The following is a 72,089-nucleotide window of genomic DNA, read 5'->3' on the forward strand; positions in this document are numbered from 1 at the left end:
TTCATCATTTTGTTATTCAAATTTGACCCATTGTCAGTGATTATCTTGCTAGGAATGCCATAGCGACAGATGATGTGATTCTTGATAAACCTGACGACAACTTGTCTTGTAACGTTTGCATATGAAGCTGCTTCAACCCATTTGGTGAAATAGTCTATGGCTACCAAGATGAAGCGATGTCCGTTGGACGCTTTTGGCTCGATCATTCCAATCATGTCGATTCCCCACATGGAGAAAGGCCAAGGGGAAGAGAGTATGTTGAGAAGAGATGGTGGCACATGAATTCTATCGGCGTAGATCTGACATTTGTGACACCTCTTTGCGTACTGGTAGCAATCTGACTCCATCGTCAGCCAATAATATCCTGCTCTCAGTATTTTCCTTGTCATGGTATGTCCATTGGTGTGAGTACCAAAGGAACCTTCATGTATTTCTCTCATGAGTATTTCTGCTTCTTTTCTGTCAACGCATCTGAGCAGAACCATGTCGAAGTTTCTCTTGTACAGAACATCTTCATTCAAGAAGAATCTACAAGCTAACTTTCTCAAAGTCTTTCTATCTTTCTTTGACGCCCCAAGAGGGTACTCTTGCTTTTGAAGAAAGTTCTTGATGTCGTGATACCACGGTTTGTCGTCGATGATTGCTTCTACTGTGAACACATGAGCGGGCCTATCCAGGCGCATAACATCGATCCGAGGAATGTCATTCCAATGATTTATCCTAATCATGGAAGAGAGTGTGGCTAATGCATCAGCCAAATTGTTTTCTTCACGAGGAATGTGATGAAAATCTACCCTGTCGAAGAATGGTAATAATCTTCTCGCGTAGTCTTTGTAAGGAATTAGCCCTGGTTGGCGTGTTTCCCATTCTCCTTTGATTTGATTGATGACCAAAGCAGAATCTCCGTATACATCCAAGTGTTTGATTCTTAGATCCATGGCTTCTTCGAGACCCATGATGCAAGCTTCATATTCGGCCTCATTGTTTGTGCATTTGAAAGTTAATCTGGCAGTAAATGGAATATGGGTACCCTGAGGTGTAACAATGATTGCCCCAATTCCTCGTCCATAAGCATTGACAGCTCCGTCAAAGATTAAGCCCCACTGGGATCCTATCTCAGGTCCTTCGTCTGGTAGTGGCTCGTCGTAATCTTTCATCTTGAGGTACATGACGTCCTCGTCCGGAAAGTCGAAACTGGTTGATTCATGACCATTGAGTGGGTGGTGAGCCAGGTGCTCAGCTAGAATGCTTCCTTTCACGGCTTTCTGTGCGTGATACTCAATGTCATATTCTGATAACAACATCTGCCAACGGGCAATTCTCCCGGTTAAAGCAGGCTTCTCAAAGATGTACTTGATTGGATCCATATGAGAGATCAAACAAGTAGTATGTCGAATCATGTACTGGCGGAGACGCTTGGCAGCCCAGGCCAAAGCACAACACGTCTTCTCGAGCATGGAGTAGCGGGATTCACAGTCAGTGAATTTCTTGCTCAGGTAGTAGATGGCATGCTCTTTTCTCTTTGTCTCGTCTTGCTGTCCAAGGACACAACCCATGGAGTCTTCTAAGACGGTTAAGTACATTATCAAAGGTCTTCCTTCCACTGGAGGAGACAAGATGGGTGGTTCGAGCAGATATTCCTTAATGCTGTCGAACGCTTTCTGACAATCGTCTGTCCAGACGCAACTTTGATTTTTCCGTAGAAGTTTGAAAATAGGAGCGCAAGTTGCAGTCATGAGATATATGAATCTCGAGATGTAATTCAGACGTCCAAGAAATCCTCTAACTTGTTTCTCGGTTCTGGGCGAAGGCATTTCTTGAATTGCCTTGACTTTGTCTGGATCTACTTCAATTCCTCGTTTGCTGACAATGAAACCAAGGAGTTTTCCTGAGTAGACACCAAAGGTGCACTTGTTGGGGTTCAGGCGAAGCTGAAACTTCCGTAAGCGTTGAAATAACTTTGTCAGATTCTGTATGTGATCTTCTTCATTTTCTGATTTGGCAATCATGTCGTCCACATAGACTTCCACTTCCTTATGCATCATGTCGTGGAAAAGCGTAGTCATGGCTCTTTGATAAGTTGCCCCTGCGTTCTTTAGTCCAAAAGGCATAACACGGTAGCAGAACGTGCCCCAGGGGGTGATGAAAGCTGTTTTTTCCATGTCTTCAGGTGCCATTTTGATTTGGTTGTATCCTGAAAATCCGTCCATGAACGAGAAAACTTTGGATTTTGCTGTACTGTCTACCAACATATCAATATGTGGTAAAGGAAAATCATCCTTAGGGCTAGCTTTGTTCAAATCTCTGTAGTCGACGCACATGCGGACTTTTCCGTCTTTCTTAGGAACGGGAACAATGTTAGCTAACCACTGAGGGTATTCTGAAGTGACGAGGAAACCTGCGTTGATCTGCTTTTGAACTTCCTCTTTGATTTTCATGGCCATCTCCGGATGAGTTCTTCTTAATTTTTGCTTGACCGGAGGGCATTCTGCTTTTAATGGCAAGTGATGCTCCACTATACTGGTATCCAACCCTGGCATATCTTGATAAGACCAAGCGAAGACATCTGAGAATTCTTTGAGCAGCTGTATCAAACTCTCTCTGATCTCTGAACTGAGCGAAGCTCCAATCTTAACCTCTTTTCTGTTTCCATCGGAACCAAGGTTAATGATCTCTAGAGGCTCATTGTATGGCTGAATGGCCTCTTCCTTTTGTTGAAGTAATCGTGAAATTTCCTTTGATATTTCTTCGTCTTCTTCTTCCTCTGCCTCGAATACAGGAAACTCAAAGCTTGGAGAAGTCATACGGTCGCACGTTTCAACGGGGTATTTTATGATTAATCTGCATATGTGTGATAAGTTTTATTTAGACAACGAGGGAAGACTCGGTGTATGCAGTTAATGAATTTTTGATGTTTTTTAAGGGTGTTTTTTAGGATTACCAATTTCCGAAAAAAGAAAAGGGAAAACTAAACGAAGGAACAGAATGACATTTTTATTTATGGACAGTCATTTCTTGAAACAAAGACCCTATAAAACAAAACTCTATTGCTTTGGGCGAAGCAAAGAGGGACATTTTCCTAAGAAATAGTAAAATGCAAAGCCCTATGAAACATCTCTTCACCCTGGGCTATGGTGAGAGGACAAAATAACGGTGAAAGTTCCTACTTAGGAGTGCGAACAACAGTTGAAACTTCAACAGCTGTCCAGTAGTGGCGAACCCCATTGTGCACTAAGTAATCTGGAACCTTAGGCTTAAGCTGGCCTGTGGTAGGTCTTGATTTACCAACCACTGTCTTTGCAACACTCAGACGATCTTCTTCTACTTCAGCAGACTGAGCGGTGTGAGCATACCCATTTCCGAGTGGAGTATGTCGGTTTTTCTTTTGAGGAAACTTCCAATCTTCTGAATGGAGAGACTCGTTGTCGGAGACACTTTCGAGATCGTCCTCTTCTGTATTTTGGTCTTGCTCTTCTCCCAAGATGGCATTGACTAGATATGTGAACTCTAGATCCGTAGCCTCGGAAGGTGACTTGGGGATATAATCCTCAATGATGATTTCACCAGTAGATGATGATGAATAGCAAGGGTTATACATCTCTTTTGGCTGAGAGAGGTACTCATAATCAATGTTCCATCCAGTTGGAACAATATCTTCAAGAGAGATTCTTGAACTTTCAGGAGCGGAGTATTTCACCATGTAGTCGAATTTTCCGCTTGGTTCTCCTAATGTATCCCAAGTCTCTTCGGGGATAGGAGGAACTTCTTCTGATGAACCATGACTTCTGGTGGTGAAGCTGTCAGTAACTTCATCACTGCTTGGTTGAGTCTTACTTTCAGATCCTTTAGTCGGATAACAGCAAGGTGAATCAGACTCTGGTAGGGAGATGTATCCTGCTTTGTTAAGATAGGATAACCATTCCTCTTCATCGGTGTTTTCCGTACCGATGGTATTGACTGTTTGTTGAACAGGTTGAAGAAAACCTCCACTGCAGAAAGTTTCTTGAATAGGGAGAACTACCTCAATCCCTGGGATAGCTTTTGATGATGTCGGAAAGAATCCAATTCCTGTTCTGTTCTTGTTGTTGGTAGGAATATTAATGTGCCCCCAACCACTGGTAGTGCCATCCTTTACAACTTGGATTGCATCTTTGTATGAAGAGATAGACGCTGCTTTCTCCTTTCCTTTGTCCAAGGAAAGTGCTTGGAATTTAGTTCCAACAACTTCTTTTGGTTCTATGTCGGAGAATGATGACAGGTTGCTGACGATCAGAGCTCGTTCTCCACATACGGTTACCAATTTGTCATTTCTTATGAACTTCAGTTTCTGATGAAGTGTTGAAGTAATTGCCCCAGCCTCATGAATCCATGGGCGACCTAGCAAACAACTGTATTGTGCTGGAATGTCCATAACCTGGAAAGTGATTTTGAACGTCTGAGGTCCAATAGTTATGGGAAGATCTACTTCTCCGAAAACTGACTTTCTTGATCCATCAAATGCTTTGACGATGACATGACTTTTTCTTAGAGGGTAATCTTCGAAAGATAATCTTGATAATGTTGATTTAGGCATGACGTTGAGAGAGGATCCATTGTCTATTAGGACTCCTGTGAGTGTATCACCCATGCAGCCAACTGAGATGTGAAGTGGAAGATTGTGGTCCACTCCTTCTTCAGGAAGATCTTCGTCACAGAAACTTAGGTTAGTTCCGGCGGAGATGTTGGCAACGATGTTGTTGAATTGGCTTATAGTAACACTTGGTTCTACGAAAGCTTGTTCCAAAACTTTCTGTAGAGCTTCCCTATGAGCTTCAGAACTCAATAGCAGGGAAAGAACAGAAATCCTAGACGGAGTATGTAGTAATTGATCTACAATGTTGTATTCACTCCTCTGGATTAACTTCAAGATCTCATCATTTTCTTTCGCTTGAACAGCATTGGTCGGATGATTGTCTTGCCTATGTGGTACTTCCTCCGAAGGTTTCTCCACATTTTCTGTTGTTCTGTTGAAGACTCGTCCACTTCTGGTGACTCGACTAACATCAGCAATGTTGACAACAGACGGTAATGGTATTTCCTTACCATTTTCAATGAATGTAGCGTTGTACTTGTATGGTATAGCCTTGCTGGACTCATACGGTACAGGACCTGGTAAGTAGATGACTAGTGGTGCAACTGCTGTCTTCCTGCTATCATACTTAACTTGCATAGGTTCAACTTGATTAATTTGAGGAGATACGGTAAAGACTTCGTCATCTTCTCTGTTGGCAAGAACAGTAATGGTATTGTCATCCATCAGCTTTTGAATGTCGTTGCGAACACGCAAACATCCTCGTGAATTTCTTCGACAGAATTCTGCATCTACTGTAAGCGTGGAAATCTGTTCCAAAGTAGGCAAGTCCATTTAAAGTTTTGTGGAACCTGACTACCGATCCTTCAAGGTCTTCAACTTTGTAGATTTTGTATTCTCCTGGACATCCTTGAACCATGTTGATGTCATGTTCAGTTCTGACTCGGATATGTTGAATCCATCCTAAGTCCATTTGTTCTTGTAATGCAGCTTGAACTACGGCACATCCTTGATTATTCTTTGGACAAATTTCACATGTGAAGTAGTTGTGAGGTGGTACATGACCGTACCCAGCTTGTCTAGCGTGCATCTTGACAAGATTTTCCCCTATCTGACGAATGTCGTAGATTTGAATGACATTGGGGTGTTGATCTATCAGATTTACTGAAGCTTCTTTATGCTGCGGCAAAGGATTTGCTTGGACGTTTGGATTAGTATCTTTGAAGGATAGCATTCCGCTCTTCACTAATCGTTGGACGTCAATCTTGAAAGGGAAACAGTTCTCAATATTGTGACCTGGTGCCCCCTGATGATAGGGACAAGATTGGTCAGCCTTATACCATGGTGAGGAACTGTTTGTAGGATTTGGAGGACTCCTTGTCTGAATGAGTCCTTTTGCCAGTAATGTTGGAAACAATTCTGCATACGGCATTGGTACGGGGTCAAAGGCAGGATACCTTGGAGCCCGATTGTTGTAATTTGGAGGTCGAACCTGCTGCTGAGGTTGCTGCGACCTTTGTTGAATTTGTTGTTGCGAGACCTGAGGTTGATAAGCTGGCGCTGAGTTAACAACCGGAGTTATTGTTGCAACTTGAGGTTGGAATTTCTTCTTGATTTTGTGCAAGACATTGCTGACATCTTGATCCTTTTTCTTCTGGAAAGAACTTCCATACTTCCTTGGACCAACAGAAGATTCTGGTTCTTTGTTCAAGCGTCCTTCTCGAACTGCTTCTTCTAAACGCACACCCATGTTTACCATCTCGGTAAAGTCACTTGGTGCACTTGCAACCATTCGTCCGTAGTAAAATGGACTCAAAGTTTTGAGATAGATTTTTGTCATTTCTTTCTCTTCAAGTGGTGGACAAATTTGAGCAGCAACTTCACGCCATCTCTGAGCGTATTCCTTGAAGCTTTCTCTATCCTTTTGAGTCATGGCCCGGAGTTGATCTCTGTCGGGAGCCATATCCAGATTGTACTTATACTGTTTGACGAAGGCCTCTCCGAGGTCTCGAAAAGTACGAATCTCTGAACTGTCCAAGTTCATGTACCATTTGAGTGCAGCACCAGTCAGGCTGTCTTGAAAATAATGAATGAGCAATTGTTGATTATCAGTCTGAGTTGACATTCTTCGAGCGTACATCACGAGATGACTTTGTGGGCATGAATTCCCTTTATACTTCTCGAATTCTGGTACTTTGAATTTGTGAGGAATCTTAACATTTGGAACCAGACAGAGGTCTGCAGCATTCTTTCCAAATAGATCTTGTCCTCGGAGAGTCTTGAGTTCCTTCTGCATTTGCAGAAACTGTTCCTGGAACTCGTCCAATCTTTCATACACGCCAGCATCCTCACTTGGAGCGTGATGATATACTTGTCCGCCCTGCGGGGGAAAAGTATGCATAATGGGCTGTGGAGAAGCCATGACAGCAGATCTCGGTATCTCAGCATTCTGTTGTGCGAAACCCATTGCCGTTGCTCTTGGAACTTCAATTTCCAGAGGTTTGTAACCCTCCGGTGGACGCATATCCATGGTGACTTTTGGAGCTTCAGAAGCTGGAGGTATGTACCCTTCTGGAGTAAAGTTATACGGCATGCCCCAAGGTCGATCAGGCGGCATGGTATACTGAGGAATAGGAGTAGAAACAATCTCGGAAACCACAGTCCTTTGTGGTTCTTCTGGCGTTGGTCGATTCTGCGCAACTACCAGGGCTTCTACCATACTATTGAGTCTTTCAACAGTACCTTTGAGAGTATTAATCTCTTCTCTGAGTTCTTCATTCTCTTGCTCAAAGTCTTCCATTCTTTTCTTGCGACTTGAACGAGTGTTGTATGGATGAGACAGCTTGAAAGTCTTGGTTCACCTCCTTCTCCTCCTCTCTTTCTGGAGAAAGGAAAGTGACTATTAGATCCGCGACAATTCTCGTGTCAGTGCGTACGACTAAAGCGATGTATGATATGCAATTAAGTTATTATTTTTCAAGGAAACACCATAATTACGTTATGAAACATCAAACTTTTATTAATTAAGCGAAAACGCCGTTTTTTACACACTTTGAAAAGGGAAATACAGAGAAACTGAGAGAAAGGACTCTAAAACTTTGATGAAGAGCCGACTTCACGTTCTAACATCTTCTTCTGTTTCTTGAGCTGAGCGTTCTCTGACGTGAGCTGATCGATGATCCAGGAAGCAGGAGGGATATGATGAGAAAGTGACGTTTGTGTCACTTGTCGATCGAGTACTTCAAGTAACTCATCCTTCCTTCTTAGGATGTTTTGAATCTCAACATTTTCCGTGTTGACAATTCGATACTTGTTCCTCCAAGCATTCCTTTCTTGGCATACCTTGTTTAATGCCGCTTGCAGTTTTTCAACATCGGTGGAGAAAAGGTAAATTGGTTCCCTTAGGGGAATAGGTTCTTGATGTTGATATGGCATCCTGAGCTTGAATGCCCTGACGCGTACCCATTGAAGGTAAGGATCCAGGGAGATGCAAAGATGTTTTCCTAACAATCTTCTCCCTTTGCTGTGAACAAGACGCCAGGCTTGGACAATTTCTTTCTTCAGCATGTTGCCATGATCGTCGATGTTCTTGAAGAACAGACCCTCCAATTGAATGTTACTTGGTATATTTTTCATGGGATAGCCGTATTGACGACGGGCTAAAGCTGGATTGTAACTGATTCCTCCCTTAGTTCCAATAAGGGGTATGTTGGGAAAACTTCCGCAACTGAAGATGATCTTGGTTTCGTCGTTGTCAGGACTACACCAATCAATGTCTGTATGAGTGAGAGACATGATTTTCTGTGACCAGTAAAGGCCATCCCTCATGTTCCAGAAAGTGCTAGACTTTGGCAGGTGTGAAACGAACCATTCGTATAACAACGGTACGCAGCATGTGATTAATCCTCCTCGCTGCAGGTTTCTTGAATGCACAGAGTGATAAGCATCCGCAAGCAAGGTTGGAACTGGATTTCCAATTAAGAAGATCTTAATTGCGTTGATGTCGACGAAATCGTTAATGTTAGGAAACAAAAACAATCCGTAGATAAGCAAAGCCAAGACTTCCTCAAATGCGCTCATATCTTGGATGCTGACGAAGTACCGAGCTTGATCAAACAGGAATTTGGAGGGCAATCCTTGAATTCCTCCTCTACTCACCATATGAGTTCTGATGTCGACTACGTTCAAAGGAGTAGTTGCAGCAATGATAATGTCATCAGGATTCTTTTCCAAACCGGAGTACGGATCTTGCGCGTACACGGGTATTCCAATCAGACGAGAGTACTCCTCTAACGTAGGCATGAGCTGATAATCTGGAAAGGTGAAACAGTGATACGTTGGATCGTAAAACTGTACCAAGGTGGGAAGGATCCCATCCACAATGTTGGTATTGAGCAAAGGCAGAAGTTTTCCATACTTCTCCTTGAAAGCCTGGGGGTTGACCACCAGTTTTCCGAGCTTTCCCAGTTCCTCGACCTGGGGAATCTTGAAGGTGTATTTCCTAGCTCTCTTTCTTCCGTAATCCATAATATAGATCCTTAAGTCCTTTCTCCGTTTCTCTCTTTCTATGAAGTTCAAAACGTTCGTTATTTAGTTTCCTTGAAAAACGACTCGAAAAAGACTCTTTTTGTTTTTAGTTGTTTATTAATGAATGATGCATGAATGCATGAATGCACACACAAGAGTTTTAAACAAACATGGCGTTGAAGGGTATAGTGGTCATGAAGTCAAAACGCAATCCCCGCCCCAATGGTAAACTAAGGTTAAGGATTTTTGTACCTGTAGAACGGGTTCTAGGGGTCTCAGAGTTTTTGCTCAACCTTAAAGATACGTTGATTGGTATCTATAAGAGAGTTTTCTCTGAGTGTAGTATCTGCGTGACAATTACTTCCGTAATCACCGCTCTACGTCCTAAAAAAGGCTTTAAGTGGGGTTAATGTGTTTCTAGGTCCTCCTGGTACAAATCAGTCTCGGAATGCAGTGGCGCAGTTAATCACAACCAGCCAGGCAAATCCCAAGAGTAGACTTGGAAACCAAGATTAGAGGGCCTTCACCGGGAAGACATCCTCCATCCTATCTTATGTTGCACTCAAATCCGGGTATAGGATTTCTCACCACAAGGGGGAATCAAGCCCTTTCCCGATACAGAATAAACAAAATAAACAAATATATATGCAACAAACACATGATATGACACAGAGGTTAGGCAGGACCTCTCTTGTTTGAGGGGGAATTTGGCATCCCTAATTCCTCATTGGGGCTGGACCAGCAACAGGTCAACCATTGGTTTGGATGAAAAACCAAGGTTTTTAACACTTATATCCCCAGCAGAGTCGCCATTTTTACTGTGGTGGTCGTTTTCTTTACCTCCCCGTTTCACTTGGGAGGACGGCACGCTAAACCCTTCACGCGAAATTTGGAAGGAGAATGCGCCCGTGGTGGGATGAATTTTGTTTCAGTTCTTCCTACGATATCACACGAACTTTCTTATTTGTCCTACGAGTAGGAAAGGGGAAAAAAGATCTCAACTAAACCCTAGGAGTTTGCTAAGTGTGGGGATTTCACCTAGACTAGAAATTCTGGAGTCCGGGAGGTCAGTTATACATAGGGAAGTGTTTAAACACCCTACATATCTGTAGTACTCTACAGGAACCTTCTCTGTGTCATTTGTGATTGTGTTTATTGCTAATGATTGGGAAAGTTTCTCCTTTGTATTAGGAGAAGGAATTGATTTGATTAAAGAAAGACAGACAGATAGACAGACTGACTATTTTTGGTATTTTATTAGCTCGCTGAGATTCCTTGTGAACCTCATGCCTACATATCCCTAGTGGAAGTCAGAGCTTAATGTAGTTCGGGGAACTAACTAGGGAAATTAATGTTTTGGTGCCTTGCTTGAAGCTCAAGGTTGAAGCTTGGAATTAAATCTCTGTTTACAGTAAAGAGACATGAAATCATCTTTACAGAGAAGTATTAGTACTATTCTACCACAAACATATAAAGGAGTGACAGAATAACTGAATTCATTTCATTCAAGAGGGGGACCTTACTTATGTATGTGCAAGTATACCAGTCAAATGCCTCTTAAATGAAAGAAGGATGCTCATCCAAATTAGGGAAAGTTACTACATGTCTGGGTTTTACTGCCAGCTCATGCCTTTCAAAATCCTAAATGGGAGACTTGATTAAAATTGAAATTGAAATGTTTGTTTGTTTGAATGTGGTAGAGTAGTAAAAATATCTCTCTATAGAGATAAGCTATGTCTATCTACTGTATAAAAGATTTGACTTTAGCTGGCTTGTATGAGGCCCAAGCTTGAGGCTTTTTGATTGATTAATTAATTATTTATTGACTCTGGGAGATGACTCCATTGGGGATTAATTACAGGGTATTTTTGTGTTCTGTACAAAGCCCAGAATTGAGGCTGACTCTACTTAGGGAGACTCTATTTATGTGCCTTGTACAAAGCCCAAGGTTGTGGCTGATTGCTGAGGATAATTGAATGAATGACTCTATTTTATGTGCCTTGTACAAAGCCCAAGGTTGTGGCTGACTCTAGCTAGGAAAAAAAACATTATTTTCTGCCTTGTACAAAGCCCAAGGTTGTGGCAGACTCTTAAATAAACTGAGTATGGATGACTCTATGGGGAAAAGATCCTAAGTGTTAGGAATCTTTGACACATGAAAATATGGTTTATCTGCCTTGTACAAAGCCCAAGGTTGTGGCTACTGAGTGATGAAGGACTCACTGGGGAGACTCTATTATCTGCCTTGTACAATGCCCAAGGTTGAGGCTGACTCTTAACAGGGGAGTTTTATTGTTTGGGTGCCTTGTATGAAGCCCAAGGTTGAGGCTAACTGTTTTTGTTGGTTTTGACTCTACTGAGGAGATTTTATTTATTAAAAGACTGTTTTTCTTTGGAAGCTAACCCTTTCCAGGGATTTTGACTCAGCTGGAGAAATTGTCTGTTAAAAGACTGACTTTATCATGTTTTTGGAGGCTGACCCTTTCCAGGGGTTTTGACTCTTTTGGGGAAATTATCTCCTAAGAGAAATGAATCTTTATTTTTTGACATTTAATAATTGACTTTGGAGGCTAACCCTTTCCAGGGGTTTTGACTCTTTTGGGGAAATTATCTCCTAAGAGAAATGAAACTTTATTTTTTGACATTTTTTATTAATTGACTTTGGAGGCTAACCCTTTCCAGGGGTTTTTATTGAAATGATGGATTGATTTTAATTGACTTTGGAGGCTAACCCTTTCCAGGGGTTCTGTGATTGAAAATATGGCAGAAAGATTATCTAATGGAGACTTCTTGTTTAAAGCCCAAGATGAAGGCTGACTCAATGCTGAGGATGATCAAACATGGATCCTAGACTCTGCTAAGGAAGATTGATGAAGATAAGGGTGACAGAGACTGTCCATGTCTCTCATTCCAAAAGGTGTACTCAATGCAAAATTGAGACAAACTTAGCTTGTTTAAAGTCTGGTTTAAATTGGATGAAACTCACCAGGGTAGGCTAAAAGGTGACTAAAGACCTGTTCCTATGTTTATAAGAAACCTGATGGGTCCTTGTATACAAGCTCAAGAGGAAGCTGGAAATGCTTTTAAGAAGCCTGTGGGTCCTTGTACAAAGCCCAAGAGGAGGCTAATCGAGGGTCCTTGTTATAGCACAAGAGAAAGCTATGTAGTTTTGAACTTATTTTGGCTCTAAGCAAATGGGTAAGAGGTTTCACCGGGAATAATTCCTCTTTGGGTGGATGTGTCCTATTATTTGGATTCTAAGGTTTTTGCCAAGATGTTTCACCGGGAATAATTCATCTTGGGGGTTTGAACTACAGATCTCTAATTAGGAAAGAGCCTTCACCGGGAAGACATTCTCAATCCTAGGTCATATTCCTATAATATATATATAGTTTAACTATCCTAAGGTTTATACTCAAACGTAGTTCTAAACTAATATATATGCACAGTTTATATTTGACAGTAATTTAAATAAAGACTGTAAATTGAAAGCTTGTAAAGCCTAACCTGGATGGAGTGGAGGCCATTGAAGAAGTATGTACAGAGCCTCAACAGTAATTGGTGGATAACAGTTGAATATATATATGATAAACAGTTAATGGTTTTTGAAAACAGAAGAAGTGAAGATGGACAAAGGTCACATAGGTATCTGAAGAGTTTCACCGGGAATAATGCCCTTCAAATACCAGAAGAATGTTTTGAAAACAGAAAGAAGATTTTGAAAATACAGTTTTGAAAACAAGCTAAGAAGAGAAGGTTTTTGGGACTTACACTCTATTAGAGGCCCAGTACTTTACAGTACTGGTGTAAAAGCAATTTGAAAAATGATTTGGAATGATGCGAGGTTTTGTTGTTTGAAAACCCTAATCATCCGTTTAATCAGAGATTGAAAACAATTTTGAATATTGACAAAAGTCAACTTAATTAAGGCAAAGATGAAATCTATACCCAATTAAGACCTAAATAATTAGGGTTTTATCATAAATTTATTTACAAAGTGATTAGGTTAAAATAAAGTGCTAATATATATTTAAAGTATTTAAGAAAACACTTAAAAACATACTATTTTAAACCTAATTAAAATTCAAGAAATAAATAATATTTTTATGATTTTTTTGACTATCCACAAAATAGATATATTAAATAATAGGTGTATGAAAAATGAAGTGAAAATGATTTAATTTGATAGGTGAATTGATTGTGTGAAGTTGTGAAGAAATTTAGTGTGAAAAGTGATAAAAAAAATGGTTTTGTCACCTAGAGGGGTTGAACTCACGCCCTCCAAGTCATTGGCCAAAACACCCACCATCTGGGCTACGCGCGCAGTTTGTTTAAGAGGCACATCCAACTTATTATATTTTCAAACAAGTGGCAAAACATTAAAAAATAAATGAAGCAAAAAGTCTGGGGCGAGGGGGATTCGAACCCCAGACTTGAGGCATGATGAGACTAAGGGCGTATGTGTGGCCACTGGGGCAAGTTTGTTCAGTCGTTTATAAAACAACTATCACTCAAAATAAAATAAACTCTTCCCTGAGAATTCAAAAATGGCGCGCTTCACCATCTTCGTCTTCAACCTCAAGTTCTCCATTTTTGAATTTCTGAACTTACTCGTTTCTCAACTATTTGCAACGATGTAAACATGAAACTTGTTCTAAATTCACTCACGATTTTGAATATGTAACTAACATGGATTAATATTAACTATATCTAACTAATTTACCAGAAATCGTGAAGAACCCTAAAATTTCAAAATCAAATTAAATGACTATACTGAAAGATAAATGAATGATGATAGAGGGTTTTCAATCCTCTGATGATGCTGAACAAGATAGAATCGAGCTATTTCACAAAGAGTGCTTAAATTAGAGAGGTGAAGTTCAGAAACTTACCTCTGAAAATGGAGGTCGTGAGGATGATAGAGAGCACCTGGGCTTGAATGAATGATCTCAATAGCTTCCCTGAGACTCAATGATGCTAACTGAATGCTTATTGGAGCTTGAATCCTTCTGAGTCGTTCTATGGACCTCCCTCGATTTCAGCTTCAAGTGAGCATGGAGGGTGTTGATTCTTGAGTTACAGATGAGCTACAGACATCTGGTTAGCTTCACTATGACCTGAGGAGTGTGCCTGGATGATTGGCTTGGCTCAGAACCTCCTGAATTACCTCATGGACCTCCAACTGCAAATGCTCCAAAGTGAGAGCAACAATGGTGTTCCTCCACTTACAGAAGTGATCCAGGTGCTTGGATTGTAACAGCCCGAATTTTATTAACTGACTAATTAAATTAAATAAGGATTTATTTACTTAATTTGGACGAAGTTTGATAATTAATTGGATCGTCGGTATTATTGAGAAACATGTTCGGATTATTAAGTGAAGTTGGAATTTATTCGGTTAATCGAAGAATTAATAAAGTGGAGTATGTAGAGAAATAATATTAGAAATAATATTATTATTGGATTTTATTTATTTGAGATAAAGTCGGATTTAATTGGATTAATCGGAAAATAACATTAAGGGTAATAATATTATTTGTTGGAGCATAATTATTTATTTGACTACTCTATTTTATTAATTGGGCCTATTTATTGGAGTGATAAGCAATTGGGGATGTTATTAATTTTTAAAGCCCAATATAATAAATAAAGATAGTAAGAGAGGAAACAAGGGGTAGAGACATCATTTATCATTTTGCTGGTTTTTGAAGAATAGAAGTGGAGGAGAGGAACAAGAAGAGGAACTAGGGTTTTGGAGGAGAAATCAAGAGGTAAGGGGGAGAATCCCTAATCATTATGGGCTAGTATAATGGGATAAATGGTAGATTAATATGTTTATAAATGTTCATAAAATAGATTTTTTTTTTATTATTCTTGTTGGTATGTTGAAAATCTGTAGAAGAATTAAAATTTGAGACTAAGTCATTACCGGAGTGATTACTTTCAATTCATATAAGTATGAAACGTAATGAGAGTGAAGTGAGGGTTGCTGGCAGGGCGAGACCGTATTATCATGCTAAGCTGGAAACGTGTCTGTTTATTTTCACTTGTTCCATTCAATTGTTTTACTTGGCTGTTGGTGTTTAATTTAGTCAATTCCAACATGAATCTCTAATATACTAATTGCTGGAAAAATGTGTAGTTGATAGCCAATTAACGAGGACCACATTACATAGGTTGATAGAAATGTCACTGCTGTAGCTATTGGCCAATTAGAAAGCTACAAGTTCTTGGTGATTGCACAGGAAACGTGTCCTGTTCATGCCCTCTTATTCACACACCAATGTTGTTTTCCTTAGCCAATAGAAAACGAGTCTTACTTCACTTTTCCTAAACTACTGTTATTAATTATTGAAACATACTACTTGTTGTTAGAATAATGAACACATGGAGTACCCACACTTCTATTAATTGGATATACTAATGTGAATTCACTGCTAGTATACAAACCAAAAACGTGAAGACTACCTAGGAATAAAAATGGCCATAGTTCACAGCTTTTGGCCAAGTAAAGAAACCATAAACACACCACTTGTTTTTTTTAATGAACATGACATTATTAGGTACCTATAGCCAATATGACACGTGAATGCATATGTACTTGTAGTAGTTAATAAATGTGAGATGAATTTTATCTTGGTTACTAAAATATATAATTAATATACCTGGATTATTTCTATGCTATGTTATACCCTTCCATTATTTCTACTTCTTGGATACTGTATGTGTCATTTTCGGATTCATATAAATGCATCTACGGTTGTGTAACCATGACATACTGGTTTCATTCCCATGCTTCCTTTTTAATTACCGCTACTGTTACTGTAGATTCACGTGAACACCACTGCCAATGAATGGACATGCTACTGTGATGTACCTATGGCAAAAGAAAGTGGGAGTTCCAATACATCTTAGTGATAGGAATGCTACTATACATAGCTTGTCAATTAGAAAGAAAATGTGGATACCATCACACACCATAGGAGAAAACGTGATGTATATATATATATATTAATTAAATAATGGATATGTTCCTTAATTTCCAAAGTTGAAACTTTTATGTGTAGTTAGATGGTATACTCATAATGACTTCCTAATTTATTATGAAAAGATTAAATTCTATATAATTGATAAATTATGAGTTAGCATGTGATAGTATTAATTTCTAGTGTTAATTGGAATGGTGAATTGAAACTTGTGTGTTGGCTATTATATGGGAATAATGCTTATGTGATGAGAATGTTGTGTACAATATTGTGGATAATTCATTGAGTGAATTATTTTGATATGCTAAATATTAAGATGGTAGAGATGATCTTAATTGCATATGTTGATTTACATTGTACATACATTCATATCATGGATGCCTTGAAACAAAGGTGGTTTGCTTTGAAACAAAAGCGAGGCTTAGATTCTAGAGTGAATCGGAGGCGGTAAACTATATGTTTACACTTTGGTGGGCTTTGGTCTTGTCCGGATCGGAAGCGTGGCTTGGATTCTAGATATTGAATCGGAAAGCGGTGAAACTTTGGGTTCACAATTCGGTACCACATGCATAGCGTCACATATCTTGCATTGAGTCACATTAAAATTATGCGATAATTGAGTATGTGAAGTTGATGTAGTTGTGATATGTGTATGAGTTTGATAATTGAAACGAGTGAAGTTTGAATACATATTTGATTAGATGTGTGAATATGTGAGAATTATGATTGCGTACTTAATTGAGAATATAATTGTAGAATTGAAATATTATACTATTTAAGCTTGTTGTATACTCGATAACATGTGAAATATGTGTTGATTACTATTATCTATTATGTTTTACATAGTATGACTAAATACTTGAAGTGTTGATTTAACCATTATATTCTGTTATACTTTCTTCATAATGGTTCGTATTCTCACCCTTCTGTTTTAATGTTGCCCTCGTTTGGCGACATGCAGGTTCTGGAGTTTAGTAGCCGCGTGTGACCTAGTCGGAGGTCCTTCCTTGGTTATTGGAGACTAGGTAGTGAGTCGATGCTCTGGTCATGTAACACTGGGTAGACTAGGTGTATTGAACTCATGTTATATTTGCGTATGTATTATGCTATGACTTGTATACTTATTTATTGGTTACATGTCTTTTGAGAGGCTTATAAGCCAAACCTTTTGATTATGTTTTATGTTGAATTGAGATTATTAGTCGACGTATGATCATGGTATGGGACATGAATCATTTTATGAAATACATGAGTATTTTAGTATTTCCGCTGTGAATGCATATTCTGTGTGAATTGTAATTAAATGTTTAGGTGTTATTTGAAATGACCAGGAGTATGGTGTTGTGTAGATACATGCTGTCAGTTTTTTTTGGTTTTTAGTTCTTCTAAAAGCATCGATGTGACGCCCTTTTGAATTATATGCATGTTATTCTCTGATTATATGTTGAATATTTTGGGGTATAAAAAGGGGTGTTACATAAGTGGTATCAGAGCATGGTCGACCAGTTGGTCAAGGTTATTAATGTCTTTTATCCTGTTGTATTTGATTCGTGTATCTGACACGATCAATACTGTTTTGTCTGGTTGTTTGGTTGTTTAGGACGATGGCTGCAGGAAGGGATGTTGACATTAATGTTGAGACAATGATGAGGTGGACTGGTGCGATTGGACAAGCGCCGCAAGAAAATGTCGGTTATGGAGGAAAGGATGAGTTTCGTGCTTTTGGAGACTTTCGAAGGTGCAACCCGCCAATCTTTGAAGGAGGGTATGGACCGGACAAAACGCACGCATGGATGAGAGAAATTGAGAAGACCTTTCAAGTCGTGAGTTGTACTGATGTACAGAAGGTACAGTTTGGTACTCACATGCTGACAAAAGAAGCTGACGTTTGGTGGAGTAATACTGTGCGGAGATTTGAAATAGAAGGTATTGAAGTTACTTGGACTCTTTTCCGTGATGCATTTTGGGAAACTATTTTCCAGAAGATGTGCGTGGAAAGAAAGAAGTGAGGTTTCTACAGTTGAAACGAGGAGGAGAACAGTTCCGTGAGAAATCGTATGATGACATGAGGAAACAATCTGGTCTTGGCAAGAAGCCAAGTGGGGGAGGAGCTTCTATTCCGATTAAGTGCTACAGGTGTGGCGAGACGGGTCACAAAACTATTGATTGTGGAGTTGGTTCGAGTAGGATTTGCTACAGTTGTGGTGAGCAAGGACACAATTGTGCCATGTGCGATAAGCCAAAGAAGGATCAAGCAAAAGGAAAAGTGTTTGCGTTGTCTGGTGCTGAGACTACTTCTAAGGATAAGTTAATCTGAGGTATGTGCTTTATTATTGATAATGGTGCAACGCATTATTTTATTCTTTGGATTGTGCTATAAGATTGGATCATGTTTTATCTGTTATGCATGGAAGTGTAGTTGTTGATACAACTGATGTGGCCTTGTTTCTACTTCTTTTGCGTGTTTGAATTATCCATTGAGTATCTTTGGTAAAGATTTTGAGAATTGATTTAGTTTGTTTTCCGTTGGACTAAGTTGATGGGGATTTTGGTGTGAGCTTTTGGGGTCGAACTAAGTAATGGAAACTGTAAGAGAGATTGTGGATCTCGGTCTTGTAAGTGATTCCGAGTGCGAGTTCCGAAGGAACACTATTATAGTTTAGTAACGGTGGTTTATGTTTCATTATGATTGTCGATTGTCTATTGACAAATTGAGGACTTGATCACCCTTAATCTATTGTTGATAGGAGACGACATTGTATTGAACGAGATAGACTTGTCTTACTAACTTGGTAGCGTGTAAGACGACTAAGGAGAAGTTGAAGAGTAGATTTGAGGAATTGTTTGAGAAGAGGTTCATTGTCTGAGGGTATAGTCGTAGAGTTACCCTGTTTGTCGAGTAAGAAGAATGAAGGTTCTATGAGGTAATGTTTCTTGAGGATATTTAATTCTAAGAGCGACGATGATCATGTTAAACATTTAAGAATTGTGTTATTGGTGCTGAAAGATAAGAAGGTTATGTAAAGTTTTCTGAATGTGAGTTTTGGTTGGAAGAAGTGAATTTTCTTGGAATACTTTGACAAGATTTGAGAAGGTTAGAAATTGGATTTTTTTTCAATTGGTTGACAAGATGATATTGATTAATCAAGGAAAAAGTTGTAACTTTTGGATTGTCGAGAATGGTGTCATGAGATGTTGTGATCGAGTTTGTATTCCTGATGGTTAGAATTCGGACAAAGAGAATTTTGGATGAGGGCATCGTAATGATTTGAATATTAATCATGGTGTTAATGATGTATCGAGATTTGAGGAAATGTGTAGTGGTAAAGTATGAAGAGGGGTATACCGGAATTGTGTATTTGAGTTGGATTTGTCAGGAACCGTTTCATTTGGTGCAACAGTTATCTATTTTCGAGTGGAAGTGAGATAGTATCTCTATGGATTTGTTTCAAGATTGCCGAGGCATCGAATAATTGTGAAGTGAGTTGGGTCAATGTGAATAGTTGACGAAATGTGCTCCTTTTATTCCGATGAAGATGGATTATTCGAGGAAGAGACTTACTAAGTTGCGCATCGAAAGGATTGTGTGTTTGCATGGTATTTTCTTCGGATATTGGAATGACATCTTTTGAAGCTTTGTATGGACGTAAGTGTAGAACGTTTTTGTATCGGTACGAGAGAGAGAGAGAGAGAGAGAGAGAGAGAGAGAGAGAGAGAGAGTGGATGTGGTTTTGGTGTTGAGATGGTTGTGTCGACTGAATTTTCGAGGACGAAAATATTTTAAGTGGGGGAGAGTTGTAACAGCCCGAATTTTATTAACTGACTAATTAAATTAAATAAGGATTTATTTACTTAATTTGGACGAAGTTTGATAATTAATTGGATCGTCGGTATTATTGAGAAACATGTTCGGATTATTAAGTGAAGTTGGAATTTATTCGGTTAATCGAAGAATTAATAAAGTGGAGTATGTAGAGAAATAATATTAGAAATAATATTATTATTGGATTTTATTTATTTGAGATAAAGTCGGATTTAATTGGATTAATCGGAAAATAACATTAAGGGTAATAATATTATTTGTTGGAGCATAATTATTTATTTGACTACTCTATTTTATTAATTGGGCCTATTTATTGGAGTGATAAGCAATTGGGGATGTTATTAATTTTTAAAGCCCAATATAATAAATAAAGATAGTAAGAGAGGAAACAAGGGGTAGAGACATCATTTATCATTTTGCTGGTTTTTGAAGAATAGAAGTGGAGGAGAGGAACAAGAAGAGGAACTAGGGTTTTGGAGGAGAAATCAAGAGGTAAGGGGGAGAATCCCTAATCATTATGGGCTAGTATAATGGGATAAATGGTAGATTAATATGTTTATAAATGTTCATAAAATAGATTTTTTTTTTATTATTCTTGTTGGTATGTTGAAAATCTGTAGAAGAATTAAAATTTGAGACTAAGTCATTACCGGAGTGATTACTTTCAATTCATATAAGTATGAAACGTAATGAGAGTGAAGTGAGGGTTGCTGGCAGGGCGAGACCGTATTATCATGCTAAGCTGGAAACGTGTCTGTTTATTTTCACTTGTTCCATTCAATTGTTTTACTTGGCTGTTGGTGTTTAATTTAGTCAATTCCAACATGAATCTCTAATATACTAATTGCTGGAAAAATGTGTAGTTGATAGCCAATTAACGAGGACCACATTACATAGGTTGATAGAAATGTCACTGCTGTAGCTATTGGCCAATTAGAAAGCTACAAGTTCTTGGTGATTGCACAGGAAACGTGTCCTGTTCATGCCCTCTTATTCACACACCAATGTTGTTTTCCTTAGCCAATAGAAAACGAGTCTTACTTCACTTTTCCTAAACTACTGTTATTAATTATTGAAACATACTACTTGTTGTTAGAATAATGAACACATGGAGTACCCACACTTCTATTAATTGGATATACTAATGTGAATTCACTGCTAGTATACAAACCAAAAACGTGAAGACTACCTAGGAATAAAAATGGCCATAGTTCACAGCTTTTGGCCAAGTAAAGAAACCATAAACACACCACTTGTTTTTTTTAATGAACATGACATTATTAGGTACCTATAGCCAATATGACACGTGAATGCATATGTACTTGTAGTAGTTAATAAATGTGAGATGAATTTTATCTTGGTTACTAAAATATATAATTAATATACCTGGATTATTTCTATGCTATGTTATACCCTTCCATTATTTCTACTTCTTGGATACTGTATGTGTCATTTTCGGATTCATATAAATGCATCTACGGTTGTGTAACCATGACATACTGGTTTCATTCCCATGCTTCCTTTTTAATTACCGCTACTGTTACTGTAGATTCACGTGAACACCACTGCCAATGAATGGACATGCTACTGTGATGTACCTATGGCAAAAGAAAGTGGGAGTTCCAATACATCTTAGTGATAGGAATGCTACTATACATAGCTTGTCAATTAGAAAGAAAATGTGGATACCATCACACACCATAGGAGAAAACGTGATGTATATATATATATATTAATTAAATAATGGATATGTTCCTTAATTTCCAAAGTTGAAACTTTTATGTGTAGTTAGATGGTATACTCATAATGACTTCCTAATTTATTATGAAAAGATTAAATTCTATATAATTGATAAATTATGAGTTAGCATGTGATAGTATTAATTTCTAGTGTTAATTGGAATGGTGAATTGAAACTTGTGTGTTGGCTATTATATGGGAATAATGCTTATGTGATGAGAATGTTGTGTACAATATTGTGGATAATTCATTGAGTGAATTATTTTGATATGCTAAATATTAAGATGGTAGAGATGATCTTAATTGCATATGTTGATTTACATTGTACATACATTCATATCATGGATGCCTTGAAACAAAGGTGGTTTGCTTTGAAACAAAAGCGAGGCTTAGATTCTAGAGTGAATCGGAGGCGGTAAACTATATGTTTACACTTTGGTGGGCTTTGGTCTTGTCCGGATCGGAAGCGTGGCTTGGATTCTAGATATTGAATCGGAAAGCGGTGAAACTTTGGGTTCACAATTCGGTACCACATGCATAGCGTCACATATCTTGCATTGAGTCACATTAAAATTATGCGATAATTGAGTATGTGAAGTTGATGTAGTTGTGATATGTGTATGAGTTTGATAATTGAAACGAGTGAAGTTTGAATACATATTTGATTAGATGTGTGAATATGTGAGAATTATGATTGCGTACTTAATTGAGAATATAATTGTAGAATTGAAATATTATACTATTTAAGCTTGTTGTATACTCGATAACATGTGAAATATGTGTTGATTACTATTATCTATTATGTTTTACATAGTATGACTAAATACTTGAAGTGTTGATTTAACCATTATATTCTGTTATACTTTCTTCATAATGGTTCGTATTCTCACCCTTCTGTTTTAATGTTGCCCTCGTTTGGCGACATGCAGGTTCTGGAGTTTAGTAGCCGCGTGTGACCTAGTCGGAGGTCCTTCCTTGGTTATTGGAGACTAGGTAGTGAGTCGATGCTCTGGTCATGTAACACTGGGTAGACTAGGTGTATTGAACTCATGTTATATTTGCGTATGTATTATGCTATGACTTGTATACTTATTTATTGGTTACATGTCTTTTGAGAGGCTTATAAGCCAAACCTTTTGATTATGTTTTATGTTGAATTGAGATTATTAGTCGACGTATGATCATGGTATGGGACATGAATCATTTTATGAAATACATGAGTATTTTAGTATTTCCGCTGTGAATGCATATTCTGTGTGAATTGTAATTAAATGTTTAGGTGTTATTTGAAATGACCAGGAGTATGGTGTTGTGTAGATACATGCTGTCAGTTTTTTTTGGTTTTTAGTTCTTCTAAAAGCATCGATGTGACGCCCTTTTGAATTATATGCATGTTATTCTCTGATTATATGTTGAATATTTTGGGGTATAAAAAGGGGTGTTACATGGATCACCTCAAATGACCTCCCTTGAGATGTTAGAATGTTCACTTCCCAAAGATGAGCTCTGGTTTGAAGAAATCGATTCTTCTTGCCAAAGAACTTTGAAAAACAATGAACATGAGAAGAGAAAGAGAAAGCAAGGAATATGGTTGCTTTGGTGTGTTTTTTGAATGAGAATGAGGCCTCTATTTATAGGCAATTGGTTCAGTACTGAGTGAGAGTGTGAGCTTTCTTAGTGAAGTTGATTTGCTTTCTTAGCCATGAAGGAAGTTTGCAAGTATCTCTTATGCAATGATGAGAATTTTGATTCCATTTGATCAATCCCCTAGCCCTCGATTTTGTTTAATCTTAGGGGACAATTCTGAGCCAGAAATGAGTTCTAATTGGTTGGTGAGAAGATTCCTTGGGTGATTCATCAATTTGCCATAAATTCACAAATGTAATCATTACATAATCACATGTTCTTGTTTTTAGAATCTTCTTCAATTCTTATGGCATGGTGAAAATGAATGCATGGCATGGTTTCAGATGTGTTATGGGTCGTGTAGCATCCATAAGAGAGGTTATTTGCACAAAATTTGCAAAGTCCAAAAGTGTCCATGACCTATAATTTTACTTCATGAGGCCAACTTTGAACAAGCATAACTCTTAGCTCAAATTGAATTTGGAGAAGGTTGAACACAATTTGGAAAGCCCCAAACATCTACTTTAAATCATTAGTTTATGTCTTCTTCAGAATCATTTGGGAAATTTGTGAAAAATGAGCCCAAAGTTGGATGAAAACTAGGTTAAAACACTTAGAAAAATTTCTAAGTGTTTATGACCTAAACTTCAAAATTTCCAAAACTTCATAAATGGTTGATCTTTTGAAAAAAGTTCCTTTGTAAGATGTTGTTTTATTTTGCAAGATCTACAACTTTCATGTTGGAAGTTTTTTGAGTTGTGTAGGTGAAATTTTGAGTTCTCACTATGCCCTCAAAAACCCTAATTCCCGACTTTTTGCTCCTTGATGAATTTCTTTGAATTTCTTTGGTCAAATGACTTTAGTATCCATATATTGATGATATTGATCTTTGAAAGTCATTTTTTGACCAAAAACCTTAAAAGTCAATGATGATCCTTCACAGTTGACTTTTCCCTGACAAAGTGAATTTTTGGGCTTTTGTGTAGAAACAAGATCTTTTCCTCAAAGGATTGATGTAAATGGATTATATTGAGGTAGTAGAGATTCTTGAATCATGTCTTGAGTTTTGGATCCATGCCCTGATTGAAAGTCAACTATCTCGGTGAATTAGGTCAAAACCCTAATTTGTCGACCATGTGAAAATAATGACTGTAGACTTTGAATTTAGGTGTAATGTCCATTGGATCTTGTCATATGAGTTATTTGAAGATGGTTGATGTCTTTGAATGGTCCCCTGAGGTTTTTTAGGGTTTCCCAAGAGTGATCCCTGATTTTAGTCCTTGATAGGCTCCAAACCCTAGTCTGTTGATCTGAGTAATCCTGTACTTAGATGACTGGGTGTCTAAATCAATCATAGGTGTAATAATGAAGCTTTTGAGTCTTATGATTGTATTGGAGACTAATCCCTCTATTGATTGATCCTTTGCCTGAATTTTCTTGTCTTTGAACACCCTCGATTGAATGTCAGGCTGCTCTGGGTACTTGCTTTGACTTGATGAAAAATCCTGAAGATATGTCATCTCAGGGGGGTCAAAAATTAGGGTATGACAAACTTGTCCGGATTGTCAGCAAGGTTGATCATTAGCTTATTGTGGTTGATTCTTTAGGAGACTGGTGTTAGTCAAGAGTCATGAGAAGACATTGGCTGCAGTCATTGTGGTAGTCTGTGTTAGAACAAGATTTGTTCTGATCAATATTCTTAGTTTTGATGATAACAAGGATATGAATTTTGGATGAGATAATGTGGTACTCTAATACACTACAATTTCCCTTTCAGGAAATATATAAAGAGTATGCACAAATCAGCGCTCAGAAGCTTTGACTCAGAAGGTTCAGCATGCAACATCAGAACATGGTCTGGCAAGACATCAGAAGATGGTCAAAGCAGAATCAGAACATGGGTCTATGGAAGCATCAGAAGAACTTGAGTTTAGAAGCAGAAGCACTGAAGTTCTCATGGTATCACGCTCAGAAGCACTTCAAGGTCAGAAGACAAGAAGATGCTCTGCACCAAGCTGTTTGACTCTGATGATTTTCAAACGTTGTATACACAAACATCAGATCAGAAGCAAGTACAAGATGGCAGGCTACGCTGACTGACAAAAGGAACGTTAGAAGCTAATAAAGGCAACGTCAGTAGACACAGCGTAAACAAGGCTCGAGGTAGTTGACAAAAGAGTGAAACATTAAATGCAATGCTGTACGGAATACGCAACGCATTAAATGCTCCCAACGGTCATCTTCTCAAGTGCCTATAAATATGAAGTTCTGATGAGAAGCAAGGTTACCGATTCTGACGAATTCTGTGAATACTAACTTGCTGAAACGCTGTTCAAATCAAAGCTCACAAACTTCATCTTCATCAAAGCTCACTACATTGCTGTTGTAATATATTAGTGAGATTAAGCTTAAACTTTAAGAGAAATATCACTGTTGTGATTATAGCTTTTCAGAAGCATTGTAATACTCTTAGAATTTGATTACATTAATTTGTAAGTAACTAGAGTGATCAAGTGTGATCAGGATACTCTAGGAAGTCTTAGCTTGTGTCTAAGCAGTTGTAACTAGAGTGATCACGTGGTGGTCAGGATACTCTAGAAAGTCTTAGCTTGTGTCTAAGCAATTGTTCCTGGAGTGATCAGGTTGTGATTAGGATACTCTAGAAGACTTAGTCGTGAGCTAAGTGGAAAACCATTGTAATCTGTTGAGATTAATGGATTAAATCCTCAGGTGAGGTAAATCACTCCAAGGGGGTGGACTGGAGTAGTTTAGTTAACAACGAACCAGGATAAAAATAACTGTGCAAATTGTTTTTATCGTTCAAGTTTTTTAGACTACACTTAATCAAACCCCCCCTTTCTAAGTGTTTTTCTATCCTTCAATTGGCATCAGAGCGCCGGTTCCAAGGTGCAAGCACTTAACCGTGTTTAGAAAAGATTCAGGAAGAGAAAAACGCTTCCGTAAAAGATGGCTGGTGAAATTCCAACAAATCCACTTGCATCTACATCTGGCTTTGCTGAGCAACATAATGGTAACAATGGTTATACTAGACCACCAGTATTTGATGGTGAAAACTTTGAATACTGGAAAGATAAACTGGAAAGTTACTTTCTTGGTCTAGATGGTGAACTATGGGATCTTCTGATGGATGGTTACAAACATCCAGTGAAAGCCAGTGGCGTAAGGCTTACAAGGCAAGAAATGGATGATGATCAGAAGAAGCTTGTCAAGAATCATCATAAATGTAGGACTGTTTTGCTGAATGCTATCTCTCATGCTGAGTATGAGAAGATATCTAACAGGGAAACGACCTATGATATATATGAGTCATTTAAAATGACCCATGAGGGAAATGCTCAAGTCAAGGAGACTAAAGCTCTTGCTCTAATCCAAAGATATGAAGCCTTCAAGATGGAGGATGATGAAAACATTGAGAAGATGTTCTCAAGATTTCAAACACTAACTGCTGGATTAAGAGTTTTGGATAAAGGCTACACCAAGGCTGATCATGTAAAAAAGATTATCAGAAGCTTACCCAGAAGATGGGGTCCAATGGTAACAGCATTCAAGATTGCAAAGAATCTGAATGAAGTTTCCTTGGAAGAGCTTATCAGTGCCTTGAGAAGCCATGAAATAGAGCAGGACGCAAACGAGCCTCAAAAGAAAGGTAAGTCTATTGCATTAAAATCTAATTTTAAAAAATGCACTAACGCTTTTCAGGCCAAAGAAGAAGATCCTGAAGAATCAGAATCTGAAGAAGAAGATGAACTGTCCATGATCTCCAGAAGGGTAAACCAACTCTGGAAAAGCAAACAAAGGAAGTTCAAAGGCTTCAGAAGTTCAAAGAGATTTGAACGAGGAGAATCTTCTGGTGACAGAAGATCTGACAAGAAGAAGGCTGTCTGCTATGAGTGCAATGAGCCTGGACACTTCAAGAATGAATGTCCAAAACTTCAGAAGGAGAATCCCAAGAAGAAGTTTCATAAGAAGAAAGGTCTTATGGCAACATGGGATGATTCTGAATCAGAATCAGAATCAGACTCTGAAGGAGAGCAAGCCAACTTCGCGCTGATGGCTACAGAAGATGATGGATCAGAATCTACATCAGAATCATATTCTGAAGAGGTATTTTCTGAACTATCTAGAGAAGAGTTAGTTTCCAGTTTAACAGAACTTCTGGAACTCAAGGCTCATCTTAGTATCAAATACAAAAAGCTGAAGAAGCAGTTTGAATTTGAAACTAAGAAGCTGGAAGTGGAAAATTCTGAACTGAAGGAAAAAGTTTTAAATCTATCCAAAGATAGTGGATCTCCTTCTGAAACAGAAAAATCCATTCCAAGTCTCAATCATATTCTGAAAGAATATGACTCGAGCTTCAGAAAGTTCTTATCTAGAAGTATTGGCAGAAGTCATCTTGCTTCTATGATATATGGTGTTTCTGGAAATAGAAGGTTTGGCTTTGGCTATGAGGGTGATACCTCACATAAATTTGAACCTATTGATAATATGAAGATCACATACAAGCCATTGTATGGTCAGTTCAAATATGGCCATGCACATGATATTAGGCTCACTTCACATGCACAGAGTTTTAACACTGTTCACACCAAGAAGCATGTGACACATCCTAAGAAATATCATGCTGACAAACCTAAAGAATATCATGCTGTTCCTCCTGTTAAATATTATGCTAAACCCAAGTTCAATCAGAACTTGAGGAGAACTAACAAGAAAGGACCCAAGAAATTGTGGGTGCCTAAGGAGAAGATAATTTCTGTTGCAGATATCCTTGGCTGCAAAGAGGACTAAAAGCAAAATGTCATGGTACCTGGACTCTGGGTGCTCGCGACACATGACGGGAAGAAGGTCTACATTCCAAGACCTGGTGCTTAAACCAGGTGGAGAAGTCAAGTTTGGAGGAGATCAGAAGGGCAAAATCATTGGCTCTGGAACCATAAGTCTTGGTAACTCTCCTTCCATAACTAATGTACTTCTTGTAGAAGGATTAACGCATAAATTATTGTCCATAAGTCAATTAAGTGACAATGGTTATGATATAATCTTCAATCAAAAGTCTTGCAAGGCTGTAAGTCAGAAGGATGGCTCAATCCTATTTACAGGCAAGAGAAAGAACAACATTTACAAGATTGATCTTTCTGATCTTGAGAAGCAGAAGGTGACTTGCCTTATGTCTGTTTATGAAGAGCAATGGGTTTGGCACAGAAGATTAGGACATGCTAGTTTGAGAAAGATTTCTCAGATTAACAAACTAAATCTGGTCAGAGGACTCCCAAATCTGAAATACAAATCAGATGCTCTTTGTGAAGCATGTCAGAAGGGCAAGTTCTCCAAACCTGCATTCAAGTCTAAGAATGTTGTTTCTTCCTCAAGGCCGTTAGAACTCTTGCACATTGATCTGTTTGGCCCAGTCAAAACAACATCTGTCAGAGGGAAGAAATATGGATTAGTCATCATAGATGATTATAGCCGCTGGACATGGGTAAAGTTCTTAAAACACAAGGACGAGTCTCATTCAGTGTTCTTTGAATTCTGCACTCAGATCCAATCTGAGAAGGAGTGCAAGATCATTAAGGTCAGAAGTGATCATGGTGGCGAATTTGAGAACAGATTCTTTGAGGAGTTCTTCAAAGAAAATGGTATTGCCCATGATTTCTCTTGCCCTAGAACTCCACAACAAAATGGAGTTGTAGAGCGAAAGAATAGGACTCTACAAGAAATGGCCAGAACCATGATCAATGAAACCAATATGGCTAAGCACTTCTGGGCAGAAGCAATAAACACTGCGTGTTATATTCAGAATAGAATCTCTATAAGACCTATTCTAAATAAGACTCCTTATGAATTGTGGAAGAACAGAAAGCCCAACATTTCATATTTTCATCCTTTTGGATGTGTGTGTTTTATTCTGAATACTAAAGATCATCTTGGTAAGTTTGATTCTAAAGCACAAAAGTGTTTCCTTCTTGGATATTCTGAACGCTCTAAAGGCTACAGAGTATACAATACTGAAACATTGATTGTAGAAGAATCAATCAATATCAGGTTTGATGATAAGCTTGGTCTTGAAAAACCAAAGCAGCTTGAGAATTTTGCAGATATAGATATTGACATATCAGACGCTGTAGAACCAAGAAGCAAAGCTCCAGAAGCTGAAAGTCTCAGAAGCAATGGATCAGAAGATCAAGTTGCTGCATCTTTAGAGAATCTCAGGATTTCTGAAGAGCCAACAGTCAGAAGATCACCCAGACTTGCATCAGCTCATTCAGAAGATGTGATCCTTGGGAAGAAAGATGATCCTATCAGAACAAGATCCTTTCTAAAGAATGATTATCAGAAGTAGTGATCAGAATCAGAAGATGTACAGTCTTTTCAAAACAACACAGTTGTCATCTATGAGTTTCTGAAAATGAACGCGTGTCTGTACGGTTAGTACTAGCGTGCAGTTGAAAAGACGCCGACCTAGGTAACTGTGTTAAATCATTTCATTTACCATGTTCTCTCTCCTAATGTCATTTCTCATTAAATGCTTAATGATGTCTTTTTCTTGTAATCAATTTCTTTCAAAACAGTTTTTCTTTTCTCCTTATTTTAAATTCTCTTTTCAAATCGTTTAAATAACCCGCTTCATCTTCATTTCTTCATTTTCTCTCCTTCTCTCCTTTGTGTATCTCTTTCGTTGCATTTGTTTTCAAACCCTAGTTTCTGATTTGATCTCAAAGCATAATCATCATGAACTCATCTTCAAGTTCATCAAACCCAGCAGAAAGTCTCACTTCTACACAGATTCTTCTACGCAAATATGGGTATGCTCCTTTGAAAACATGCATGATTCCCACGGACGAACTAGAAGTTCTTTGTGAATCTGCTGTGGACTTCGACAATCTTAGAGCAAATGGTTTTCAGTGTGACGTCAGAAATTTGGAGCAAGGATGGTCGAAATATCTTGATAGATTGGTTGGACCAATTTATCCTGAACTTGTGAAGGACTTCTGGGTACATGCAACGGTTACCCCAACTGCTATAATTTCCTTTGTGCTAGGGCATGAAGTGGTTATTACTGAAAAGCTCATCAGGAAGCTGTACAATCTGAATGATGACGAAGGTTGGTCTAGTCTTCAACCTGGAATTGTTAACTGGTATCAAGTTGAAAATCAAATCTCTCTTGCTTTCGGAGCTGATTCTCATAGAATGGGCACTTTGAGGCCGTTTTATCAAGTATGGGATGAGATTATTCTGGGTTCTCTTCACCACAGAAAGAAGATGTTCTCACCTTCCGCCTACATCAGTCCGGATCACAAGTACACTCTCTTCTACATTGGCAGAAAGATAGAACTCAACATCTCTCACATTCTATTTGAGAATCTGAAGACTTCTATATTTGAATCAAGAGAAGATGAAAGGGCGAAGTACCCTCATATTCCTAGAAAGACTATTCCTTTCGGAAGAATGATTTCAGACATTCTAATTGAAAGCAAACTGCTGGACTCCATCAGAACACTTGATGCGTCCCATTTTCTTGAAGTAGTTCAGGGTCCCATCTTCAATGGTGTGGATTTGTTCAGACTAGAGCTCATCCAGAATGTATCTTCTGTGTGCACAAGCTTTCCTGACATTTTGTCAAGAAGAGTTGCTGTTGAAGGCTTTGTCTCTTTGTTTCATAAAGAACTTCATCAGGCAGTCAAGCTTTACCTGGAATATTGTGTTAGGAAGCAATCAGATATTGATCCTGCTTGGATCCGTGGCAGAGTACTTCTGTCCAAAGCTGATCTTCTGAAGAAGGATCAGAGGGAACAACAGGCAAGGCTAAAAAGAAAGGCTCGAGAAGATGAGGCTAAGAAAGCCAAGAAGTTGAGGGTCACCTATGATCCTGACAAGGTGTACTCTCCTGAATACAGGGAGCAAAGGATCAGAGACTCTTTTCACACCACCAGATCTACACATGCTTCTTCTGAATCCGTCACCAGGCATGTTTTTACTCCACCTCCTTCTGTTCCTAAACCTTCTCTCCAATCACCTCCTTCTGAACCAAAAGTAAACTTCACTATACCAAATCCTTCTCCATCATCTCTTTCCACTCCCTTTCTAAACCCCACACCTCTAAGTATTCTTCCCCCAACTCCTTCTGATAAATCTTTCTCACCAATCCCCTTCATAAATACTCCATCCTCTTCACAACCTATATTTTCTGATACTCCATCCACATCAATCATTCCCTCAGATGTTCCTTCTTCTTCATCCACCGCACCTCCACCTTCTTTATCCCATCCCTTACCTATCAGAAAATCCAAACCCTACTACCTTCTCTACCCTGACTACAAATTCACCTTCAATCCACCTGAACCTGAACCCTATGCCTACTTGGAACTGTTCAGACATGAGGTGATTAGCAGTCTAGACCTTCTGAAGGATGCCTTCCTAAATGGTCTGGATGATGTTTCTACAAGAAATCTCTAGAGAAGCTTTCGCCAGGATTTTCAAGTAGGAGCAATGGGAGTACAGAAGAGACTAGTGGCTGCTGCCCCTGGTTACCTTCTGGAGGGTGATAATGGTATATACTACCATCCTCTCAGAAATTGTGTTGCTGCTGAGGAGAAGCCCTTTGTGGATGAATTGGAAGAAGCAAGACTTGCTGCTGCATTGGAAGCTAACCCTTGGAGGGAAATTGTGGTCTGGAGACCTCAATATCCTGTTCTGCTTGGAGATTTCAAGACTCTCTTTGACTTTCTGAGGGAAAAACCTTCTAAGAAAGACCCAAGCTTGGTCATTCCAGAAGTTGTTGACCCACCAGAAGTTGAAGGTCCTTCTGCCCCTAGGAATCTAGTTGCCATTCTTCAGGCACTTGAGAATGGAGATTCGTAGATTCCGGCTGCAGAATATGAAGATGCTTCTATGCAAGAAGCAGATGTAGAAGATCATGTTGCTGAAACAATTCCTATTGAGGAAAACCCTACAAATGATCTATCAATGGAAGCTACAGATCACAATGCCATCCCTGTGGATAGAAGCCGCGAAGCTTCTTCTGATGAACCTTCCCGTCTTGCAAGGACTCTGGAAGTTATTCAGAAGAACCAGGATGAGCAAAGCTCAGTCAATGCTGAGTTTAGAGCTTTCATGGAGAGGCAGAATGAGCACAACAATGGGGTTCAAGATATGCTGGCCAAGATCTTGTCGAAGCTAGGGTCATCTTAGATTGAGTCTTAGTTGTTTTGCTTTTTCTGTTTTTTGCCTTGCTGCATCTGTTTTGTGCATCTTCTCTTGCTTATCCTCTTGTACTTCTGTACTTCTGTCTTCTTGAGCCTAAATGAAAATTATCTTTTTCTTCCATATGTTTCCTTTTGTTTTTCATCTGAATCTTTTATGTTTTTGATGTTATGACAAAAAGGGGGAGAAATATGTGATAAATGATCTGATTTAATATTATCAGTTACCGAGTAGAAAGGCCCCACATTTCTAACAGAACTTGCAAAGTTCTATGGTTTTTGGGTGTTGACTTGCAGGAATTGAAGATTCTCTTTAAAGTTCAACATGAGAAGCAATATCATGAGGAGAAGCGAGTCTAAAGAATCAAGCTCTTGGATTCTTGAAGCAAGCTGAGTGCTATGAAGCTTCAGAATCAGAAGCAAGAAGCAAGAAGGAAGAATGTTCAGATATTCTGATGATAGAATATGCTCTGAAACATTATGTCTATTTGTTCTGATACATATTATGTGGCTCTGATACATATTATGTGTTCTGACTCATTCATGCTGACTTTTCTCGTTTAGCGTTGTTCTGTAACATTTAAGGATGTAGAGATTCTCTGATGATGCTCTGGTACATTCAACAATGTTCTGATACAATCTAGCATGAAGTGATGTAAGAAGAAATTCAAGCTCTGAAGCTGTCCGATGGAAGCAAGAATCAGAAGCTGTGAATGTTCTGATGATCAAAGAAATTCAAGTTCTGAAGATGTCCGATGGAAGCAAGAATCAGAAGCTGTGAATGTTCTGAAGATCAAAAGAAATTCAAGTTCTGAAGCTGTCCTATGGAAGCAAGAATCATAAGTCATGAATGTTCTGAAGATCAAGCATATGTGAACGTCTCTACTGAAATACTCAGGGAAGTCTTTTATTACAAAAATTCTTCTAGTATTTATTTCAGGGGGAGATTATTTATCTCAGGGGGAGATTATAAATCTCAGGGGGAGACATATTCACATGCTTATGCTTTAGCTGTGTAATTGTCTTTAGCCGTCTGCTCTTTCTGATCGCAAATTCATATCATTTATATATGTTTTTGTCATCATCAAAAAGGGGGAGATTGTTAGAACAAGATTTGTTTTGATCAATATTCTTAGTTTTGATGATAACAAGGATATGAATTTTGGATGAGATAATGTGGTACTCTAATACACTGCAATTTCCCTTTCAGGAAATATATAAAGAGTATGCACAAATCAGCGCTCAGAAGCTTTGACTCAGAAGGTTCAGCATGCAACATCAGAACATGGTCTGGCAAGACATCAGAAGATGGTCAAAGCAGAATCAGAACATGGGTCTATGGAAGCATTAGAAGAACTTGAGTTTAGAAGCAGAAGCATTGAAGTTCTCATGGTATCACGCTCAGAAGCACTTCAAGGTCAGAAGACAAGAAGATGCTCTGCACCAAGCTGTTTAACTCTGATGATATTCAAACGTTGTATACACAAACATCAGATCAGAAGCAAGTACAAGATGGCAGGCTACGTTGACTGACAAAAGGAACGTTAGAAGCTATTAAAGGCAACGTCAGTAGACACAACGTAAACAAGGCTCGAGGTAGTTGACAAAAGAGTGAAACATTAAATGCAATGCTGTACGGAATACGCAACGCATTAAATGTTCCCAACGGTCATCTTCTCAAGTGCCTATAAATATGAAGTTCTGATGAGAAGCAAGGTTACCGATTCTGACGAATTCTGTGAATACTAACTTGCTGAAACGTTGTTCAAATCAAAGCTCACAAACTTCATCTTCATCAAAGCTCACTACATTGCTGTTGTAATATATTAGTGAGATTAAGCTTAAACTTTAAGAGAAATATCACTGTTGTGATTATAGCTTTTCAGCAGCATTGTAATACTCTTAGAATTTGATTACATTAATTTGTATGTAACTAGAGTGATCAAGTGTGATCAGGATACTCTAGGAAGTCTTAGCTTGTGTCTAAGCAGTTGTAACTAGAGTGATCACGTGGTGGTCAGGATACTCTAGAAAGTCTTAGCTTGTGTCTAAGCAATTGTTCCTGGAGTGATCAAGTTGTGACCAGGATACTCTAGAAGACTTAGTCGTGAGCTAAGTGGAAAACCATTGTAATCTGTTGAGATTAATGGATTAAATCCTCAGGTGAGGTAAATCACTCCAAGGGGGTGAACTGGAGTAGTTTAGTTAACAACGAACCAGGATAAAAATAACTGTGCAAATTGTTTTTATCGTTCAAGTTTTTTAGACTACACTTATTCAAACCCCCCCTTTCTAAGTGTTTTTCTATCCTTCAGTCTGTAATCAGTTTGGTTATAGTGGATAAAGTCCTTATTGAGGAGGAAAAATCACCTTGGCGGGTGGACTGGAGTAACTTCGTTAATAGTGAACCAGGATAAAAATAGTTGTGTCATTTATTTTTATTTCACTTTTTAACCTTGTGTTATGCGTTGCGAAAAGATTATATTTGGTGGAACCCAATTCAAACCCCCTTTATTATGTTTCTCGCACCTTCAATTAGCATCAGAGCTCCGGTTCTGGTTTGATACACTTAACCGTGACAGATAAAGATCCAGACGAGTTTCAGAAACACTATGGTTGATCCTACTCCACCACCTCCTGTTCCAATACAATTATAAACCTCCCATCTTCGATAGTGAAAAATTTGAAAATTGGAAAGATATACTAGAAAGTTGCTTTCTAGATCTTGATTTTGATCTTTGATATATGATAGTAGATGGCTACGAACATCCCCCAGATGAATATGGAAAGCTGCTTGAAGGGAAGACTATGACTGGTCAACAAAAGAAAAATCATTGGAATCATCATAAAGCAAGAACAATCTTGCTGAATGCTATTTCTTATGCTCAGTATGAGAAGACCATAAATAGAGACTCAGCTAAGTCCATATTTGATTCTCTCTGAATGACTCATGAAGGAAATAATCAAGTCAAGGAGAATAAGGCATTGGCCTTGATTCACAAGTACAAAGCCTTTAAGGTGGATGATGATGAAACGATTGAGACTATGTTCTTAAGGTTTCAAACCTTAGTTGCAGGACTGAGGGTTCTGAACAAAGGATACTCAACGTCAGATCACGTGAAGAAGTTTATCAGAATCTTTCCATCTAAATGGAGGCCTATGGTAATTGCAATTAAACTAGCAATGGATCTGAACAAAACTTCTCTAGAGTAGCTGGAGAGTTCTCTAAGAGGCCAGGAGAATGAGCTAAAACAAGATGAACCTCAGAAGAGAGAAAAATCTGTGGCGCTCAAATGTGTCAGAAGTTTGGAGAAGTCCAAAACTCTTCAAGCCGAAGAGATTAAGGATTCGGAAAAAGATTCTGATGAATTCAAAGATGAGTCGTCTCTATAGTTCAAAAGTGTTAACCGTGTATGGAAAAGAAATCAAGGAAACAATTTTAGAGGCACTAGAAGGAATGATAATTTCTTCGAGTCTACTTTTGGTCAAAGGAAGTTTAGAGGTAGAGAAGTTATTTTTCATGAATGCAACGAGCCAAGACACCTCAAGTACGACTATCTTGAACTTCAAAAGGACAAGCCTAAGAAGAAAGCTCCCAAGAGCAAGAAAAATGGGCTGATGGCAACATGAGAAGATTCAGACTCCTTAGAAGATGATCAAGAAGTAGATCGTGATAACATGGTGATGATGGATCATTTGAGTACTTCTGATGATGATACCCCTCCATAAGATTAAGATGAAGCTGATCCCGAATCAAACTCTAAGAAGTTTTTCTCCAAAGAGGTATTTTCTGATCTTACTCATTTAGAATTAACTACGTAATTAGTTGAAATTATAGAAAGACATGCGTTACTCAATATTGAGTTCAAGGAACTTAAAAGGTCCCATCAATCCATATCTTATGAAAAACATAATGCTTAAGGAAGATCTCTTCATTGCTAATGAAGATAATTTTTTCTTAAAGACGAGAACTTTGCCCTCAAAGGCACAAGAGCTCTTTTAGAAGCTTCTGAGAGTACGAATTATGTCATTATGAAGTATGGCAAGGCTTTTCACAAATTCCTAGCCAAAAACATAGGGAGAAGAATGATGGCTTCTATGTACTATGGCGTCAGAAGAAATGAGACAAATGGTATTGGCTATAACTCCTATGACGAATCCAATTTTAATAAGAAAGAAAAACCAAATACTCTTCACTCCCATTTTGTCTCTGCTGGGTCTGTGCCTCAAGATAAAGGAAAAGAAAAAGAGATATCTATTTCTAAAGCTATGGCAAAATCTTTGGCAAAAACTTCTAGCTTTAATTCTTGCAAATATGATTATTCTGATGATAAACCCAAAGTTGTTAAGAACTCTGGGAGAACTAACAAGAAAGGACCCAAGAAATTATGGGTAACCTAGAAACAAATAATCTATGTTGCAAATATTCCTAGCAGTGCTGTTGAAACACATGTTATGGTTCCTGGACTCTGGCTGCTTGGAACACATGGCAGGAAGAAGGCATATGTTCCAAAGTCTGGAACTTAATTCTGAAGGTGTTATGGGGTTTGGAGATGAACAAAGAGAAATATCATAAGCTCCAAGACAATGATGTAATAGGATATGAGATCACTCTTTCTCAAATATCGTGAATGGAAGTGTATCAAAAGGATGGATCTATACTATTTAGTGGTAAATGGAAGAACAAATTTTGTAAGATTAGACTTTTTTGATCTTCATAAACAACATAAGTGTCTTATGTATGCTAATAATGAGGAATGGACAAGACATAAACAATTGAGCTATGTTAGCAAGAGAAAAATATCTCATCTAAACTAGTTGAACATTGTCCGAAGCCTTTCCTAATCTGAAGCTCTCTTCATAAGCTCTTTGTGAAGCATATTAGAAGATTTTTTTTAAAACTTTGCTAAAAGAAAACTATGTTGGTTCTACCTCCAAAACATTGGAGCTTCTGCATATTGATTTATTTGGATCAATAATGATTGTGTAAAATCAATGGAAAGAAGTTTAGTTAAGTTATTGCTAAATGATAATAGCAGATGGACTTTAGTAAAAGTTCTTTGATACAAGGATGAGTCACATTTTGTGTTCACCACTTACTGTAACCAAGTACAAAATGAGACCAGTCTCATAACTGTTAAGGTTAGAAGTGATCATGATGGAGAAATTGAGTGCAAACACTTAAGAAAGTTGTTTGATGAGAAAGGAATTTCAAATAATCTCTTCTGTCCCAACTCACAGAAAGTGAAATTGTGAAAGAAAAGATTGTTGCTAGACAAAGGCCTGGGCCATGTTCAATAAAACCAATATGGCATAACACTTCTGGGCAGAGACTGTAAACACGACATGTTATCTACAAAACAAGTCTCCACAAGATTGTTCTAGGAAAGACCTCATAAGAGTTGTGTATGAACTAGAAGACTAATCTATCTCACTTTCATTCATTTGATTTTTATTGGTCTATCTTGTATAACTAACAAGTTTAATTCTAAAAGACTCAATAACTGTGACATGTTAGGATATTCTGAAAACTCAAAAGGTTGCTGAATATACAATAGTGAAACACTTGTTGTTTAAGAATCAATCTGCGTTAGATTCATCGAAAAGCTTGACCTTAAAAATTCAAATCTAGTTGTATATCTGCATGTATGAAGTTTACCCACTCAAGCGCTAAAGACAAAGATGTTGCTTCAGAAGAACAAGAAGTCAAGGACTAAGAAGATTCTCAACCAGAAGCTGATAGCTTAGTCGACTCAACACATTCTAAGAAACCTATTTATGAAGTTCTTTAACAAGATTGGATTTTGACTAATGCAACAATGTTCAGTAGCATCTCAGAAGTTGTTTGTATTTAAAGAGGATGTATTCTCAGCATACGACTCGTCAAAACAGTGAAAGAACTCTTAAGTTACACACTATTATTGAAAATGACTCTTGGGATGTGAAGCATTATATTATTGAAACTCTCATATATATCAGAGGATATCCATAGTCAGAATACTTTCTTGAAAATATCTCTGTTCTCTAGAAATTGAAGGATTTACTTCATTAAATAAATGTTTAAACTAATATGTACGTTGTTCATTTATCTAACTAGTGAATTTAACTCATCATTTAAGTTAAAAATAGTGGGTAAATATTTTTATTGGAAATAATGATATTTAGCATGTCTTATCCATTCTTGTTTCACTCTGTCTACATGGTTTCATCATCACTTTTCTCAAAAATGGTAACTTTAATTAATGCTTATCCTTCCGTCATTAATTATTTTGTGTATCGAAGGTTGGCCTGTCTCTATAATTGAATCCTTTATCACTTCAGCTACGTTTCCTTCCCTCTATTTATAATACTTGTTCCAATCACCCTATTCATCTTCTTTCATTTAAACTTTTCCAATCATCTATAAGTTCTCTATCCTTTTCCAATTCATCATGTACAAGTGCTTTTGTCAAACTTCCGTCCTAGGGAAAAAGATACGGAAGTCCTTAAGAATGAAGACAAACAATCTCTGTTCTTTCTCATTTTCAAAAACCGTATCAATCTTCCTAAGACCATCTTTGACTATCTAAAAGAGATAATTCTAGCTTCCCGAAACCATATAACTTTCTCATTCCATAAAGAAGAGTGATGTTTGATATTTTCACAAGAGCAGGGATAGTTAATAGGATCAGAAATGGAAGGCTTGCTAATGTTTTAAATATTGAAAGATGTGAAATGTTTGACTATGTCGAGTGATTTCTTTTCTCAGTTTTATTAGTTATTGTTTAATTCTTTTTAATCCTCTTGTTTCATCAATGAAAGTCTTTTTGTTTAGAAACTCCATTTTATCATTAATAAAGCTTTCATTATATGCTTTGGATCATACATGCTAAATATCAAGTAATTATTTCTAAAAACAATCCCATACATTTAAAGCATATTCCGCACTCATCAGATTGAATCACAATGCTATACTAAATAATTTGTATCTTTATCCCTTCATTTTGAATGAAAATTATTATTTACTTTGTCTTTAAAAGTATTTCTGATTTTGATAAAGGGGAAGAAAAAGTATGATTTTGATAATATCTATTCTTAAAATCTCCATGCCAAACATGATATCAAATGCTTATGCTACTAATCATTGTTTGATGTTTGATTCAGGAACTTTGCAAAAGTTCCTTGGTGTTCATAGACAAGTTATCTGGCTAAACTATCAAAAGATCATTATCTGATATAAGACCATTTGACATAAGATCATCCAAGGAATTTGCGTTAGAAGACGAGATCAAGATGTTGACGTAAGCAGACATGATCAAGATCGTGATGCATAAAAGTTGCTTTGATGATCTAAAGCATTTGATATAAAAGATTTCATGCATTAGAAGTTGTGAACTTTCTAAAACGAATCTTGTTCAAACAAGTTTTGAACTCAAATACTCTACATTTCTTCAAAGAATTTATTTCTATCTGACACTGTGATGTGTTCAGAAGTTATAAGCCTTATGAGAAAAAAGGTTGTTAACCTATGCTCTGATATTTCGCAAGCTCACTCTGATTCAATACATGTGTGCTCTGATGCAACATATATTTCAAAAGTTGTGAACTTTTTGAAAATATTGTTAAATAAAGCTCAGACACCTTTCACTGTTCAGAAGTCGTGGACTGTCTGAAAGTAGGATAATCATGTGTTGGTAACACCTATTGTTCAGAAGTTGTGAACTTTTTGAAAGTATGGTATTTTGACTTCGATGCTTCAGAAGTTGGAAAACTGTCTGGAAGCAAATCAAGGGTAATCTATGACTAAGAATTTTGTTCAGAAGTTGTGAACTATCTGAAAGAATGTTAAACGTGTGCTCTGCCAACGTTTATTTTGTTTCACAAATATGTTCAGAAGTCGTGGACTATCTGAAAGTTGTTGTAACCAAGGTTCTGAAAGACCAGATTCTGATACTTCAAAAGTTGAGAACTTTCTGGAAGTATAGCAAGCCTGCTCTCTTTCTGGTATTTTTTAGAGGTTATGAACCTTCTGAACACCTGGTCAGAAGACATGATCTAACAGACACGGTCTAAAGACGTGTTCTAAGACATGGTCAGAAGACATATTCTAAGACGTGGTCTAAGATATGAGCAGAAGACATGTTCTACGACATGGTCCAAGACAAGGTCAGAAGACATGGGCAGAAGCCATGGTCTGTATGGAACAAAAATAATTTCTTGTGTCTCTCTTACTTTTCTCTTAACCTCTGAACTATTTTATCCACTTCTAAACATTAACTTTGAGTGAGATTCTTTACACAGTGTTCAGAATCTGACAAAAGATTTCAGAAGAGAAAGAAAAAGAGGGAAAAAGTTAACACAATTCAACCTCTTTCTTATATTTTTTCCACCTTCATAGTGTTAACCTTGTAAGTCCACACTATTATGCCGAACTAGAAGCACCCTCATCCTCACCGAATTCTATTACACTTTGTCATTAACTATTTCTTATCCGTTGACATAACTTAAATATTATAATATGATATTGATTATTAATGATTTTCTTAAAAATACATAATTTTGTATTCATTTTGACAAAAAAGTCATATTTAGAATAAATAAGTAATTAAGAAAAATACTAACTAATTAATTTTGGAAAAAGTATATATTGGATTTCAATATATTTTGAGCAAACAGACGGCATGACTGCTCACACACAGCGAATCCAGAGCCTTTTTATTGCGTTGTTCGCGGCTGAGCTGACGGAGTATAAATCGGACGTGGCTGTTTGGAAACCGGCACCAGACAGAATTTTCACGGTAGCATCCTGTTACCTTTCTCTTTGCAACACTTCTATTCCTTTTGGCCCAGTGTTGGCTGAAGATTTCGTTTAAGAAGAATATTCTTTGAAGAGTTAGAATTCGAAGGAAGATGGTTACTGATGACCATTTCTGAGATTAAAAATGGCTACTGATGGCCATGTTTTCGAAAATGTTGTTTGAGTTGGAATAAAGATGGTTAGACTTGGAGCTAATTCGAAGAGGAATATCTTTAAAAGACTTAAACGTTTTTGCGAAATACGTAAAGTACTGAGGCTGAACGTGTCTTCATGACATTCTCGATTCTGGTCACGTTGCCACGCGTCGAAAGGGGATTCAGGCGGGATGATTTGAATTTCGAAGTAGTTTGTGTAACTGCACAAAGACAGATGGCATCCCAGGGATTCTTGTGGGCAACGTGGCATTAGATTAGCGTAGGACCGTTAGGGTCGAAACTAGTATAAATAAGGGTCTTAATGTTAGGATTCCGTGTGTTCATTTTGTACAAATCACTCACAAATCACTCAAGTATCAAGTGATTAGGGAACGAGTTCGCTGAGAAATGTACGTATGACACCAACATCAATTTAAATACATTTGTATTTTCCTTTATTCAAGTATCTTTTCATTATTTCTGCTTTCATTTACTTTCTGTTGTTTACGTTTCGGCATTTCTTTTATTTCGTCTAACGTTTCATTTCGAAGCACTTTACTTTTCTGCAATTTACATGCTTTTATTTATGTTCTTTGTCGAAAGTCACATTAACTTGTATAACCAGTATTGTTTTAAGCAAATGTTCATATGATCATATCATAAACAAGTTTTCTCGAAGTCAGAACAGACAAACATGAATCACATCATATCAAAAGACATTTGTTTGACTATGTCCTAGGATCAATCTAGTCGATCCTGCGAGTAACCAAAGTATATTTTATAGTTTGGAGGAATAGCGGTTGCTTACCAGAAATCACAGTAAACAAATTGGCACGCCCAGTTGGACAGTGTCAAACAGATTGTTATTAATTGATTATTTTGTTTTGTTTAGAAAATCAAGACCTTGTATGAACCTTAGGAACGACAAATTAACCAACAGTGCACAACCGATTCCTAAACGAAGGTACAACAAGAAAATGGTCAATGTGGCTAGTGCAGGGGGAGATCAAGATCCCCCACAAGGGTCAGGAACAATGGCTGCAAATTCTACGCACGTTTCGACGTCTACTCAAGAGGTGCAGGATATACCGGCTTCAACAGGATCGGCACCCATAGGTAGTTCCCAGGCTGCACCCGAAAGTACTTCAGGGGCAACAGGAACGCTTCCAGTCTCGAGTTCGACGGCCATACCTTCACTCACAGGCGCAGGCGAGATACCACATTTCGCAACGAACTCCGCAAGTCAAATGTTTACCCCAAGACCATCATCTGCCTTAGACATGTGGAGACCTAATTACCAATACGGAATGCCACATTCATACATGGTAGGATTAGGTGGAATGGGGCCTACATACACTACAACTAACCCAACATCGTTTTCGCCTAATGTTGGTTCGATAGGTCGAAGCATACAGAATACTGGCTTCTCTGCCCAAGTACCCCCTTTTACCACAAATAGTCAAGCAGCATTTTGACAAGAAATGGATGCAAGTAACCATGATATGTTAGGAACTCTTGCTAAAGAATTGGGGTCAATCTTGAATCCGTTAGCAACAAACATTGCTAGGACTAACCAGGATAATGTGGAAACTTTCCAAAAAATATCATCTCAAATAAATCGAATGGCAGATTTTTTAGGAGTTCCACAAAATAGACGAAGGAACAACCAATCAACTTATCAGGAAGGGGGACCCATTCTAGAACCAGTTCGAGCCACAGTACCGCCACCTAGGCCAACACCAGTCGAACAAAACCAAGTGGTAGACTTAGAAACTCGAAGTCAAACGACTAACGTTGGCCAAGAAGCAGTTTCCCAGCAACAGCCTAATCTAGTTGTAGTAAGAAGAAACGAACATCCTGACGAAGTGGTGCATAGGGTTAGGAGAGACAATTTGGCAACAGAGAACAATCTCACTGCCATGATAGAGAGAATAATGGCTAACAATGGCCTTAATACCGGGCTTCGACGTCCAAATTATACATCCCCCATAGCAGAATATATCATGCAAACAGAATTGCCAAGGGGTACCAAAGTACCAAAATTCACTAAATTTTCAGGGGACACCAATGAGTCCACCGTGGAGCACATAGCCAGATATCTGAAGGAAGCAGGGGATCTAGCAGGGAACGAAGATTTAAGGATTAAATACTTCCCTAGTTCGCTAACAAAAAATGCTTTTGTTTGGTTCACCACGTTGCCCCCAAATTCCATAGATGCATGGGCACACTTGGAGAGATTATTCCATGAACAATTTTACATGAGTTAAACCAAGATAAGTCTAAAAGAATTGGCTAGCATCAAGAGGAAGTTCACGGAGTCTATAGATGATTACTTAAACAGGTTCCATTTGTTGAAATCAAGATGCTTCACGATTGTCCCAGAGCATGAATTAGTTGAAATGGCTGCAGGTGGCCTAGATTATTCAATTCGAAAGAAACTGGATACTCAATACCTAAGGGATATGGCCCAATTGGCAGACAGGGTTCGACAAGTCGAACGACTAAAAGCAGAAAAGGCCAGAGCAAGTAAAAGTTATAAGAAGGAGAGAGTAACATACGTCGAAGCTGACGAAGTTGATGGCGATCCTTTCGAAGATTCATACACCATGGAAGAGGTCGAAATAGATCTTGCTGAATTAAAAGAGGCGCCACCTTATTCTTGCAAATTGCTCACCCCTTCTAATGGAAAAAATCCAGTAGAGAATGATAAAAGCGATAGATTTCCTAAGAAAACCTATACATTTGACGTCACTAAATGTGACGAAATATTTGATTTATTTGTAAAAGATGGCCAGATGATAGTACCTCCCAATTCCAACGTTCCTCCGTTAGAACAACGGAAGAAGCGAGGTTTTTGCAAATATCACGGTTTTTTAGGCCATAAAACTTCACAATGTTTTCTTTTTAGGGATTTAATTCAGAATGCTATCAAGGATGGACGTCTGAAATTCCCTGACAAAACCAAGAACCATATGAAGGTCGACGCAGACCCTTTGAGTGTGGCTGACACTAACCTGTGTGAACCACTTGACGTCAACATGGTGGAAGTATCTGAAATTGATGTTGCTGAGTCGGAGATAATTTCAAGTGGAAAGCAGGATACTAAAAGCATAAATGACAATATGATCTTCAATACTGATGTAGAAGAATCCTTTGATGCTGAGATGACTGAAGATCTGAAAGGAAAAGCAAGTGAGGCCACTGAAGACCTCACAGTGAAACTTCAGCAGATACAAATTCCCGAGGCTCCTCCGGCAGTTGTTAACATGGTCAATGTTAGACGACCTTTATCTGAAATAGAAGAACTAGAAAAATGGCTGATAAGGGAGAAAGGAAACATTGAAATCCCACCAAGAGGAAACAGTCTGAAAGATTATCTCTAGAATTGTCACGAGAAAAATGGTGGAAAAATGTTAATGTGCCCAAGGTGTTCAGTTATGCTAAATCGAAGGGTTCAAGCCAATTTCGAGAGGGCCCTGCGAGAAAGAATGGAGCAGCCTTGGAGAGGAGGGAACTTATTGCTGAAGGTATACCCAAGGACTGAAGAAAGCTTGGTGGGTTTCTTGGTCAGATGTCACAACGACAACTCTGAGGTTGCACTGTGCCCTAGATGTGGTGCAGTCTATGACGAACTACTAGCAAGATCATTCGAAAGGGTGTATTTCTACATGGGTCGAGAAACTCAGGGACTTCGACCTAACTTGTATGGGTTCGATAACTGGACCCCGTCGAAGAGACCTGACAGCCCACACCCTAGAGCTCGAAGGGTCGCATTCAGAGTCCCTGCAGACATACCCAGGGATAGATGGATGCAAGCTGGTGCTAGAACCAACAAATGGCGAAGTTGGGACCAAGGAGGAAGAACTGCAATGGCATATAGGAAGCAATTCCAGACCTCTAATCGAGAGATGTACAGGTTGGAAAACTACAAAGGCAAAAATCCTATGTCTAGATCCCAATGGAGAAGGCACCAGAGGATGAAGAAGGCCCAAAGGGATTACAAACCAAGGGAGACTGGAGAATCAAGTAGCAATCAAATTCCAATGCAGGGGGCAAGGACAAATAAACCTCCAGTGGAGCGTAAGTTGTTCGATTCTGAAAATGAGAAAGAAGAAGAAAAAATGCATTCCAGCCCTTGGAAGGAAGATGATAGGATGACAAATGATTTCGACTCAGACGGAGTATCGTCTATAAACCTCAATTGCAATTTTATGTCAGTACTCCCTCATGAGTTTAACCAAGAAACAGAAGTTGAAGATTGTGAGGAAGCTGATGAGGAAGAGATGGCAAGACACAGACCTGTGTGTTACTATGTGCTAAACAATGGGGCAGTCGAAGAGCAGAATGCTTTCTTCGAAAGGCCTGATGAAGGTATGAGGAACCATTTGAAACCACTCTACATAAGGGCCAAGATTGAGAATGTTGGCATTAACAAAGTCTTAGTAGATGGGGGGGCAACAATGAACCTAATGCCCCAATACATGTTGAAGAGAATTGGTATGTTCGATACTGATATAAGACCACATAATATGGTTCTGTCCAACTATGAAGGCAAGATAGGGCAAACTTTAGGATTAGTTCAAGTGAATTTAACTGTGGGTTCCGTCACCAGGCCAACGATGTTCATGGTGATACCAGCAAAGGCGAATTACAATCTTTTGCTTGGAAGAGAGTGGATCCATGGAGTGGCGGTTGTGCCTTCGACGATGCATCAAAGACTAACCATTTGGAGGGAAGATGGCATAGTAGAAAACATCGAAGGAGATCAAAGTTACTACATGGCTGAAGTCAATCAGGTCAATAAAACCAGTTTCGACAGGAATTTGGCGAACATAGGACCTTGCCATGTTGCTGAAGATATATACACTCCAAACAGAAATGCTTTATACTATTTGTCTTTACATCCTAATGGATTCCAATGGAATAGAGAGATAATGGACGGTCCAGAAGATACCCCACCAGTGGAGCATTTACCAACAATACGGCCAACAGGCTGGGATGACGACGTTGGTCATGTCTGAAGCATCTTTTTTCGAAAAGATTTCGGCTTACGTAGCCGAGAACAAAAGAAACACGGCTCTCGAAGCCGAGTTATCACACATGACAGTCAGTATGGTTCAAAGAGAAGCAGAAACGAGGGATTCTGGAATACATCCTACCCCCCAATTCCTCGAAGATCCAGTTCAAGCCGAAAAATCTCAGGAGAGGAGATGAGTCAAAGGCTGGATGCAATCTACGACGAAGAACCTTTGGGATTCGAGAAGGACCCAATGGGGGAAAATATCAAAATGTTAGCCCAAGACCCACTCGAAGAAGTGAATCTTGGAGACGGAGATCAGAAGAGGGTAACATACATCAGTGCAAAGCTGGAGCCAACATTGAAGTCAAAAGTCATCGCGTTGTTGAAAGAGAACAAAGATTGCTTTGCATGGGATTACGACGAGATGCCTGGTCTAGGGCGAGATTTGGTCGAATTAAAGCTGCCCATAAAGGAAGGGAAAAAGCCCATCAAGCAAACTCCTAGAAGGTTTGCACCAGAAATTCATTCAAAGATCAAAGCAGAGGTCGAAATTCTACGATGCAAGTTCATCAGAACTACGAGGTATGTCGAATGAATTGCTAATATTGTGCCGGTTATTAAAAAGAACGGTTCATTAAGAGTATGCATAGATTTTCGTGATCTTAACGCAGCAACGCCTAAGGATGAATATCCCATGCCTGTGGCAAAAATGTTAGTAGATTCAGCCGCAGGCTTCGAATATCTAAGTATGTTGGATGGATATTCCGGGTATAACCAAATCTTCATTGCAGAAGAAGATGTGTCTAAAACAGCTTTTCATTGCCCATGGGCCATAGGCACCTACGAATGGGTTGTAATGCCTTTTGGTCAAAAAAATGCTGGGGCAACTTATCAAAGAGCAATGAATTCTATATTCCATGATTTTATAGAAACTTTCATGCAAGTATACATAGATGACATTGTTGTGAAATCTGTTTCAGATAACAGTCATCTAGACCATCTGAGCCAATCGTTCGAGAGAATGAGAAAACATGGCTTGAAGATGAACCCCCTTAAATGTGCTTTCTTTGTGCAGGCTGGAGATTTCCTGGGCTTCGTGGTCCACAAAAAGGGAATAGAAATTAATCAAAATAAAACAAAGGCTATTATGGAAACGAAGCCTCAATCCTCGAAGAAAGAATTACAGTCTTTACTGGGGAAGATAAACTTCTTGAGAAGATTCATTTCTAACTTGAGTGGACGCACGCAAGCTTTTTCTCCCTTACTTTGACCAAAGCAAGGAAAGTTCGAATGGCGTGCTGAACATCAAGAAGCTTTCGAGAAGATCAAGCAATACTTGATGCATCCACCAATATTATCTACCCCAAATGGGAAGAAACACATGCGCCTATATATTTCAGCGTCAGATAATACAATAGGTAGCATGTTAGCTCAAGAGGACGATAATGGCATCGAAAGAGCCATTTATTACTTAAGTAGAGTACTCAATGATGCAGAGACTAGGTATAGCGCAATAGAAAAACTCTGCCTTTGTCTGTATTTCTCTTGTATCAAACTAAAGTATTATATAAAGTCAGTTGATGTTTATGTTTCGTCTCATTGTGATGTGATTAAACACATGCTATCAAAGCCTATATTGCATAGTCGAATTGGCAAGTGGGTGTTGGCCCTTACTGAGTACTCTTTGATATTTCAACCCCTTAAAGCAATGAAAGGTCAGATCGTATCGGATTTCATTGTTGACCATGCAGTGGTTGAGAACCCTCAACAATATGTAGAATTGAAGCCTTGGAAGCTATACTTCGATGGTTCAACCCATAAAGAAGGAACCGGCGTTGGAGTACTAATAATTTCTCCTGATGGAATTCCAACAAAGCTCAAGTACAAGATTGAAGGTCCCTTATGCTCCAACAACGAAGCAGAGTACGAAGCACTGATTGCTGGAAACTAGAGTCGAAGTTAAAGGAGACTCTGAGCTAGTAATTAAGCAATTGACGAAAGAATACAAGTGTATCAAAGAAAATTTGATCATGTATTTTGTCATAGCAAATAGGCTGCTCAAAAAATTCGAGTACGTGGATTTAAATCACGTTTCAAGGTTGAATAATCAAGAAGCGAATGAATTGGCACAATTAGCCTCAGGATACAGGGTATCAAAAGAAAAACTAGAAGAACTGATCGAAGTAAGAGGCAAGGCAATGGCTACCAAGCTTCCCCCAAGTGATTTGGAGAACTCACAATTAGGTTTTGCCAACAAACAAGAGTTTGAAGTTTTGAATATAGACTCTTTAGCAGATACAGATTGGAGAAGTCCAATTGTGAACTATTTAAAAGATCCTTCGACAGACACGGATAGAAAGGTAAAATATCGAGCTTTATCATACTTTTTAATGGGAAATGAATTGTTTAAGAAAACTCCCAAAGGAGTTTTATTAAAGTGTCTGGGCGAAGCAGAAGCATATTTGGCTCTCTCAAATGTACATAGCGGAGCATGTGGTGCGCACCAAGCGGGGCACAAAATGAAATGGCTTTTGTTTCGATACGGAATGTATTGGCCTTCTATGTTGAAAGATTGCATAGAATTTGCAAAGGGTTGTCAAGAATGTCAAGAACATGCAGGTATTCAACATGCTCCTGCGAATGAGTTAAGTTCAATAATAAAACCATGGCCTTTCAGAGGTTGGGCATTAGACTTAATTGGAGAAATTCACCCCAAGTCTTCTAGAGGTCAAAGATATATCTTGGTAGGAATAGACTTTTTCACAAAATGGGTCGAAGCGATACCACTTGCGAATGTGGATCAGGAGGCTGTGATTGAGTTTATTCAAAAACACATTATATACAGATTCGGAATCCCAAAAAGTATAACCACAGATCAAGGATCAGTGTTTACTGGGCGAAAGATGCAAGATTTCGCCAAAGATACGGGGTTCAAGTTGTTTACCTCTACACCTTACTACGCTCAGGCAAATGGACAAGTCGAAGCAGCAAATAAGATAATAATTGATCTTATAAAGAAACATGTAGGGAAAAAACCCAAGAATTGGCATAAGACTTTGGACCAAGCACTCTGGGCTTGTCGAACATCGCCAAAAGAAGCTACAAACACAACACCTTTCCAATTAACGTTCGGACACGATGCAGTGCTTCCAGTCGAGATATACTTGCAATCAGTCAGGATCCAAAGACAGGCAGAAATTCCTCCAAACACTTACTGGGAATTGATGATGAATGAATTAGTGGATTTGGACGAAGACAGACTTCGGGCGTTGGAGATGATAAAAAGACAAAAAGAAAGGGTGTCCAGAGCATACAATAAAAAGGTGAAAGGTAAAACGTTTATTAGTAATGACTTAGTGTGGACAGTTATTTTACCTATAGATCGAAAGAATCAGGCGTTAGGTAAATGGTCTCCACACTGGGAAGGCCCTTTTCGAATTTTAAAAGTGTTCTCAAATAACGCTTATGAGGTAGAAGAATTTGCAGAAGATCGCAGGATCTTAAGGATAAACGGGAAGTATCTGAAAAGATATAAACCAAGCATGCACGAAGTTAAAATTGCAGAAACGTAGATATTCAAAGGATGCTACGTAGGCCAAAATGGTTGAAAAAGCACCAAAATGGCTTTATGTTCAAGAATGTTATGTGGTAAGTAAAGTAAACACAGGCAAAGCAATATCAAAATGCATTTCATTAAGATTGGGAGAATACATTACATTTCTGGAAAAGATTATGTTTCCAATAACAAAAGGGACTACAGAAAAGAAATATACTAGAGGTAAACAAAAGGAGGCATTCAAAAGATTTTGGATAATAAAAACTAAGGCCTATAACACCTCCATCAAAGCTTTAAACAAAGCAACCTCTAGTTAATCCTTTGTTCTAAGCCCTCCAAGGATAGCAGGGGCAAGCTTTCTGCTTCGAACATGTCTAGAGACCCTGTGCTGCGCATTTTTCTCACTATGCCCTTTTTAAGGAACATGTAGGACAAGGATCTTCCATAAGGAAGGCACGTGACCACACCTTGGCGAGAAGTAGCCATGGAAACAACTTCGACTAGACCTTTGAAGATCAGCAATGGGAAGTTAATCTTCTTTCCCCGGAGGGCGCAGAGTATAAACTCCAGATCCTCCATCATGATGCTATCTAGATCATGACTTCGTGGGCGGAAGTTACCCACTAAAAGCTGGTGCCAGATCCTGATGACTTTGGCACTGAAGGGGTCATGTTCCATGAGGGTCCTCAACATATGGCAAGTGGTCATGTTGATGGTGTTGTCATCAAACGATTCCCCAGAGTTGTTACATCTCAGTAAGTTAGAGATGGTGGAAGGAGTGATGGTTATGTGAGCCCTTCGAACCTCAGACACAATAGTGGTTCTCCCTTCCGGATCTATGCGCAGAGACGCAAACATCCAGAAATCTGCTAACATGTTGGGATAAACAGATCCCTCCAGGATTTCAGGATAGAACTGAAGTTGTTGGTTAGCAAAGAGTGCGCTAATGCTGATGTGACTCTCTTCAAACTCTTCCTCAGAAAGTTTGAAATCTTTCTTGATACAGGCTTTGATGGTGTTGAAGGTCAAGGGTTGCGCCATTTGAGAGAAGGAATGCAAGGGAGTTTTGTCAAAAAACTCTGTGTTTGAAAGGATGCACGGAGAAGAGAGTAGATTTTGATAAGAGTTTGAGGAAAGTGTGGAGAAAGAAGTAGAATGCTAACCCTTTATATAGAATACGTTAGCCAAAAGGAACGGGTTATTTCTTGAATGTTGATTGGACTGCATTTGGTATCCCCAAGAGAAGTTATGGCCTCCGCCGTTTCCCGCCTTGGAAGTTGAAAAGTAATCATGATTGAAAACTGATACACGCACGTCTCAAATAGACGTTTTGAAAAAGGTGATGTCATCATTTAATGATGGTTACGGCTAAGGGAAGTGGAAACGTCAAGTCTAGGTTTAAGAGGTTGCGAAGGGTAATCATGTCACGTGAGTGCATTATTAAAATCATTTTGATGATAAAGTGATTTTTGGCAATTGTTAGGAACTGCTAAAACGTTACTCATGACAACTGCAAAATTAGATGTGTGAAAGATAAAATTGCATGTATATTCTGGAGGAAGTTCGATTACAAAATAAACTAAGTACGGAATACAAGAAGAATAGTCTAAGGTCCAAAGTGGTTAATTAAAATCTTTGGGAAGATTATCTTTTATCTTCGAATACTGAATCTCCCATAAGGACATATGACGTTCGATCAATGCCTGTTGTCTTATCAGTTCTTCGATCTCTGGCACTAGCTTCTGTGCCGTCTCGAAGTGCCGAATCCCCGACTGCGCCACTTCAGTTAATTCATCTTGATTGGTTTTTTGGATTTCTACCTGACGAGACTAGGCATCCTTTATCTTCCCTTTGAGTTGCTTAATTTCTTGTTTCCAGGATTTGATATTCGCCTCACAATCTTCATATTCTTGCTGGTTCTTCGAACGCTCGAGCTTAAGGGTGTCAGCCTTCTTTGTTGCATTGTTAGCAGCTTCCCATGAAGAACTATGAGAAGTCACTTTTGCTGTGAGTTGTCCGTCAATATCCCGTTTTCGAAGGAGATTAGATTGGAGTTGTTCAATCAGAGAACTCAGTAAAACAATCACTTCCGAGACTTCCTCTGGAACAAGAAGTAAGTCCACTTTCTTCAGAAGGTTGTTTAGACCATAATATTTGGTGGAATCCTTGCTGAGAGCTTCGACGAGGTTGGTTTCAAAGAACCTCTCCCTTATCTGACGAAGGAGTTTAGGAATATCATCCTTGTCACCAGCACCTGCCAAGACATTAGAAGGAGTTCCAAGCCCAAAGGGCGAAGCACTATCAACACTCATCATGGTCTTGAGGAAGCTCACAGGATCAGTTTTCTTGAGTTGCTCTAGTTCTGAGGGAGTAAGCATTGCAGGGCCCTACTTCGAAGTAGTCACAGGTGTGACTATAGTCCCAAGGTTCGAAGTTTCATAAGAACCAGGTGTAGGCAGTTTGGAAGTTTCTTCTTCAACATCTTGTTCAGATATAGTATCTTCGCTGCCAGTTGGTTGTCCAGCTGCGTTACCACTATTTGAACATTGAGGGTTCTCCTCCATATTTTCATCTTGATGAATGGGTGGAGACTCATTACTTGAATGGCTTTCTTCAGCAGACGCAGTCGGAATGATAGTTGCAAGAGGTTGAGTGTCTTCGAGAACGGGAGAAAGCACATGAGATTCATGTGGAGAAACACCTGTGATGGACAGTTAGAATTGATCAAATTGGAAAAAAGGGCAGAAAGTTCATCTGTCATTCGAAAGAGCGGACATTTACCTCGAAGATTATCAAGGTCAATGTTTAAACTTGAGGCTTTGAGATCAGAAGTAGCGGGTACCAACATCATCCTACATTTACAAGGTAAGATGTGTACTTAATCATTAGAATTAGAGTGTAAAGAAATGATTAAATTGTGAAACCCAAATACCTTGGTTGGAATGTTGTCTGGACTTGAGTTATGACTCTCCATGATGGGGATAGTACTAGAAGCTTTCAAGGGTGATCCATCAGAAGATACTTTGTCACTTGACGAAGTAAGCTTCGAGCTCCCAGATCCTTTTTCTTTGGCTGAAGGGGTGGCAACTCTTTGTCTTTTCTTCGACGCTTGTCTGGTGCGAGGGGGAGATTTATCTTCATCGTCCGAATCGGCTGTTTGAGGAACTTTTCGCTTCGAAGGTGCTGGGGGTTTCGAGCTCTAGAATACATATTAAAACCAAGTGAGTAATATTCATAAAGTTTCACATGTTAGAATATGAGAGCATGTATGTACCGTGGGTTTCTTGCCAGTGGTGACAGAATCACTCTCACTCGCCTTGGTGTTCCTCGAAGTTCCAAAACCCTTCTGTACAGGAGCTTCCTTGATTTGTCTCTTTCGAGTAACAGCTGTGAACGAAGTATGAATCAGTATTTCAATGAAAAAAGGAAAAGTTAGTTGAAGGATTGTCTAAACCCCAACCTTCAGATATTGGAGTCAAAACGCGAACGTGCTCAAGATCTATATGAAGATGTCCTTTGAAAGTATCCAAGGTATGCTTAGTCGGGACCACTCGTTCAGCGCGTTTTTTAGATTGTTCCTGAAGAATTTTTATGGGATTCCCACACACAAACAGTCTGGAAAAGGAGGGCTTAAAGCCACACCAAAATCAGCACTAGGTAGTGGAGGAAATTTTGGAGGATGAAGTTCGAAAGCCACTTTATAACGTAGTTCAGGTCGAACAGACGTGGGAAATTTCAACTTATCCAGTTTAGCAGAAAACTTTTCACGTAAAGTGACTTCAGCTTCACGAACGGTCCGACTAAGATCATCAGGCCTATAGATAGTTTCAAAGAATTTTTGAAATGCTTGGATTTCTTTAATATGAGTCGAAGTACCTTTATGGAAATTCTCCTGCACATCAGCAAAAGCTTCAGTTAGTTCCCGAGTAAGGCTTTCAGCATCAAAGATTTGTGTAGAATAATACTCTGTCCACCATTGATGAAAATCTATGGTAGAATAAAAAGCAGGCTCGAAAGAAACGGGAGACAAAGTGGTGATGCCAACATATCGGGAGATTTTTGATTCATATTCATCTTCTGCCAGATGCGAAGTGTGTAGACACATGTGATTCCTTTTGTCATACAAACACTTTGGTTTGAGTTGAACCAACCCAAATTGTCTTGAAACCAGATTTGGTTGATAGCAAAGGAGACAGCAGTGACTTTTTGAAGATTGAAGTCGGTGATATAACAACTTTGGGGTGAGGAAAGCTTCCTAGATAGTCATAGATTCAGCTTGTTGATCAGGAGAAGTTGCTGGAAATTCTCGAGTAAACCATTCGGGACCCACCTTACGTTGTACAAATGGAGCCATCGAGGGAGTGAATTGATAACGTTTAGTGAACATCATTATGAATGCCAGGAAGGTTTCACGAAGTTTGCCAGTTTCTTCCTTTGGAGTTAGGTAAGCTAATCTGGTTCCTTCCACTGTTCGATTCTTTATAGCTGCACTTCCTTCATCCACAACACTTTTATATGGGAGGTGAGCCTCAAAAGTGGCATTAAGCCATAGTTGCAACAACCAGAAAGGACCAGCAAAAAGAAGAGATCCTGTTTTGTAGTTCTTAACAAGGTCCGTTGCTTCACCAAGATTCTCATAAAGAAATCCTAGAATTAACTGGCCTAAGTTTAATTCCTTCCCAGCATTTAACTGGTTGGCCATGCAAAGATATCTTTTTGCTACTTGTATGGACCTAGAGCAAAAGACGCTTCTCGAGAGCCAAAGTGCTAGAAATGCTATATGTTCTTCGTCAGAAACGTCTGGGTCCGATTCGTTGTGGTATTGCTGAATGAAGGCAGTATAAGTCACTGTTGCTTCGTTAAATTGAATGGTGTCAGTATCCATGAAATTGGGGTCGAAGGTTTCTCCAGTTGGTCGAAGCCCTGTGATAGCAGCTACATCAAATAGGGTAGGGGTAACCATTCCGCATGGAAGGTGGAAAGTATTGTGAGAAGCATCCCAGAAATAAACTGACGCTACTAACATGGTTTGGTTATATTCTAAACCTGTTTTGGATAACTGGATTAAGTCATAAATCCCTAGTTGTTTCCAGAATTGGTTACATAGTTTTGTTTTTCTAAACCTGTTTTGTTTTTCTACCTTCGTTAGCCTGGATTAAGTCATAAATCCCTAGTTATATTCTAAACCTGTTTTGTTTTTCTACCTTCGTTAGCCAAGCGTAATACAGTTCAGGATCCTTTGCTAAAGGGATTGACCTAAAGACTTTCACAAAATTGGTTACATAGTTTAACCTAATTTTCTCTAAGACCAAAGAAGTTTCAGTTGAGGTTTCTTTTGTGCTATCAGGATTAGTTGAGACTGGATGACCTTCACCATCTATCTTATTCTTGCTAACTAAGGGTCTAGTTTTATAATAAGCAGGGAAGAGTTAATTCAAAGAGGGGTTGTTTCCTCCTGGTAACGGACCCATGAAAGCATGATTTTTTCCAGAAAGTTCAAAAGGGATGATTACCTGAGAAGCGTAGATAGCGCGCGCCTCTACGTCATTTGGGTCTGGAATATGTTCTTGATTCTTTATCTGTGTAGGATGTTAAAATTTCTGAATGGGTTGAAGAGCATTTGAAGAAGACGCCATGAGTAAATTTGATTTAAGAAATAGGTTAAATGAGGCCAAAGAAGATTTTTCTCTTCTGTGTATAGAAGTGGAAGTTATGTGAGGGTAGAAGTTCAAGTATTTAAAGGTTTAACGGAAACCCTTTCAAATCTTTTGGGTAAAAGTCAAAGACACGCGGCAGATGTTGATTTAATCCAACGGCGGTCGAATAATTATTAGCCTTACTCCTAGTATATAGGAGTAATGATCATGAGGTAATGACAGAACGTGGGAATGTAAGTTCTGAGAGGACATCTTTGAAAATGACAAGAAGTTTTGAAAGAGGAGCCATAAATGATTATGACGTTAGTCAGTTGTCTTGGAACTCTAAGAAGTGAGCAAAATGAAATCTCATTATAACAAGAAACGCCTATTTCTCTTGTTTTTCGAAACAAGCATTTATTGGGGGCAATTTGTTGGCTGAAGATTTCTTTTAAGAAGAATATTCTTTGAAGAGTTAGAATTCGAAGGAAGATGGTTACTGATGACCATTTCTGAGATTAAAAATGGCTACTGATGGCCATGTTTTCGAGAATGTTATTTGAGTTGGAATAAAGATGGTTAGACTTGGAGCTAATTCGAAGAGGACTATCTTTAAAAGACTTAAACGTTTTTGTGAAATACGTAAAGTACTGAGGCTGAACGTGTCTTCGTGGCATTCTCGATTCTGGTCACGTTGCCACGCGTCGAAAGGGGATTCAGGCGGGATGATTTGAATTTCAAAGTAGCTTGTGTAACTGCACAAAGACAGATGGCATCCCAGGGATTCTTGTGGGCAACGTGGCGTTAGATTAGCATAGGACCGTTAGGGTCAAAACTAGTATAAATAAGGGTCTTAATGTTAGGATTCCGTGTGTTCATTTTGTACAAATCACTCACAAATCACTCAAGTATCAAGTGTTTAGAGAACGAGTTCGCTGAAAAATGTACGTATGACACCAACATCAATTTAAATACATTTGTATTTTCCTTTATTCAAGTATCTTTTCATTATTTCTGCTTTCATTTACTTTCTGTTGTTTACGTTTCGGAATTTCTTTCATTTCGTCTAACGTTTCATTTCGAAGCACTTTACTTTTCTGCAATTTACATGCTTTTATTTATGTTCTTTGTCGAAAGTCACATTAACTTGTATAGCCAGTATTGTTTTAAGCGAATGTTCATATGATCATATCATAAACAAGTTTTCTCGAAGTCAGAACAGACAAACACGAATCAAATCATATCTAAAGACATTTGTTTGACTATGTCCTAGGATCAATCTAGTCGATCCTGCGAGTAACCAAAGTATATTTTATAGTTTGGAGGACTAGCGGTTGTTTACCGGAAATCACAGTAAATACCCGGTTAAAAGGTTCGATTCAGCATTTAAGGATATTTGGAAGGTTGATGTCCCGTTGAAAGTAAGGTTCTTTGGTTGGAGATGCTTCCTCAATAAGGTTCCAACAAAGGACTCACTTCGTCGCAAAGGTATTCTTTCTAATACTTCGAATCTTGATTGTGTGTTCTGTGACAATTGCAATGAATCTATTCTTCACTCTTTCCTCTTTTGTCGGAATGCCGGGATTGTTTGGAAGGAAATTGCAGAGTGGATTGGGATACCGTTTAAGTTAGGAGTAGATTTAAAAGATAGCTTTTTGACTTGGAGTTCCTTTTGTCGTACAAAGAGAGTCAAAAGTGGTAAAATTGGTACCGTTTGGTTAGCTACTTTGTGGAGTCTTTGGTTGCGTAGGAACGATATTATCTTTAACAACGGATCTTGGAATTCGAGGGATGTCATTTGGAGTTGTAAAGCGCTCGTTTGGAGGTGGTCGTTCATAGGGAAAATTACTCATTCCAATTATAAGTTTTATGAGTTTAGCAATATCCAATTGTTTTACTTATGCTAGGTTCCAATCGGTTTGTAATTTTCTTATTCGGCCCTTTTGTGGGATGTAATCTCGAATCTTGTTTGCTTTAATATAATCTCTTGCTTTAAAAAAAAAAAGACGGGATATTAATCAATTAGGTATTTAAACAGTTTATATGTTTGAATTAATTTATTTTTCTCATTTTATTTTTAGTGTTTGATACGGTTTTATTTGATGCTATTAGAGCTATCCGTTTGTGGAAACCCAAACGAAACCCTAATACCATATCATACCATATAAATAGTCCATAGAAGAATGTTATAAGTGAGCGTGCGTTTCTGATTTTTCCAGATCTCTTGAACAATGATGCGTGTGTGTGGTACTTATTGTAGTCGCGGTGACCCCGTTCCAAGAAGCATCAGGGACTGGCAGCTGATAGCTGAATACAGAGACGCACGTCTACATCGAATTCCACCATGTTGTTATGATCATTGGTTACGGATACGGAGAAGGGATCCTGGGTGCATGATGCATCGTGGGTGCTTTTATATAAACCCTCTTACGACACAGAAGAAATCACCATCTCAACCGGTAACTTCTTCTTCCAAGATCAAGGCGACTGCATCAATGTTAAAGCACAACTCCAATTCCGATTCCTCCAATTCTATGTCGGAGGTTGTCAATTCTGGTTCTATTACTGCTGCTGCTGGTGCTGTTAATGCCGTGGTGAAACCTTCCAAACATAGAATAAACAAAAGTAGTTTTTTAAAGAAGAAGAAACAACAAGTCTTTCCATCCACTGCACCCAAGATGTTTTTTTTGTTATATTTTAATTATTAGCATCTGAGAATGTAGAGCCCATGGTTTTAAATTGCCTCCGCAACCGCATCAGACCGCGTGATTTTAAAATCTCGCCTCCGGATGTATTCGGAACTCCATCGAACAATTTTTATCATGTTTTTTTAAATATTTTCATCAAAATTCAATATGTTAGATTTTTAAAACTCAATTTACTTTCTATATAATGAAAAAACATATCATTAAGTGTTTTTCAATATAATATTTCAAACACTTCCTCTAAAAATTCACGCCGCAACGGCCGCAACGCGCATCGCAACAAGCGCAATGACCGCAATCGCCATATCCGCAACCGTAACCGCATCCGCAGCCGCAACCGCAATTTAAAACCATGGTAGAGCCATTTACAAGTCTTATTTTATCCTTGTGAAAATCTAGGTTGAATATCTGAGTGTAGAGTTTTTTTTATCTATATTCACTGGGTATAGATGAAATATTTATAGCAGTAGCACATTTTGTTTGGCTTTTTTTCTCTGGTTACCATTTAGTATAATATATGTATATGTTTCTCATATACTGTGTTCATGATTGAAGGGTTTTCAACACATGTATTTTTGTTGGTTTTATTATAGGTTTTCTCTGCCAGAGCCAAGTAGTCCTATTTGAAGAATATTGGTCATAAAATAAAGTTAGTACTTTACATATCTACATATTCTCTTAACGTAAGTTTAGTGTGATTCTATATGATCTACAAGAATAACTGAATAATATATTATATACTAGGCCTAGAGGTTGTTAGAATAAGAAGAAACTTTATGATACCTCTCTATATCTTTTGATCTACCTTTGTCCTTGCCTGATCTTTCCCAATTTTGTAAGTAGGATGCATATATGTTAACATTGACTTACATTCTTCGAGATTAAATTTTTTCAAAAATTCCTTTGTATATTTAGATTGATGTATATAACTCCGCCAACACATTTGTTTGATTTCTATGCCAAACTCTGATTTTTGGATCCCAATCTCTCATATTTCGATTACAAACATAGTATACAAATCAAAACTGATAGCCACACATACATATACATCTATAATAGCAATTTAATCAAATATTCATGAATTAAATTATACAATTTTATGTTCATTATTCATGAAGGTTCTTTTGGTTCCCATGCCAATGGACATTCAATGGCTAAAAAAATGCTTAGAGCAGGTTATTATTGGCTGACGATGGAATCTGATTTCTATAAGTTCGTAAAGAGGTGTCACAAGTGTCAAGTGTTTGCTGACAAGATTAATGTGCCTCCGACACTTCTCAATGTTATTTCCTCTTCATGGCCTTTCTCTATGTGGGGCATTGATATGATTGGGATGATTGAACCCAAGGCTTCCCACGAACATCGATTAATTCTGGTAGCAATTGATTATTTTACTAAGTGGGTAGAAGCTGCTTCATATGCTAATGTGACTAGGCAAGTTGTGATCAGATTTATCAAGAACAACATCATCTGCAGATATGGTGTACCAAGTAAGATCATTACTGACAATGGTTCAAACCTGAATAATAGTATGATGAGGGAATTGTGTGAGGAATTTAAGATTGACCATCACAATTCTTCTCCCTACCGACCAAAGATGAATGGAGCGGTAGAAGCGGAAAATAAGAATATTAAGAAGATTGTTCAGAAGATGGTTGTTGCGTACAAGGACTGACATGAGATGCTCCCTTTTGCTTTGCATGGGTACCGGATATATGTTCGTACTTCGACATGGGCAACTCCCTTTTCTCTGGTTTATGGCATGGAAGTAGTGCTCCCCGTTGAGGTTGAGATTCCATCGTAGAGGATTTTAATTGAAACAAGTTATCTGAGGCTGAATGGTGTCAGAGCAGGTTTGGTCAATTGAATTTGATAGAAGAAAAGAGAATGACGGCTTTATGCCATGGTCAACTATACCAGAAAAGAATGAAGAAAGCTTTTGATAAGAAGGTTCGACCTCGTGTGTTCAGAGAAGGCGACCTCGTGCTCAAAAAGATCTTGTCTTTCACCTCTGATTCAAGGAGCAAGTGGACTCCTAATTTTGAAGGACCATATGTTGTTAAGAAAGCCTTCTCTGGCGGTGCATTAATTCTTGCAACTATGGATGAAGAGGAGCTCCCACGTCCTGTGAATGCTGATGTAGTCAAGAAATACTTCGCCTAAAAATGATAAAAGAACAACTCACTAAGTCGAAAACCCGAAAGGGCGGCTTAGACAAAAAGGAGCGTCTCGGTGGACTGAAAATCCGAAAGGGCGGTCCAGGAAAAAATTAGAGACATAAACAGAATAAATTACCCGGTGGACTGAAAACCCGAAAGAGCGGTCCAGACAAAAGTTAGGGATTCATGGAAAGTAACTACATTAGACAAGACATGATCATCAACAAACATCTGTTTGTCATGAGATGTTCAACACATTTTGACGGAAGCCTTAGCCCAAAGATTCAAAGTTGAGAGAGAGGATAGGGTCATTACATTTCAATGTACCTTTTCCACAAAATTACCACTTTCCAAACTTTGTAATCATCCATGGAGTCTTGCCATTTGCAGGCTACCATTCTATTAATAAAGTTTGAGCCTTTGTCCTCTATTTTCAATCTTATTTCTTTCATATCTCTTAAATGTCATTTATTGTTGATACTAATTTTTGAAACAAAAAGAAAATTGAAATTTCAGCAAAATCCTTTTTGAAAAATATAAAAGAAGGTTTATTTTGATTCATGAGTACACCACAAGGAATGGATATGGTGATGCCTTCATGTGCAAAGAACATATTCCAGTTTGGTGTGTCGTTGGCTTGGTTCAAAGATGACAAAGGACCCAGATATCATGTTATCTCAGCTTCGGTGATTTCCCAGTGTTGAGTAGTATTTATTCCAAAGCCATCAAAAGTTTGTTGTGGAAACTCTTTGCTCGTATTTGCGAATGATACCTCGAGTGTTCGGCTTGAGACATGCTTGATTATGCTATTCTTGTACTCTATCTCCTGAGTTAATTCTTGTGCTAGTTTTGGCAGCATATGTATCATTAACATGCATAAAAAAAGTCATACATTCATATTTTCTGTCATGAAAAGTTTAATTTCATCAGAACTCTCTTTCATTTAAAGTGTCTCTAGGCAGGAAATATTCACTTTCATTGAAATCCCCGCTGAATTTGTTTCTATGTTGGTAATGTGTTTCACTTATTCTGTTCAAAAGTACTTATGAATAGAAATCCAGTGAGTTACTCCCTCACTTGATCCAGTCTTATTTGACAGTTTCTTTCCATATTGGCCATGGATTGAATTTTGGTCGATGGATGACTCTTGTGGAGATCGTGAACTTATGTTTGCACCCTTGGTCTTCCGAAAAGCAAAGGTATTAATGTACCTCTTTGTACTCTAATACCGTCAGTGAAAGATTGGTATCCCACCCTCAGTGGAAGATGGTGTATTTTTTATCTTATCCCTAGTGAAAGAGGATGTATTGCTTTTCTACCTCCAATGGAACGTTGGTAGCCCACCCTCAATGGAAGATGGTGTATTCTTTTATCTTATCCCCAATGAAAGAGGATGTATTGCTTTTCTACCTTTAGTGGAACGTTGGTGTATTTTGTTATATTCACCATCAGTGGAACGTCGGTGTATCTCTTTTATACCTTCAGTGGAACGTCGGTAGCTCACCTTCAATGGAATGTTGGTGTATTTTTTTATATTAATCGTCAGTAGAACGTCGGTGTATCTCTTTTTTTACCTTCAGTGGAACGTCGATAGCTCACCTTGAGTGGAACGTTGGTGTATTTTGTTATATCCTCACCGTCAGTGGAACGTTGATGTATATCTTTTCCACCTTCAATGGAACGTTGGTAGCTCACCTTCAGTTGAACGTTGGTGTATTTATTTTACTTTCAAATGAAAGATTGGTATTTTTGATTTCCCAGTGAAAGAGGATATATTTTCTCATCCCCAGTGAAAGAGGATGCATTCCTTCTCCGCCTTCCGTGAAAGTCAGTATGTTTTCGCATCCCTATGAAAGGTGGTGCTTCAACCTCTATGGTGCGAAATATTATCCCCGACAAAGTTTCTTTTCCCAGCAAAATCTCATCTCTTCAATGAAGTCTTGTTTCCCTAGTGGAGTTCCTCCCACGAGACTTTTGTTTTCCCCGGTGGTGTCGTGTTTCCTCATCATGTGAGATGTATTCATTAAACATTGCATTCTATCTTAGGATCAAAAATTGTGTTTTATATATTTAAGTCTCTTCGACCGCTTCGATACGAAGATTTACAATCCTCGTATCTCCGGATAGAAGAAACTTAAATAAGGGCATCTGTCATACGTTAATTTTGACCCTAAGATCATACATCATTTGCATATCAATCATCAATCAAGAGTTTCAACTTAGAACTCTGCTTGTGATGTTGTGCTCAATTCATCTGTAAGGGAATTATCGAGCACCATTGTTTTTTTTAGTTTGCATATGTTTTACTAACCAAAATACTAAAAATATTTCCGTGTGCTTTTGTATGTTTGAGTTTTGTAGGTACCAAGTCAAAATATCCATCAAAAGAAGCAATTTTCAACATCTTTCAGCATACAATTGATTTGCATAATGTAGCAATCGATTGCACCAACTTGATTTGCACCAGATTTGCATTCTGTCTTCAGTGCAATCGATTTGCATAAGAGTGAAATCGATTGCACCAACTATTCTTGCACTAAATTCAGGCAGTGCAATCGATTTGCATAATAGTGCAATCGATTGCACAAGTTCAAAATTGGAAAAATGAAGACAATTTTCAGGTTTTGAAGGTGATGACATCATTTGCAAGTGTGGAAAGCATGACTTAGTTATTATATTTGATTTCCTACATAATTTTATCATAAACCCTCATGTGATGACATAAAGACCATTGGATCATAATTTTGGCTCCAAATTCACTTACCAAACCTAAATCTATTTTCCAATCCTAACTGCAAACCACCAAAAATCCCAAGCCTAAATCCTATAAACAGAGGCATTCCCCTCTTCATTTCTCAAGCTTTGAAAGCCAAATAAACTCTTGTTCTTTCTCTTCTCATCCTTTTCAAACCCCTCACTAAAAGTTCATTTCCATAGAATTAGTAAGATTCACCTTGAGTCCTACTAATTTTGAACTAAACCTTCATCATTTCACTCTTTTCTTTTGTTATTCATCATCAATTGAGGAAGATCAAAGCATTTGTGGTCGTGTTCTTCAAGTAGACTCAAAGTTTTGTGAAAGAAGTGGTAATCCTCTTGATCCATTCCATAATCAAAGATGTGATCCATGGTTGTTTGTGTGTGATGCGCTTTTGGTGCTACATTGATGTTATTTGCTTGCTTATTTGATGTATTTTCGTACTCAAGTTGATCCAAGACTACATGGTGTTTGGTTTTATGTTTAAACAAGTTTTACTCCTTTTGATTGCTATTTTTTTGAAAATATTGCCTCGTGCAATCGATTGCTCTCTGTGTGCAATCGACTCCACAGTTGAAAAACTGCGCAGATTTTGAAAATGTAGAAGGAGCAATCGATTGCTCTCTTAGTGCAATCGATTGCTTGCTGAACAAAATGTGTTTTTTTTCCTTTTTTTAACTTGTTTTATGTTATAACTCTTCTTCTACTCCATTCTTTTGATATTTTCTTTGAATCATAAATTAGAGGCCTAATTCCTCTCTAATATCAATGGACTTAGGGCGTCGATAGGATGAAAATCTGAGTCCGCAATATTAAGTGATTGAGCTTAGAGATGGAAGGAGCTTTTGAATGTGGTTCCATCTTTTACTTATTTTTATTTTGATCGATGAAAATCTTTGATACCTTGAGAATTCTTATGAATTCTTAGTAAAGACAAGAACGCTACCTATTTTCTTTTCGTGCGGTATTGCTTTCGGAGAGTGATCTATATATCACTTCTCTCGCATGCATTAACACATAAATTGTTGACCGGCCTCGTTGTAGGGTGATTTCTACATAAATCACTTGGCGATCTACTTAACATAACGCAATATTTCGTGTCCCGAATAAAAAGATCAAATATGGAAGAGAATTGTATGCAGTTGATTTAAGACTTATGGAAGTTTATCGTGTAGTCGCTATGATTTTATCAAGCTTCTGATAAACTTTCATTGAATTTAAATCCGAGAACATCCTTCACTCCCATCGATCTTAATTACTAACATTTTGATGATATACTTGACAAGTTTCAAGATGGTCATCTTTAACAATTGACAATTAACTTTAATTTTCACATTTTATTATATTGTTCTTTATATTTCTTTATGCTTTATTTTATCATTCATCATGTTTATGTTTCCGCTATTTTCTTTTTGTCCATTTGGACGCTTTGTTTATGTTTTCGCTATTTTCTCTTTGTCCATTTGGACATTTATTTCCACTATTTTTTATTTGTCCACTTGAACCACACTCTATTTTTATGCTAAAACATAAATAAACAACTAAAAACTAAAAAACACATAAGACCCTATGTACTATTGGTTACTATCTTGAGCATTTTGGAGACCTGGACCTGTTGGACTTAGTACCTCTAGACCCTGCTATGTTGTTGTTATTCTGTTGTTATTTCGTCTGTCTGGCATTGGATTGTTGTCTGTTTGTGTGTGCAAGTATTTCTTTGAAAGCCCTTGATGGTTAATTCCAAGGCGTCGTGATAAAGATTATATCCAAAAATAGCCGTTACTCTGCCCGATTTTCGTCAGAATTTTAATGTGCTTAATGCAAAGTGGTGCTAAAGACAATAAGTTCATCTGGATCCCCAAGTGGTAATGTGTCGGCTTAGTGTTGGTAGTCCAAATGATGAGAAATCTACCTTGACTCTTAAGGTCAAGTGTTGGCTTCTTTTTGGTTAGATGGTTCTTTCCTTAGCTTTTATTTTATGCTCTTGGATAGCCTCTTCATCTCCTTCCCTTCTTAGATTTTCAAAATCTTCTCCCTTTTTCCAAAATCTTCTGATGTTTGCAATCTTTTTTTAAAATCTTTCTTAAAAAATATCTTTTTCCCTTAGTGGCTTTTCTTTAAAAGTTTAGACATGATTAATTGTTGTAGTAAGTTGCGATACCCCACGATTTTGAAATTGATTGATATAATGAGATCTTTTTCATGTGAGAGAGCTAGAGGCATACTCGTCGATTTTTATCCGACTTGGAGCCCTTATTTCATTTGTGATGCAAAGAATGCATTTGTTCTCATGATCAAGATCATTGGCTGAGTATTCTCTCCGACGATGATAAAGTGTTTATCCCTTTTAAAAAAAATTCCCTTTTAAGTGGAACTACATTAGCTCTGACTTCTCCATTGCACCAAGAAGGTATGTAGGCACAAGACTTAATGCCTTGCCGAGCTTATTTTAAAAATTCAAATAAACCTTTCTTTTGCACACACGACACAAATTTTCAAAAAGGTTCCTGTGGAGTACCAGAGATTTGAGGGGTGCTTAAAACCTTCCCCTTGTATAATCAACATCTTTACCTAAGATCTCCTTTTGTTTAAAAAACAAACTTTGGGTTTTTTTCGTTCTTTTCCCTTTTCCTTTGGAAATAATAAAGCGCGGTGGCGACTTTCACTGAAATAATGAGTCAAGTCAATTAATGGCTTCGATCTCAGATTTTCCCCGCTACAACGGGGTGTTACAGTTTCTCATCATACACTCCCTTAAAGGCTTTAAGGTAGAAAACTTTGAAAGATAATGCAAATGCTGATTACAAGAAATATGGGATAAGAAACCCCTATATGGTTAATGAATGTGCTAAAACGATCAAAACAAGGTATTCAATAGAAAATGAGGTATCCGTAAGAGCCTTGGCCACAACACTAATGAATGCATCACTTGAAAGATCCAATTGAATAAATGATAACAAAGGGGAAACTCACCCAGTACACCCAGGAGGGCGTTCAAAAAGATGACTGGAAAATGAAGAAAGTAATCAAGAAATAATTTCCTATCCATGAAAGGAATCCCTTAAGAAGACTATATAGGTAGTTGGGGGGAGGGTTCGGTGGTAATGATAAGAAAGATAACAACATCAAAGAAAAAGAATATAAAAAAGGAAGCGCTAATACACCACATCCATTATCAAAGGCCTTCCCTGGCCAAGGAACCCATCCAAGAGAACCAATAAAATAAGGATCATTGAGCTAATGGAATTCAATAGAAAAGGAAAGGAAACTTTTAAAGGGAGCCAGAGAGACACGTCTTTGAGTTTCGCAGTAGCAAAAAGGTGGGAGGAATCCCGAATGAAATCTTTCCTTTGGTAGTGATAGTCACTATAGCCAACTTTTATGTATCTAGATCCTCATAGATGTGAGAAGTTCATGTCACATCATGTATGTAAAGCATTTTGAGAAGCACACGCCAAATAGAGAAAATCTGTCACCATACAAAAGATTCGACCTAAAATCCTTTGACGACACAAAAATTAGCCTATGGGGATACATCAGAGGATAGCCGCGCTAGGAGAAAGAAAAAACACCAGAATGATCAATCTACAATTTTTGTTAGTCCTCTATAAGAGCTTCTACAATTGCATCTTAGGTAGACCTTTTGGGGAAACACTAGACAAGGTGGCCGGGCCACTCCAGTCCACTTAAAGGAGAAATATAATAGTGTTCACAATAAGTCGGTAACTGAGGTGCGAGAAACACAAGAAATGGGGGATTTGAATTGGTTTGCACCAAATATAATCTTTTCACCACACACAACACAATGTTAACAAGTGAATAAAAGTAGATGAACACAATTATATTTATCATGCTTCACAGTTAACTAAGTTACTCCAGTCCACCCACAAGGTGATTTTGCCTTCTCAATAAGGACTTAATCCACTATAGCCAAACTAATTACAGACAACCACAATGACCGTAGTCACTATTTTCTTGAGACTTTCGACTAACACTAGTCTCTCAAGGAAACAACCATAATACCTTGCTGACAACCCCAAGATGTTTAAGTGTAACAACACAAAAGTGTTGATAAGCAAGATACGAACAAAAGCTCTTTGCTAAAAATACAAAACTATACAAAGAATTTCTCTAACAGAGTTTGTGCAACGCTTTGGTGTAGGTTTGTAGAACTGGTTCGTTGATTTCAAATTCTTCCAATGACTTCCTTTATATAGAAGGATAGATCCGTTGGAGGTTAGAATAGGAAAGAAAAGTACAATTGTAAAGTCCCTAACAATCATTATGGGAGTGGTAGATAACAAGTACATGTTGGACTATCCTTATGCCACCCTATAAGAGTAGAGGTCACAATTTATGTTAGTACTTTTATGCTCACCATCACACGCTAGTTGTTCTTGATCTTCTAAGTCTTCATAGACTTCTGATTATATGTTGATTGAAGCATGTTGTATATGATTAGAACTTGAATATTTAGAACCTAAGTCTTTGAGTCTTCAGAACCTGTTCAGCAAAACCTTATGTTCATAGACTTCAAATCTTGGTCTTCAAAAGCAATTGTACCGCGCGAAAATGAGTCATGCCCCCCTCTCAAATGGGGGATGAGGTCAATCGCTTTGGAACACGTTACATTTGAACTTTTAATCTATCCTATGAAGGAAGGGAAAAAATATAAATAAACCCAACTGACATGTTAGTGCAGAGCACGCTAAATATCCGTAGTACTCTACAGGAGCCTATTGTTTATGTTTGTGCTATGAGTTGTATTGCTCGTTTGTTATTAGGAAAGCTTCTCATTTTTGTAAGGAAGAGAGTAAGAATTGTTAAAGCGGGTAGGGACCAAAAATAATTTTTTTTGGGTATCGTGCTCGCAAAGATTCTCGCAAATTTCAAGCCTACATATCCCTGGAGGAAGTCAGAACATTTATAGTTCGGGAAACTATAGGTAATTATGGTTGAGTGCTCGTCAAGGATAAATCTTCTACCTATGTATTCTCAAAAGGAAGTTGAGAAATCAGAACAGTCGTAGTTCTGGCTATATGTGTCATCCAAGTACAAACCCGAAAGTGGCGCGGAAACAGAGTCGCCATTCGTATGTATTTATCCTAAGAAAGAGAAAAGAAACACAGAGCAAACTCGGGGGAAGGATAAGTATGGTCATTGCGACCAAGAGAAACGGGTAAGGAAGTTAGTTACTGTTAGAACAAGATTTGTTCTGATCAATATTCTTAGTTTTGATGATAACAAGGATATGAATTTTGTATGAGATAATGTGGTACTCTAATACTATGCAATTTCCGTTTCAGGAATTATACAAAGAGTATGCACAAAATCAACGCAAGAAGCACTGACTCAGAAGGTTCAGCATGCAACATCAGAACGTGGTCTAGCAAAACATCAGAAGATGGTCAAGCAGAATCAGAACATGGGTCTATGGAAGCATCAGAAGAACTTGAGATCAGAAGCAGAAGCACTGAAGTTCTCATGGTATCACGCTCAGAAGCACTTCAAGGTCAGAAGACAAGAAGATGCTCTGCACCAAGCTGTTTGACTCTGATGATATTCAAACGTTGTTTACACAAACATCAGATCAAAAGCAAGTACTAGACTGGCAGGCTACGTTGATTGACAAAAGGAACGTTAGAAGCTATTAAAGGCAACGTCAGTAGACACAGCGGAAACAAGGCTCGAGGTAGTTGACAAAAGAGTGAAACATTAAATGCAATTCTGTACGGATTACACAAAGCATTAAATTCTCCCAACGGTCATCTTCTCAAGTGCCTATAAATATGAAGTTCTGATGAGAAGCAAGGTTACGAATTACGAACTCTGAACCAAAACTTGCACAAACGCTATTCAAATCAAAAGCTCTCAAACTTCATCATCAAGCTCACTACATTGCTGTTGTAATATCTTAGTGAGATTTAAGTTTAAACTTAAGAGAAAATCACGGTTGTGATAATAGCTTTATAAGAAGCATTGTAACTCTTAAAAGAATTTGTTTACATTAAGTTGTAAGATCTAGAGTGATCAGGTTGTTGATCAGTATACTCTAGCTAGTCTTAGAAGTTGTCTAAGCAGTTTGTTCCTAGAGTGATCAGGTTGTGATCAGGATACTCTAGAAGACTTAGAGTGTTTCTAAGTGGAAAACCATTGTAATCAAGTGTGATTAGTGGATTAAATCCTCAGGTGAGGTAAATCACTCCAAGGGGGTGGACTGGAGTAGTTTAGTTAACAACGAACCAGGATAAAAATCTTTGTGCAAATAGTTTTTATCTTACAAGTTTTAAATCTACACTTATTCAAACCCCCCTTTTCTAAGTGTTTTTCTATCCTTCAGTTACGTGAAGGGAAGGTGTTAGAACCCCTCACATCCATTGTACTTGATGGGATTCACGCTTGTTGTCTAATCTATGTGTGTGTAAAAGAAACTATGTCTAAAGCTAAGCTAGGATGCATGTAAAAAGAAAGAGAAAATAATGTAGAGAAAAGAGAGAGTTGTGCTCGTTTGGGCCCTACCCCAATGTCTACATATCCTTTTCGGGAATCACAGCGCCATAGTTTGGCTAACTAGTTTTGTTTGTTTTGTGTTTTTTAGGTGAATAGTAACATTCACATCCTACTGTAGCTTGACCTTTGGAGGCTTATGCAAGGGAGGTAGGAAGGAAATAAAATGTCTTAAGCGCTGTGAGGCAAAAGAAAAAAGAAATAGTTTGGTTTGTGTTTTAACATGCATGGAAAGATAACCTAAAGCGCAAGGTAAATCTCTACATATGTTAGTATTTGAGGGTGAAAATTTTGAATACTGGAAAGATAAACTGGAAAGTTATTTCCTTGGTCTAGATGGTGAACTATGGGATCTTCTGATGGATGGTTACAAACATCCAGTAAAAGCTACAGGCGTAAGGCTTACCAGACAAGAAATGGATGATGATCAAAAGAAGCTTTTCAAAAATCATCATAAATATAGGACTGGTTTGCTGAATGCTATCTCTCATGCTGGGTATGAGAAGATATCTAACAGGGAAACTGCCTATGATATATATGAGTCATTGAAAATGACCCATGAGGGAAATGCTCAAGTCAAGGAGACTAAAGCTCTTGCTCTAATCCAGAAATATGAAGCCTTCAAGATGGAGGATGATGAAGATATTGAGAAGATGTTCTCAAGATTTCAAACGCTAACTGCTGGATTGAGAGTTCTGGACAAAGGCTACTCCAAGGCTGATCATGTAAAGAAGATCATCAGAAGCTTGCCCAGAAGATGGGGTCCAATGGTGACTGCATTCAAGATTGCAAAGAATCTGAATGAGGTTTCTTTGGAAGAGCTAATCAGTGCCTTGAGAAGCCATGAGATAGAGCTGCATGCAAACGAGCCTCAAAAGAAAGGTAAGTCTATTGCATTAAAATCTAATTTTAAAAAATGCACTAACGCTTTTCAGGCTGAAGAAGTAGATTCTGAGGAATCAGAATCAGAAGAAGAAGATGAACTGTCCATGATCACCAGAAGGGTAAACCAACTCTGGAAGAGCAAGCAAAGGAAGTTCAAGAGCTTCAGAAGTTCAAAGAAATTTGAACGAGGAGAATCTTCTGGTGGCAGAAGATTGACAAGAAGAAAGTTGTCTGCTATGAGTGCAATGAGCCTGGACACTTCAAGAGTGAATGTCCAAAACTTCAGAAGGAGAATCCCAAGAAGAAGTTTCATAAGAAGAAAGGTCTTATGGCAACATGGGATGATTCTGAATCAGAATCAGAATCAGACTCTGAAGGAGAGCAAGCCAACTTTGCACTGATGGCCACAGTGGATGATGGATCAGAATCTACATCAGAATCAAATTCTGAAGAGGTATTTTCTGAACTATCTAGAGATGAATTAGTTTCCAGCTTGACTGAACTTCTAGAACTCAAGGCTCACCTTAGTATCAAATACAAAAAGCTAAAAAAGCAATTTGAATTTGAAACCAAGAAGCTGGAAGTGGAAAATTCTGAACTGAAGGAAAAAGTTTTAAAATTATCCAAAGATAGTGGATCTCCTTCTGAATCAGAAAAATCCATTCCTAGTCTAAATCATATTCTGAAAGAATATGACTCGAGTTTCAGAAAGTTCCTATCTAGAAGTATTGGCAGAAGTCATCTTGCTTCTATGATATATGGTGTTTCTGGAAACAGAAGGTTTGGCTTTGGCTATGAGGGTGATACCTCACATAAATTTGAACCTGTTGATGATCTGAAAATCACATACAAGCCATTGTATGATCAGTTCAAATATGGCCATGCACATGATATTAGGCTCACTTCACATGCACAGAGTTTTAACACTATACACACCAGGAAGCATGTGACACAATCTAAGAAATATCATGCTGTCAAACCTAAAGAATATCATGTTGTTCCTCCTGTTAACTATTATGCTAAACCCAAGTTCAATCAGAACTTGAGGAAAACTAACAAGAAAGGACCCAAGAAATTGTGGGTACCTAAGGAGAAGATAATTTCTGTTGCAGATATCCTTAGCTGCAAAGAGGACAAAGCAAAAAATGTCATGGTACCTGGACTCTGGGTGCTCGCGACACATGACGGGAAGAAGGTCTACGTTCCAAGACCTGGTGCTTAAACCAGGTGGAGAAGTCAAGTTTGGAGGAGATCAGAAGGGCAAGATTATTGGCTCTGGAACCATAAATTTTGGTAACTCTCCTTCCATAACTAATGTACTTCTTGTAGAAGGATTAACGCATAACTTATTGTCCATAAGTCAATTAAGTGACAATGGTTATGATATAATCTTCAATCAAAAGTCTTGCAAGGCTGTAAGTCAGAAGGATGGCTCAATCC

Source organism: Vicia villosa, linkage group LG3 (genome assembly GCF_029867415.1).
Source record: "Vicia villosa cultivar HV-30 ecotype Madison, WI linkage group LG3, Vvil1.0, whole genome shotgun sequence".
NCBI lineage: Eukaryota > Viridiplantae > Streptophyta > Magnoliopsida > Fabales > Fabaceae > Vicia > Vicia villosa.